This window comes from Thunnus maccoyii, chromosome 3, assembly GCF_910596095.1.
Source record: "Thunnus maccoyii chromosome 3, fThuMac1.1, whole genome shotgun sequence".
Classification (NCBI taxonomy): domain Eukaryota; kingdom Metazoa; phylum Chordata; class Actinopteri; order Scombriformes; family Scombridae; genus Thunnus; species Thunnus maccoyii.
Genome location: NC_056535.1, coordinates 5,093,286 through 5,165,374, shown reverse-complemented (window position 1 = coordinate 5,165,374; position 72,089 = coordinate 5,093,286). Strand labels below are relative to the sequence as shown.

General features: G+C 40.1%; 4 long non-coding RNA genes across 6 annotated transcripts in view; 2 read left to right on the top strand and 2 right to left on the bottom strand.

The window, feature by feature from the left end:
* Window positions 1-18,876, bottom strand: part of LOC121894114 — a 20,517-nt gene extending 1,641 nt beyond the window's left edge. The window contains exons 1-3 of the long non-coding RNA XR_006095481.1: window positions 18,571-18,876; window positions 16,431-16,579; window positions 1-866 (exon numbers count right to left, since the gene is read on the bottom strand). The exon at window positions 1-866 is cut by the window's left edge and continues 1,641 nt beyond it. This is a non-coding gene — a long non-coding RNA (uncharacterized LOC121894114). The remainder of the gene's footprint in view (window positions 867-16,430; window positions 16,580-18,570) is intronic.
* Window positions 18,877-18,964: 88 nt separating this feature from the next.
* LOC121894115 lies at window positions 18,965-22,127 on the top strand. Of its 2 annotated transcripts, none has more exons than XR_006095482.1 (3): window positions 18,965-19,460; window positions 21,657-21,772; window positions 21,990-22,127. It is a non-coding gene; the product is annotated as an uncharacterized LOC121894115 (long non-coding RNA). The 2 variants fall into 2 exon arrangements; XR_006095483.1 differs by lacking the exon at window positions 18,965-19,460 and adding an exon at window positions 19,919-21,082.
* Window positions 22,128-30,608: 8,481 nt separating this feature from the next.
* On the top strand, window positions 30,609-36,724 carry LOC121890841. The gene is made up of 3 exons (XR_006093947.1): window positions 30,609-32,621; window positions 35,198-35,893; window positions 36,258-36,724. It is a non-coding gene; the product is annotated as an uncharacterized LOC121890841 (long non-coding RNA).
* On the bottom strand, window positions 35,746-65,455 carry LOC121890835. 2 transcript variants are annotated; one of them, XR_006093941.1, is made up of 4 exons: window positions 65,321-65,455; window positions 59,050-59,132; window positions 36,211-36,329; window positions 35,746-35,837 (listed from the first exon to the last, which is right to left on the bottom strand). It is a non-coding gene; the product is annotated as an uncharacterized LOC121890835 (long non-coding RNA). The 2 variants fall into 2 exon arrangements; XR_006093938.1 differs by lacking the exon at window positions 65,321-65,455 and having other exon boundaries at window positions 59,050-59,245.
* Between the last annotated feature and the right edge of the window lie 6,634 nt (window positions 65,456-72,089).

Genomic DNA, 72,089 nt, shown 5'->3' with positions numbered 1-72,089 from the left:
CTAAGTTGATCTGACATAAGCAGGTAGGTGAGGAGGAGCAGAGCTCCAAGGGGCTTTGGTTCCAATTCAGCCTCTGTGGAGCTGCGATTAAGGAGGAGAAGGGAGAGATGGGGCGTTGCAGAGAGGTGTGACATGAGAGAAATAATGGATTTCTGGAGCCCACCGCCTCCTCACACCTTATACAGTACACCAGCTATGGCAAGAAATGAATCAAACAGATAAGAAATGTTGTTTTTTTTTTGGAATCACATCAGCACAAGCAAAGTTCTCAGTCAGCTGCCAAGGGAGAATTTGAGTGCTCCAGGGATGGGTAATGGGGATGAGCTAAGAGTTCGCTCAAAGGCTTTTATTTTCATCAAATCTGATTCATCTTGATTAATATGGCTCAAGATAGTTTTGTGGTTGCTGAGTTCTGGCAGTTTTAAAAAGTAGAACCTGACGTCTTAGTCACAGATATTGCTGGAAAACATACAGAATCTGGTTCAAAGATTTCAACAACTGAGTTAGAGAGCAGAGTAAATTAAAAATGTCCAATTAATTATGAATTTTGAATAAAAGCCTGTGCAAGCTGAAGCCTGTTTACCATCCCTGTTATAGTATCTCTATACATATAATCAGACAGCAATAACCTAGGTTGTACACTCCAGTCCGTTAAAGGGTAAAGCCCCGCTGAGGGTGACAAGAGTGACTGTCACACCTCTGTCTCCTGATCCCTCCATCGTTCTACCTCCTCACCCTCTTCTTCCTCCTCTTCCTCCACTTGCTCCTTTTTCTTCTTCTTCCGTCTGCGGCAGAAGCCGTTCAGGCCACAGAAGCAGGCACAGGTGAAGGGCATGGCCTACCTGACGCACCGCATCCACGTAAACCTGTGGTGAGAGAGGGAGGGGGGGAGGAGAAGAGGGGAGGCGTTAAAACACTCCTCTTTCATGTGGCAGCCTTTCTCCTATGAAGTCTTTTGAACACACATAGATATCTGAAATCAAAGAAGAAGAAAGGGGTTTTCATTATTTTATGTATATTGAGGCAATGTGAGTTTACTGATTAGAACTTTTAACTTTGTTTAAGTTCATGATGAAGACATTTGTCCTTATCTGGAGGACATGAAAGACAAAATATGATCAAGTGAGTAAATAGTTGCCATTTCATGCTGTGCAGTGGATTATTTTAGCAAAAGACCCTCACAGCACAATGCAGACATCTATCTTTAGCACTGATCTTATTCATACAGTGCCTGTTTTGAACATTCAAAGTATTTTTACCCAGAAAACTAGCATTTACATAGTGTCAACACATATGCAAAGACACAGGAACCATTATTCAATGCAGCTTTCCATCTTTTGGACTTTTAATTTATGAGCATCCATGCCTTGAAGCGCTCTAACTGCCAGTCACATAATGTTGTCTATGCAGAAAATGAACATGACTTCGAGAGCCCTGGACACTGATGTTGATGTAAGTTCAAAGAAGCCAGAATGGGAGTCTGGAGGTGCCAAAGGGAATAGTTTCCTGGTCTGACATCATGGCTTTAAACTACATGGCTTCAAATCTTAATCATCCATCACTTATATTAACTACAAGCCTATATCCAGTAAATATGCAGCAGACCAACCCAGTCTCATGGCAGTTTGTGAAATAGTCATGAAATATAATCTATAAATTTGTGTACATGGACACGAATTTCCCAATTTGCTCATGACACTCAGCACGACTTTCAAACTAATGTATTTCAATTGGAAATATGTTATGTCAATCTGGACTCGACAGTACAGAAGCTATATTGTTTTTTCTCACTTGTTATGCATTTTTAACTATAACCACTACAGTACTCAACATTTAAACACAAGGTTTTATCCTTATTTTTACCTCCTTATTTTAATTTTATCAGCATCAGTCCAGTGGCTGAAGTATTTTCCTCCCTGTCACCGTGTTAAGGTCTTCTTTTAATATCTAACATTTCTCAACACAAAACAGGAAAGTGTCCTTGATAACTCAACAATATGACAGGTTATTGTTAAGGCCACCAGTTTTAATTATTTCATCTTCGATTTTGATTAAGTTTTTTTGTCAGTTGGTGACAGCGGCAGGCTATGGAAGAGCAGTGTGTTGTGGGTGGATGTGGTGCGTTTGACTACTTGTTTGAGTAGTCTGCTGTCAGTTGGTTTCATTCCATGTCAAACTGCCGCCAGTCCACTGCAACCCGAATCCAAACGCCACTATCTCTGCTAAGAAATGGCGTTGTAGCCTGTAATTCTAAAATGTGAAGTTGCTCGTTTAATTTTATATTTTCAAGAATATGTGGTTGAGGATATTTAATATGAAATCATCTTCCTCAATTAGTAACACAGCTTCTGTGCTCCCCAGTCCTGACTGACGAAAAGAAAAAAAAAAAGTAGCGAAGGCACGAAAGATATTCCGACTGAAACGCATTAGTTTGAAAGTCGTGCTGAATGTCACGAAATAAATGAACAATTTGTGTTGATGTACAAAAATTTATAGATTAAACTTCGTGACACGAACTGCCATGATACTGGGTTGAGCAGACAGCTGTCAATATAATCCTCAAGGCAGTGTGTGTGTGTGTGTGTATGTCTTTCACGTTTTTGCAGCGCTCTCAGCAAGAAACTCAATGCAGAGAAAGTTATGTAGGTTCAGTCAATAGGTCAATCCACACATACTGCACACATACACACACGTACACTGCGGTAAAGATTGGCATGGCAGTCTATTAAGTGCTGTCACTCAATGAGGAGAAAAACTCCTTTACCATTACACCTCCTCTCACATTTTCTTCACACTGGTATTTGCGCTTCAATTACTCTCTCTCTCTTTCTCACTCTCACCATGTCTCCCTCTCCCGCTCACACACTCGCACAGCCAGAAGTCGTCTTAAGGCTCTCTAAACTCCCGACGTTAACATTTTTCGCTAGCGTGCTAGCAGCCAATCACAAACGAGCGCCGAGATTAGAAGACGCAAGGTGAAACTGAGAGCTTCATTAAATACCAACCTGAGTCAGCAGCACCGGCAGGCCTGGCTGGGGAGTGCTATACTGTGTGTATGTGTGTGTAATACAAGTGGGAGAGAGTGGGTGACAAAAACACAGGCACAGACTGAGCATAAAGTGTCTGCATGCATGTGTCTGTGTGTGGCTTTAGGGATTGATGCTCACTTCAACCTGTCTCATATGGGGGCAATTAGCTGAGCTAGACCCTGGGCTGCCTGCAAGCAGAGACAAAAACGCCTTGGGCCATGCAGTATACTGTATACAGGTGTGTGTGTGTGTGTGTGTGTGTGTGTGTTCATATATGCCATTAAACCTCCTTCTACTCTTCTTTTATCCCTCCTGTGTCATTCCATATATCCATCTAATCCTCGTCTGCAGATCTTCCACTCTGTACCCAATGGCTTTAGACCCTATGTGACATGCCAGAAAAAATCACATAGGAATAGAAAGCCATAAAACACAGCAGTGAGCCAGTCATGCCGGTAGCAGGAGTAAACTTTTCTCTCCACGCGCTTCCTGCGTGTGTGTCCGCGAGTGTGTGCAGCTCTCTCACTTCATGCCTTTAACACCCTCAGCTTGTCTGACAGCTTACAAGGCCCTGCAGAGGATTTACAACTGTGCTGAGACACCTCTCTCTGCTGTGTATCCTTCTTGTCCTCCAATCCCTCCCCTCCTGTCCTTCGATCTCTCCTTCTATCACCTGCTTTCCTTCTTCCCAGCCCCCCCCCCACAAACTGGTTCGGTCTCCATCCCCAAACGCGCTGCCAGCCATCGGAGTCAGTGTCTTGTTTTGGTGGTGTGTAATTACTAGGGGTTCTTTCACAGGCAGAGCGCAGAGATGAGACAGATGAAAACACAGCCTGCAGACCCTCTGAATTATTAACTGGCTGAAAATGGATGAGTCAACGTTAACAGAGGGAGGGAACAAGAGAGAGAAAGAGAGGGAGGCAAAGCAGCCCACGTGCATCCACAAATACACACGTAAATGAACAGCCACAGGCCTGAATACAGCGTGGCACCATGCATCAACCAACCACGATGGGATCCAAACAAGGGTTAGACAGATCATTTTGGCTGATATTGGCTAATAAGTAAAAGGAAAATAACAATGCATTTGGGATATTTAACACATTGACATGTTTAACTAGTAAGCTATTTGTTTCAAAGTTTCCTCACCATTCAGTGGTTGGGTAGATCATTGTGCTGTTAAAAACTAAATCCTGCACACACAAAAAAAATGTATATCATGGGCTTAAACATAGATTTTTAGAGTCCCAAGTAAAGCCTGACTGAGACTGGATGTTTAGGCTGATACTGATAGCGATATAATAATATATCAGCCGATAGTATTAAGCATAAACAAATTAAAAACCGTTTTTGATAAAGAAAAAGTTACATTTGTTAAAAAAAAATGTAAAAAGTTTAAACAGGAAACTTCACAATACAGGAAACTAATACAACAAAATATGAATAAAACTCAGAAAAATGCAGCTTGTAAAATGTGGACAAGCCTGTATTATGAAGATCAAATACATTTTTGATCTTTTGGCAGGTCTGTCAGGCAGACTCGAAATGATATTGTGTTTATCTGTCCCTAGCATAACATGAAAACTCTTGATATGGGAAACTGCCTTCAGAAATACGTATCACTTATAATCTAAGGCATAAACACATATTAAAGGGACCTATTATGCTTTTCCTTATTTTCAGCCATATATATATATATATATGATGTTACAATGTCGGATATTCATATTAAATGTGGCCAAAGTGTCAAATAATGAAGTAAACATATGTAGGAGGCTTCAGACTGCTCTGAACACTTGGTTTCCAACGTTTTTTTCTACTTTCAGACTGAGCTGACATCAGCTCCTGGCAGATTTCTATATATGGTCATCTGCTCATCACACACAGGGTACAAGTTCACTGCTCTGCTCCGCTAACATTATGGCATTTTTCCATTGTTCTGAGCATAGTCACACTGAGCCATGACTTGAGTCGAGCTGGCACGCTGTAAGTGTTTTTCCATTACACAGCTGAGCAAAGTAAAATAAGTAGTTTACCTGTAGGAGGTGTGCTGGTCGTCTGCAGCTCTTCATCAAAAATCATCATCGCTGTGGCTGTTTCTCTGTTTGTACTATTTCTCCCTGCATTATTTCTAACTGATCCACTGAACAAACAGCTCCAAATATCTCCAGATGTTTGTTTCAATCTGTTTTTAGCGCCGCTAACGAAGCTCCACTAATTCAGTGATGAATATGTTTCATTTCCTTTAATTCTTCACGATAAAAGTCTCCTGTTATTTAGTCATTTGAAAGCTTTTAATGTGAAGCAGCAAAGGCAGGAAATGTTGGGTTCTCATCAGCAGTAACTTAACATGACTCTGGTACATGCTTAAAGCGATCAGCAAACGCAGACAGAAACAAAAATGTCAAACCACAGAGATTCCTTTAGAAGCTACAAAGGTACTGAGAGCTGAATACAGATAGGATAAAGATATATAAGGAGTTTTTTGAACTGTCAATCATGCAGAGTTATTCTAGTGGAGTCCAAAAATTAAAATATAGAGCTGGAAATGAGCCCAATAGGTCCCCTATAACACATTTGCAAGGTTGTGAATAACCAGACAGATGCACGGTATGTTTTCACTGTATTGTATCTGGAGTACCAGGAGCTATTTTGAAGTTTGGAAGGGAATCCCTTTATTTTGAGAGAGAGAGAGAGAGAGACTGCTCTAGCAACAAGCATTGGAATGGAAAAGTCAGAGGGCTGGAAAGACATGCAGAGATAACAAGAAATGAGAGATAAAGGAGCAGGGTTGGAGAAAAAAAGCAAGAGAGACTCAGAGAGACACTCAGAGAGAGCTTGAAGCAGGTAAGATTAATGTCAAAGTCATCCATCCTTGTTTTAATCCATCTTTTTCAACCTCATCCTTGTGAAAACCGGCTCTGTTTCCCTGTATGCGCTTGTATATGTTTATGCGTGTGTGTGTGTGTGTATTTGTCAGCGTGTGTGTGTGTAAGCTGATTTGTGTCTTATCGAGATCCTCTGTGGAAACAGACAATGTGGTTTATTTGTTATCTTCTTGTTTGGACGAGGAGATAAGGCGATCAGTGTTTGCGAGAGTGCGTGCGAACATACGGGCATGCATGTATATATCTGTGTACTCAAACTCGTTTGTGTGTGTGTGTGTGTGTGTGTGTGTGTGTGTGTGTATGTGTGTGTGTGCGCGCGCCCATGCAGAGCAATAGATAAGCTGAGTGTTGTGCCTTTGAGTTTGAGTGACAGAATCCTAAAGCTGATCCCAATGGTCAACAGCCCAGAGACGTTCCACAGAAAGCTTATTAGACCTTTATCCATTATTTATACTGTGCCTACCGTAAGACACGCACACAAAGCCCAAACACTGTATGTGAAATTGATTCATACTGACATGTGCCTGACTTCCTCTCATAGAATATAAGTAGCCACTGAGAAACCTCCCATCCAGAACATTTCTCCTCAATCAGGCAACAACACACTCGAACCAGCGTCTAAACCAGAACAGCTGCGAGAAGTTTTACTCTGTACTTGCCTCGAATATTCCCAATCCCAATGCACTCGCTTTCATGAAGAGTTTTTTAGGTCATTAAATGCAGGGGACACATTATGGCACAGAATCCACTGATTTCTTTTTTAAAGCAAAAATAGCTCATAAAAATGAGAGACACCTGCAGATTTCGCCATACTCACATCATGTAATCGCCGTATCAGCAGCAATCCTGCACTTTTCCAAGAGGGGGATATTCTCTCTCATCATTATGCGGACAGGTATGAGCCATTTCCATCTTCTCTTGTTCTCTTTCCTCTTTCTTCATATCCATTCTTTTCTGGATTTTAAGCCAAGCTCTACTATCATGTGGACATTATAACCCGTGTGTATCCTAGATTCTGTTTCTGGTCCCTGCACAAAGCTTTTACCTGTATCTGTTGCATTCTTGTCTCCCCCCCATTTCTCCCTCCCCTCAGCTCTCTCCTTCTCGCTGTTCCTCACTCCCTTGTTCAACACAAAACGCCCTCTGTCCAGCTCTCAGGTAAAAAAAAAAAAAAAAAAAAACTCCCATCCACCAACCCCCCCAGCCTAGATAACCGAGGGAAAAAAAAGGGAAACAGTTTCTGTTGCTTGAACACAAAGACGCCGAGCGGAGGCTAAGATAGGGAGAGAGACAAATGGATATACTATACAGTATGTAGAAAGATAAAAAGCAAGCTAGGAAGAGTGGCGCAAAGAAGAGGAGGTTTTTGGGGAAAAAAAGTGATAAGGTGGTAAAGGATGTAAAGCGGGAACAGTGGACAGATATTGAATGACGTCCTGTCAGACATAGGTATTCGGATTGAGTGTGTTTGAGCTGGTGTGTGTGTGTGTATGTGTGTGTATGCAGGTTCAGGTATACTATGGTGCACTGGAGTCTCCGTCTGTCCTCATGGCTAACTGTCTCCCAGGCACAGCAAACAAAGAGCCTATTGACTCTGTAACACACAGGAGCTTTCTCTCTTCTCCACAGGCCAGTGCTTTGTGCTTGTTGTCCACCCCCCCCTCCACACACACACACACACACACACACTCCTGCTACTCAAAATCCCCCCAACACGCACTCAAATACACCTGCGCCTAGATAAATCCACCCTCTTGCAGCTCGATACTCAACATCCATATGACAATTTTGTCGCACGAGATGCGAAAAATACCTGTTTTTACAAGTCACTTACTTTTATATTAAAGTGAAAAATAGGATGAGATAATTCCACTACTTTTTACTGCAAACAAGGCAACTCATTTCTAGGAATAAAATGGCTGATACATTGTGAAGTAACCCACTTTACACAAAAAATAATACCATTTAAATCAAGAAGATGCAATACAATTTTTGGAAACTAGTTAAACGACTGGAAGTGATTTTAAGGTCCTGTGATGCAGTGTACAAGTCATTACATCATTTCTGGGTCAATTTTTTTTTTTTTTTAAAAATGCCTATATTGTTATCAGAGCCCAAGGCGACATCTTAAGATTGGTTGTTTTTAATCCAAACAGTCCAAAGACCCATAGATATTCAAGATATAAAAATGATACAAAGCAGCAAATGCCATTTTTGCTTGATAAATGACTGCAATTATCAAAATTGTTGTCGGTTACAGTAATTTTCTGTCACTTGACTAATTGATTAATCCAGTAATTTTTTCAGCATTGCATTCACCAATCAAGATTTAGCAACATTTGAATCAGAATCTGATGACAGTTGGTGGATTGTTTGGTTACTGTCAATCAAATCTGATCAAACCACGCCTGCACAGTCCTGATTAAGTTTTTGAAAGTTTAACTCATAATTAATAATACCGAAAGATGTTTCTGACTCATTCAACTCTGAACATTAAAGGTTTAATGTTATGTACAAATACCTAAGATTTGAAGCCAAGTTTTCAGAGGTTTTAAGGGTTGAGGGTCACAATGGTTCAAACATATTGCTTGTCAAACCCCCTCCCACACAGCTTTCTGACGTCGGAATTGGGGTGGCCGCATCCAACAGTTGTCGAAACTTTCCGAATCATAGGACAAGTACATCCACTTCACAAGGCAATTGGACAGGTGTGTGAAGCTGAGAAAGTTGGAAGTATTTGAACTTCTCCCTCAAGCGCTACTTTTTCATTGTTCACACTACATCCTACACTTTTGCCTTTGAAGAGGCCAGACAAAATTTCCTATGAATTAGTTAGTTTCAGGCATAAGCTGGCTCTAGGTCTGTTTAGCCTCCGTCCATGGACATCCATTACAGTTTAAAATAATTTATGGAGAAAAACAGGAACAGCAATGCTGATGTTTGTTTGCAGTCTCAGCATCTATGTTACACTAGAAAAGTTGGCTCCCAACTTCCCTGAAGTTGCTGATAAATAAACTTTGTGTATTCTGTTGGCTTCTATAGTTATCTCTCTTGCCCCCTTGTGGAACGAGATTAGGACTACAGAGAGCCAGCGAGGCGCTCCTGAGGTACGTTAATTATAACCTCCAGGTTCCCAGTAGGGAATAAGGCTTAACGAGGCCCGGGCAGAGAGCAAGGGGATTACGAGGTCTCACTAGCACTACAACCGTCTGGCCAACCATTGAGCTCCTCTATGAAGTTATGAATGTGCTGAATAATAATGTGGTAAGGCATTGGCCAGAGCCTTAGAGGGGCTGTGAACTGTGAGAGAGCGACAGACAGACAGCGAGAGAGAGTGTGTACCATAGCCGAGAGATTTTGCGCCTCAGCTGGTTGGACAGATTACCTGAAACTGGGAGGAAAAAAAAATTGAGTGAAAGAGAAAGCAAGAAAAAAAGAGGACAGGAAGGTCACTGTGATCTCAGAACAGTGGCGAGAGAGGGAGAGAGATGGAGATAGAAGGGGGGGTAGGAGGAGGATAGAAAGAGAGAAACACTGTTGAGGGAAGATGTTCAAAGCAAAAATTTGTTTAAAGGACAGTTGCTGATTTTTTCAGGTCTGTCTTACTATATTACTCACGTTCCTTTGAAAGAGTTATTAGTCGTTGTAATCAGTCATACTGTCCATATTGGTCTGAAACTATGCCTTCCAAGCATAACAATACTGAAAAAGACGGGGTACAAAATCCACAGTCCTTGTTCTGAATAGAGAGCCGCAGTCAAACCAGAACTTTTAGTTTCTGTTCCAGAAGTAAGAAAACCTTAATCAAAATCCCAAATTTGTAACTACGCTAACAAGTTAAAATCCAGCCTTGGAACAGAGTCTTCCTCAACAGTATGTCGTGTGGCTCACTTCATAAGGATGATATTTAAAAAAAAGAAAAGAAATCTAATATTGTTGTTTATTCAACATTTATGTGTTAAGCTGTCTTTAACAACCACCATTTCTCATGAGCCCTAGACGTTCACAGGCTAAACTTCACGGCTCGACAGAGGAGGCAAGTCCATGAGTGAGTGGAGGGGTCGTGTTGAGGTTAGACATGTCTGTAATAACAGCAGGACAGAGATGAGGGAACGCTGTACAAGTTTGTAGACAGCAAAGATTACAACTAGAAAGTTGAAAAAATTACTTTAGACGAAAGCGTTGGTGAGTTTTTGGATATTGGCAAAATTAAGTTATGACGGTGTAAATACCCGTGCTGCTGCGCCTGTAATTTGTCCATGGTAGCTGTAGATTTCCTGTGCACACAAAGTAATTGTTGTTGAACTTTGTTAAAGTCACAAAAGTTTCAACTTCTGTTAGAAAGTAGCGCAGTGGAGCCGAGTTGTCTTACAATATTTAAAGTAAAGGCCAGGAACACACTTCATCTTCATCACCTCATCAAGACAGATGAAGACTGAGAGATTGCACTGAGTTACACAAGCTAGTGGAAGAGCAGAGCTAGCTCGGACGTGACTCGGCCTCGACTTCGGCTCTCTATTGAAATGCATTCTAATGTATAGTCGAGTGAAACTGAGCATGTGTAAATTTACTGCCAACAAACATACATGCAACTACCAGGATGTATCACTGTCTGCGGAAACAAAACAAAAATTTTGTTTCCAACTACAAATTTTGCATATTAGCTTCAACTAAACTAATTGTATTTGTGCCAGACGAGGATGTGGATTTTATTGAGGTGTGTTGTGACTGAACACAAAGCAAATTTTTGCCTTGCATTATTTGTGCGAATTTGAGTGTTTTTGTAGTTTGTGTTTATTTACCCCAAACAGCCAATGTACAGACTGTATAGACGCTGTAGCTAGCTAGCTATGCACCAAACGTGTGAATGAGTAGAGTGTGGCAGTGTGTCTATTAACCAATCCATTTTTCTTCTGATTAATCATTTAAATATCAAAAAATAGTAAAACATGCCCAAGTTCCCTGGGGTCTCAGAGGTGAAGTCTTCAAATTGCTTGTCTGTTTCTTTGTCTGACGAACAGTTCAGTTAGCTGTAGCTAGCTAGCATTATGCATACCAATGATATATGTGTGTGTGAAGTGTGGCAGTTTTTCTCTTGTCTCTGTACATTTGTCAGTTGAAGACATACTTGGTATGAATGCAAATTGAAACACTGAATTGAAATAAGATACATATTATGAAAACATAAAATTGAAAACAATTTTAACTTGTGCTCATGTGTCTCTACGTATAATTCAGCATCCCAGAGCAAATTCTGTCCGTTCTGTCTTTAATTCCCTTCACGTTCAGTCTGAAAACACCTTTACAGTGCCATTGTGTTAGGAAAGGATTACTTCACAGTAACTCCACATGCATATGGGCATGTGAGTACTGTATTCAAATAGACTTGAATATTTTTTAAGCTCTTAAGAAAACAGAATAGTAAAGCAGGCGTGAGAGGCAGAGGGAGAACGACAGAGAGTCAGAAAGAGAGAGAGAGAGAGAGAGAGAGAAGAAAGAGAGAGAGAGAGGGCACCCTGCCCTAGATATTCGCCTGTAAGCTGCTCACAATGCAAACATGGCAACGGGCCGTGCGAGGCAAGCGAGGAGAGGAGATGAGAGGAGAGCAGAGAGATGGGCAGAGGAAAAAAAGAACGAGGGACAGAAAGTCAGGCCAGAGAAAGGATTAGTGATCAAAGAAAGCCAGCGGCCATCCTGAAAGCCCCCTACACACACACACACACACAAACACACACATTCATAGAGAGGGTTTTTTGGGGGGGAGATTAGGGGGGGGGGGGGTTAATCATTTACCTTCTTCCTTCCCAGCAGCACCTTGGCTGTGGGAATGAGCACTTTATGCATAAATCCATTTGCATTAGCCTTAGTGTAAATGTTAAGAGGGCAAAGACACACACACACACACACACACACACACACACATACACATTGATTGATTATAGCGCTGTAATGAGAATATATGCCAGTCTTACTTTCTCTCTAATTGGTTTCATTGCCTTTTCCCTGGAGAAGTATGTTGGGGAACTTAAAAAAAAAAAAAAAAAGCAAAAGTAAAAAACATAATATGACATCTACCTTTTTCTCCAGCAGAAATTCCAGGCTGGAAACTAGACTTCTGAAATGCTTTTAATTCCTCCTCAACCTCTGTCTCCTTCACTCTGATGAGTTGCCGATGAAGAGATAAACAACAGGCCAGAGATACCAATTAGGCCGTCAAACGGCAGCACAACAATCTTCAGCACTCCTCCGCTTCCCAGAGGAGCGCTGGTGGGAAAAAAAAAGAAGGAACAGTGATGGAGGGAGGCAGGGAAGGGGAAGCTAGTGCAGTGAGGAGGAGGAGAAAACTTTGCGAGAGCTCACATCTAATCAGGGAATCCTCCTTCTCAATCTCTTTATGCAATACACACTCACAGAAAAACACACATGCGCACACACACACACATCTCCCCTGTCAGAGGCTTGACCTCCACTAGCTGATCTCGCTCCTTGGTATTCCATCGCCCTCCCACCGGCTGACCTGATTGGCTAATGACGGCTCATTTATCTTGATGCAGCACCTGCAGTGTCTACAAGGCGTGTACGTGAGAGAGAGTGTGTGTGTGTGTGTCTACATGTGCGCACACACACACTGTATATCTCATCCCTGCTAAACTAGCTCGGTCTACGCCAGCGCTGCCCTTGCCTGCAACAGCTTGCACACACTGGTTCACCTCTGGGGAATGATGGAAAAAAATGGAGAGAAGCAGAGGAGGAGAGGAGGCATCAGGGAGGAGAACAGGTAAAGAGTAAGAGGAGGGAGACAATGATAAAAGAGGTGAAGAAAAGCAGAGACAGGAAAAAGAGGAGGAAAGAAGTAGAATAATAGGAGGGTGGAGAAGAGAAAAATGGGGGAAAGAGAAGAGGAGGATGACTAACAGGAAAAAAGAGGAAATGAAAAGGAAGAGAAGGGAATAGGGAGAGAAAAAAACAGAGAGTGGAGGAGGGGAGTTCAGTTGGAGGGAAGAGGGATTGATGCATGTTTTATTCACTCACCGCTAACTCTTCTTTAATTACCGCAGCTGAAATCACTGGCTGAGTGTGATCACTGCATGTGTGTGTATGGGGCTCCATAAGATGTGTAATACAGAGCAATCATTAATTATCAAGTAGGTTGAATAAGTGATTCAAGCCAAACAACCTAGTAGATGATATATAATCCCAGCATCCACTGTAGACTGTTATACACACTGGTAATTACTTTCCCTCTCTGGGGTCATTCCATATTACATCTATAGTATGAACTCTGCAGTTTTAGATTTTAAATTTATATTTACATATTAATTGTGCTGTTGTGACGTAGCAATTAATTGCTATATTACTTTCATCAAACTGAATAGTAAGTTTCACTTTCAACAAGTCTTTCAAACAACTATATAGGTAATTTGTCATCGCCTAGCAATATAGTTGAATCCAAAGGAGACATATGGCTGCTTAAAGAATTAAAGTTTTTTACAACTTGGGTTTTATATTGGCAGTTTTTGCAGTTGGTCTTATCGTTTATGATAATATTGTACTCACCAAAGTCGCTGCTAACATCTCTGAACATGGCAACATCGCTAAAATTACAATCATGTACGGTCAGAATACCAGTCAGGTTGTGAACACAGTGAGTACTACAGTAGTGAGGCTAATTATAATACTTACTACTGAGTAAAACCGTAAGTGTACACAAACTACAGAAAGTATAGTAGGTTGGCAAATTGAACCGAAGTTGTTGTTGCTTGCCTGCATGGACGTATGTATGGATGAATGTGTTCAAGAGACTGTGTGACTAAGTGCAATGACAAAGGCATTCTATTCTATTCTGTTCTATTCCATTCTATTCCATTCTAAGTTGGTCAGAATGGGTAATTATGTAACTGTTCACCTTGGTTCACTTCCAAATACATTTGGCTAACCTGGGCATCGTTGCATCGTTCAACCTACTTTTTTTCAATCAGTTACAACATCGTGAGTGCAGTGGGATCAAAACCGATAGAACCAATTGCAGGATATATAAAAATAACATCTAAGTTATGATAAAGCATAGTTTTTCTTTGAGAATTGGTCGAGTTTAGGAAACTAAAATTACGTACTTAGAATTACTATGGAAAGATGATTAACATCAGGTGTTGGTAAAAGATGGGATGTGAATCACAACTGGTGTGCGAGTCCAACACTTGGAGGCTTTTCATGACACTACAGAAGTGTTGCGCCATTTCTGCTTGAGATGCGAGAGGACAACCACAAGAGGTCACCTCTCAAAAAAAAAAACCCCAAAAAACGGGAACATGGGGTAGGGTCTTCATTTTTTTTACTTTTATCAGCTCTTGGAGAGCTTCATCTGAACATCTTAAATGTCAAATGGAATCATTTCTTCAATTTGTGTCAAGTGACATTTGCATCCCTAAAGTTCCCCCACTCACCTGCTGTCGTTTCAAAAGTACACCAGTTTGACTTTTCTGTAGCAACTACACTGGAACTTATTTTATTTTTATTCCTTTTTATATAATTTGATTACCGCAATCGCCTTACATGTTATGCCTTACTCATCCCTCTCTCCTTTTCCCATCTCCTCCTCCTCCTCCTCTCCTTTCTGACTGCAGAGAGAGGAGGGTTTGCATGTATTATGTCTTCTTTTGTTCTTTGCTGTCGGCTCATTGTCAAAAAAAAAAAGAAAAAAAAAAGAGGAGCGAGTAGAGAGGAAGAGGGCGGTTAGTGCGGGAGATGGAGGGAGAGAGAGAGAGGGAGAGGATGAGTGGGTCTTGATTTGACGTCCGTCCTGACCGTAGGTAGATATCAGAGGCTTCACCCACTTCTTCAACCCCCCTCCCTCACATCCCCATGTCTCTCTTTGTGCGTCCTTATCTTTTATTTTCTCTCTCAGGCCAGCCCCTCCACCATCACCCCTCCTCCCCCGTCCCGCTTTATCTCTCACACCGCCGCCACAAACTCACACTTTGACATATGAACACACACACACTCCTTCAACCTGCTCCCCTGTCTTCCTCCTCCTCCTCCTCCTTTTTTCTCCCCCCTTCTACATCTCCGTCTTTCTCTCTCTGTCCGGGACCGCTGGAGGCAGCTGGCGGGCTGTGACCTATCCTATCGCTGCTCTGGAGTCAGCGCTGACACACAGACATGGCAGGCAGGCAGACAGGTAGGCAGATAGACAGGCAGCTAGATACTCAGATCTGTATCTTAACTCCAGTCTTAGAGGCTTAATCCGGCTGCTCTCTCCACCGCAGCCAAGAGCCGGAACAGATAAATCCATGTGGCTTAAACTCTCCGAAACCTTTCAAAAGGCAAGTTTCTATGAACAAATCGGGCACTTTAACATCTCGTGTGTTGATTTTTATTATTATTTTGTGGGCAGCGCAATTGCAAATCAACAAAAACGCCTCATTCCCAAAAGCCGCATTGTTTCAAAACCTCCAAAACTGAGACGCCCCTTTGTCCTCACGCCTCCTATGTCCAGCATCGAGGCTCAAGTGTGTGGGGTTTTGGCAACGTTTCAGTATTAGTGCTATTTCACACCGTCGCAGCATATTCACTCTTTATAATTCAACTGGTAAATTAGCAACTTATCTTTGAACTTTTTTTGGGGGGTGGAGGGGGGGGTGGGGTGGAAGTGTTGTAGCTGCTGGCCGTAAAGGGATAGAGGGAGGGTGGCGAGGCTGCCTGAGCCCAGCTCTCCGTCCTGATTTAGAATTAGATCTATTTCTGTTCACCCTCAAACCCCGCCGGGAAATATTTAAATCTGCCGTGGAATGTGTGTATATGTGTGTGTGAGACAGCGAGAGAGCGACCAAGAGAGAAAGAAAGAAAGAAAGAAAGCATGAAAGAGGGAGAGATTCATTTGAACATATAAACTGTTAGCTGTTTTTTTTTTTTTTTTTTTTTTTTTTTGGAGAATTTGCATTTAGTACACTGCTTTGGCAGAGTGGTTTCCCGTAAGTAGACATGCCAGTTAAGTCACAGAACTCAAATCAGACAGAATAAGAAAAGAGGGTGATAGATAGATGGAAAAGAGGAAAAAAAAAAAACCAAAGGAGGGAGTGTTAGCAGCTCAATGTGAACTAGCGGGGAGTAAGATTCGAGCCGTAGTCAGTAATTCATAAGCAGAGCACGTACAGACTGAGCCAAGCTTACCCTCTGGCTACACACACACACAGACACACAAACACACACTCTCGCACACTCACAATCACACCAACAGTCTGGACAAGCCTGAGCCACAATCTCAGCTCCATATCCAATCCTACAGCCATCCAAATGTCACCGCCAGCACCTTTGACCCCCTGTTAACGCAAACAACACACACACAGAAACGCACACACACTCTACACCATCCTCACTGTGTCTACGTAAAATAAGACAACACTCACACACTTTAAACACAGCGTGCGCACACTTTAAAGAGCCTTAAAAACTAAATGACAGGAAAAAACAGTGAAAAGTACCTTTATGAAATAAGGAGGCGACACACACTCACCTCAGAGTGGAACCTGGAGCTCCGCTGCACTGTGGTGTCGAAATGACCGGCTGCTGCCCCGTCCTCACACAGACACATGCGCACGCGCGCGTGCACACACACTCAGCAGCGAGGTGTGTGTGAGGACAATGAGACTGGACTGGATGGAGCTAAGCAGCAGGAGGAGGAGGAGGAGGAGGAGAAGAGAGGGAGGAGGGAGATATGTGGTTGGGTGGGAAGGTGAAGAAGAGAGAGAGAGAGAGACAGAGACTGAGTGAATAATGAAATACAGCAGAAGAAAAAAAGAAGAAGTGGCTGAAAAAAAAGAAAAAGAAATGTGAAAGGAGAAAAGGGTCCCACTGAAGCGGAGTCCCTCTTGTTCCATTTGTGGTTTTGTGTGTATGTGTGTGTCTTGAGTGTGTAAAATGTATTAAGGTGACTGCGTGTGTGCGTGTGCGTGTGCGCGCGTGTGTAAAGCTCTCCTGTTCGTCACTTGAGACTTGGCGCCCTGCCTCAGAGCAGAAAGTGTAGCGAGAGCGGCTTTACGTCTCTTCTAAGTGTCGATGTGTGTGTGTGTGAGTGCGTTTGTGTGTGAGTCCTCCACTCGATCAGCTAGTCTGTAGCTCGCCAGCATTACAACACATCTCATGTCTTCTTGTCTCTGAAGCTCCTCAAGCCTCCTCTTCACTCTTCATCGCTCTCTCTCTCTCTCTCTCTCTCTCTCTCTCTCTCTCTCTCTCTCTCTCCAGGGAAATACCTCTGCCACTAATCTCTTCAAAGGTCTCTCAACCGCTCCCTCTCTTTCTCAAGCAACCAAATTCTTTCTTTTTCTTCTCACATAAAATCCCCAGATTAACAGACCATTTCTGTCTATAATGGAGTCCTAAAACCTTTTTTGTTAAAACTAACCCGGTTTCCAACAGAAATTTTCTTGTTTTGAGAATTCCTGTAATTACAGCACGAAAGAAGTTGGCACGTCAATGCACTAGAATAAAAAAAATAATAAAACGTGATTTTAGAAAAAGAACAAAACTAATAATACATCGATCCTACTAACAAGCAGTAGTCAAAACCTGATATGTCATTTATTCCTCTGTGCCATAGAACTCCTTCGTTGTCCAAAAACTATGAAAAACACATCAGTTACGTGTTCCTTCGTAGTTTATTTTGACTCAATCCCACACACGCCATTCTGCTGCTGTAAATACTCACTAATGTATTAGTCCGCCGCTGAAAATAGTTCGCAAAATTCACTCCTCTTTGAGTAACATTTGCTAAAAACGACAGCGCCCAGCTGTTTTAGGAATTTTAAACAATCAAACTATATATTTGTGACCAGTTTTCAAAGATTCACGCCTTCAGTAGCGCCACTTGAGGCTGAGTGCCACAGACAGGAAAGCTGGTAAGTATTGAGTGACATACTAACACATTGTTGGTTTTGGTATTTTCATGGGATTTGTTAACAATAAGAACAATATGTATATATTAATAACATCTGCTTTATCCCTCACAGACTACACAAAAATGCCTTGAAGAATTAGATTTTTGCGTGTCCGGCTCACACCAGCGTTTTCTTGTACTCACATTCACACACAAACACACGCAGACACACCCTGAGTTCCAGGTGTATGTGTGTGTAATTGTGTGTGTGTGTTTGTGTCTGCGTGCATGTGTGTGTGTGTGTGTGTGTGTGTGTGTGAAGTGCCTCAATCCTCCGGCTCAGCCACAGAGAAGCCAATCTCCACATCCAATTATTTGCTTCTCAAAGGCAGACAGATGGGGAGAGGGGAAAAAACAGAGAGCGAGGTAGAGAGAGAGTTAGAGAGAGAGAGAGAGAGAGGGGGGCTCTTTGAGGGTCTGCACAGGGGGGAATTAATTAGAATGAAAAAGAAATGGAGGGAAGAGAAAAGTCTCTTCTCCGCTAGAGTCCAGAGAATACTTTCACAATTAGTCAAAGTCCCAAACAGAGCCTATGGACACAACTCAGCACATAGAGTGAGCGAGCCAGAGAGTGCACTGGAGAGAGCGAGAGAAAGGGAGCTCAAAACCCAAATGAAAAATGCTGAAAGGGACAGAGGAGTTTAAGTTGTTAGAGAAGTGATTGGCAAGAGCATGAAATATATGTTTTTCTGTTTTCATTCGTTTTTTTGTGTGTCCGTACCCTCCTGAGGCGAGCGCTGGCCGTCCTGCCTTCTGATTCCTTTTATTCTTCTATCAGTCCTCCTCCTCTACTACTTCTTCTTCTTCTCCTTCTACTTCTCCCTCCCTCTGCCCTCCGCCGTTTGGGATATTCCATCAAAGAAGAGTCCGGCTCATGGTGGATGGAGGCATCGCTGCGCTCCAAACACACTCAAGCTTTCACTATCTTCTCCTCTCTGACCCTTTCTTCGTTTTCTCCGTCTCCTTTCTCTTCTCACTCTCGTCGGCCGGAGCATTTTTCTTTCTTCCCGGCAGCGGTGACACACAGCGTGGGGGGGTGGAGTGGAGGGTGGAGGGGATGGGGGGGGGGGGAAGCGAGGACGAGTGGAGAGAAAGACTGAAAGAGAACAAAAAAAAAAAAAGAAAGTGAGGGAGGGAGGAAAAGAACAAGTGTAGGTAGATGGAATGGTGAGCGGGAAATGACAGGAAGAGGCAGGTGGAATGGGTAGTGACACATCATGGAGGTGTGCGTCTGCGTGTGTGTGTGTGAGAGTGTGTCAGAGCACGGGGGCCGTCCTTCTAACCAACACACCACCACCGAGGAAGAGGTGGAGGAGGAGGAATAGATGGATGGACAGATAGATATAGTAGGTGGATAGAGAGATGGATAGAGGGAGTGATTCAGCAGGCATGCCACCTCCTCTCCTCCTTCCTTACACGCACACACAGATACACACACACAGATACACACACACACACTTGCTTAGTTCATTATCATTCACTGGATTTCGCCATGACACGCATGGCTAACCCACTCACGGAGACGGAGCCGAGCCCTGAACTGAATCCTAATGGAGGAGAGGGAGGGAGGATGAAGAAGAGGAGGAGGAGGAGGGTGTTTCAGGCAAGCAGGTGTCCCCTCTACATCTATTGTTCTCCCTCTATGTGTGTCTATGTGTGTGTGTATGTGTGTGTGTGTTCGGGTCCTTCCAGTGTGCGTATGTACGCACGAACGCGAGCACGTGAGCGTCTTCTTGTGGTAATGTCGAGGAGCAAACGGCGTGCACGTGCTTCTGTTTCAGCTTCAAGCTCCACTTCTATTTTGGGATTCAAACTGCTGTTAGCCAAAACTTTTCAACTTGAAAAGAAAAAAAAAAAAAAAAAGTATGACAAGGATTCAGTGTTTCCCTGAGAATTTCCCTCTCAGGAAGTTGAGAAAACATCTGGAGCAGAATTTCGACTGTTGTGTGACAAACAACTCAAATTTGCGTATTATGAGTCACATAATTTTCAGAAGTCAGACACAGCATAAGTGAACATGGATTACATTCTTGTCAGATAGGATGGGGGGGGGGGGGGGGGGGGGGGTTAGATGTTATTACAATCACAATTTCGTAAATACAACACATCTTTACCACTCTGATTTCATACATACATGCATGAAGGAGGAAAACATGCCTCGACACACCAACGGGTTTCATAATGAGCGTGTTCTGCGCCGTACAACAGAATGACATTATAAAAGCTCAGAATAAGTGAAACTTCCATATTATCAGTTTATTTGACAGAAAACGTGTACCAACTACAAGACAGTTGTTGGTATAAAAAGCTTGTAGCCACTAATCATGTTGTGAGCAATTAAATCATGTAAACTCCATGGCTCCACTAACAAGATTGCATAGCTTGCCTTCAAGGACAGAGAAGGTGGAATTAAGCAATATAGGTGATAAAATGTTTTTTGAACACTTAATTGAAAGTTTGCTCTTGAACTTAGTAGTTGACAAGATAATCTCCACCACAAGATCCATTTAATAGCTGCTCTGGAGGAATCTATCAATCTCAATTTCTAAGCAAACATGGACAAGAAGTCCTTACAACTCTTCTCTCCAAGAGTTAGATGAGAACATCGATACCACTTTCATGTCTGGATGCTTAATAAGAAGCAATATAGCTACTGTATCTTAACTTAACATATGGACAGCTAGTGTGGCTCATGAAAAGTTTAGCACCCTATCTTATCTTTGGATGAGTGTGACATTTTTTCCTTCTATCCACCTACCAACACTTCTAAAGCACACAATTTGGCCCGGCAGTAGATGGATTTTTCTTTTTGTTATCGTGGACAGAGGCAGGTTAATGGTTTCCTCCTACTTCCAATCTTTATACTAAGCTAAGCTAATCAGCTGCTGGCTGTTGCTTCATGTTTAGCAGACAAACATGGGAGTGCTATCAATCTTCTCATCTAACTCTCAGCTAGAAAGCATATTTCTCAAAATGTGCTGCGTTGTGTCAAATGCCACATGTATTTTATACAGCCCGATGTCATGAGAAGAATAGCCAACAACATGGAGGACAGAACATGTCTGGACAGACCAACGGGTTTCATAATGAATGTGCCCTGCAGCATTAAAAAACTGACACTATAAAAGGTCAGAATAAGTCAGGGATGTCATGAGATTGTCATTGGCTCGTTGTAACACTCAGAGGGAGACAGAAAATGTGTTCGTGCTATGTTTTCACACTACAAAACTGAGGTTGGTACTGCAAGATTTGACTCCATCTACGACTGCAGCTACTGTTACTATGTTGAGAACAATCAAATCATGTAATTTTACTGCACGAGTCCACTTTAATGAGATTACAAAGCTGGCAGGCAGGCACCAATTAGGTGGAATTAATCAATTTAGTTGGCAAAATGTGTTCTCCAAGCATCTGTTAAGCACCTATTAAAGGCTGTAAGAATGGGTAAGCTTTGAATGGTCATAATCACCATATTGGTACAACATTGTTTTTCATAAAACAAAATCACATCTGCAGGGAGGGAGAGGGGAAACCTCACATACAGTATGATAAGATGATGACGGTGATTACTACAATTGTCTCAATTACATGTTTCATTGAGATGTTTATCTCATATGTTTCTGTCATAAATTGATTATTTGAGTTCATACAGTCATTAAAAAACGATTAAAAATGTAATATAAATAAGATGTTAAAAGGGTAACATTGATAAAATGAAATTAAAAAATACACAAAAATATACCACGTTAAAATAATTTTTGGTTAAAAAATTTAGTGCTCTTTATTTAAGGTTTTATTTTAATTTAGAGTGTAAAAGGTCACATGACCAGAGTTTACCGTGGCACTGTGGGTCAGAGCCAACATGGATGCAGAGGAAAGACCCCAAAATAACCATTCTGCACGTGGTCGAAGAGGCGCACACGGTAATTATCTTTCATTAGTTTTATATTTGTGTGTAATGTTTGTTGATGTGCCTTTACATAGACAATATGACAGGTTTTCAGTCATTTTATTTGATTTCATCACATTTCTATTGAGGTGACTTGTTTGGGCCTGTTAATCAACGGACACTAGCTTGAGAGACTTTAAAATGACTGAGAGATGTATGTTTAAACTTTTTATGTCTTTATTTTCTTATAGTTTTCACGGTGTCTGCTGATGAACAGAGAGAGAGAGAGATAAAATAAATCTTCTAAAGACATCGGTGTGATGCATGGCCATTATTTCATTGGACCAGTGTAGCTACAATTACTATTAAAAGTTCAGGTGTTCATCTTTTCTTGACCAACAAGTTTACTATCAACTAAGTTTCCTATTAAATCACATATTTATTATTATTATTTATATGAAGATACATTCTAAGCTTAATGCAAATTAAGGCTCTTACCTCCATAGACATATTATTTGTTTTAAAGGACCAGTGTGTAGAATTTAGCGACTGTTAGCGGAACAGACAGCATAACATAAGTATGTTTTAATTAGTGTATAATTATCTGAAAATAAGAATCATTGTGTTTTTGTTACCTTAGAATGAGCCCTTTATATCTACATAGGAAGCGGGTCCTCTTCCACGGAGGCGGCCATGTTGCACTGTCATGTTTCTACAGTAGCCCAGAACAGACAAAACAAACACTGGCTCTAGAGGGCCTTTCATGTTTTTCCTGAGTTTCATGGCCACTGTAGGTTCTCCTACATGCTTGGAAGGGGAGGGGTATTCAGTTGTTTGCAGTTTACAACCTCACTGCTAGATGCCACTAAATCCTACACACCAGTCCTTTTAATATTTCATTGTTTAGTTTAGTGTTATTCATACCAACAGCATATCCCTTTCTTTGCTGCTGCAACAATTATGTTTGCTCACACAGGGATCATTAAAGCCTCATCTAATCTTAACACATGTAATCAAAGAAATGAAAATGAGCAAAGCTTTTTGAGTCTCCAAGTCCTCAGTCTAATGAGCCACCAAGGTCAAATCCAAGGTGACATTAAAGCTTGAACAGTCATTTCTGCAATTTGATTGTCTGTCAACGGTTTGTATTTCACACACTTCATGTTTCAAGTGAAGCCAACAACTAATTGTAGAGCCATCCACAGTACATGTATCACTCAAGCAGCAACACTCTCACTCAGGTGCAATATGTTACATCATTCTATTAGTGGTTTTCAAAGCCAAGATGTATTCCTATAACGTTGACTAACCATGTGATGTGCTACAACTTTACAGTAATGCTAAAAAATATGTAAGAAAAAAAAAAGTGTTACCCATATCTAAGGTGAATTGTTTTCATGTTTAGTCCTCAAAGTGCACAAGTTCCAGTTCACAACAATGTTATTAACATTTAGATGTGAGTCCCAAATCATCGGAACTCAGGACTTGATTACTGCAAAACAACCTGCATTGCTATAAACATATAATTACGATAAAATGTGACGTTAAATGTTTATCAAATATAAAACATTAAAGTAGCATAATTGAACATAAATGATAAGAGTTTATGTGATGTTGCAGAGGCCTAGTGTGCACCTCAAACCACTAAAAAAGCCCTTTGTGCTTGTGTTTGTGATAAGAGATGCTATTTCAAACCGAAACGAGCACTAAAATTGGACCACACTGATGAGTAAAAATACAACCACAGCTGCGCCTCTTCAAGCGACCCAGTGCAAGCAGGCTTGTTTGGAGCCTGTAAATTACCAAACAGGTGCAAAAGCAAAGAACTGACATGCAGCCGACAAAAATGGCATTGTGAGTGTGTTAACAGCAGGAATAGCTTTGTACCGGCACAGAGTAAGTGGTTCTAGTGTCAAATCCTTTTCCCACGAAGAAAAACCACCCTGGCATCTACGAAGTGATACAATTTGTTTGTTGGAGTCTCCATCATTCCACCATTTTTCTCCTTATGTACTAAAGTTTTGGGGGGGGGTTCTACTTGTCTTCTAAAGCTAGTGAGGCACTGTACTTTATTATTATCATATTTTGTCAAGTTAACTCACACTACACCTTTACTCTGCCTTTCTGCATGTATAACTTTGCTCACACTGAACGTTAACACAGAAACCCCGCACAATTTTGTCCATTGACCATCCCAAAAAAGTTTATTAAAACAAGATGACCATGTCCTCAACAACACCGACAAAAAGACAAATGGAGTTTAATTTTATGCAAGTCTAGTACTAACAGAAAGTAAGAAAAAAAAAAGGAATGGCTGGGAAGATGCAGATAATATGATCTGTTCTGCAGTGAAGTTCAGTATTATTTCACAGCAGTCTCAGTCATAGCCACACCATGTAAGATACTACTCCAATCATATTAAAACAAGCTCACTACTATGGCTCTAACACTTATTTTCATCATCAGTTGATCTCTATTATTTCATTGGCTAATCTTTAATAAGCTAAGAATTAGTTATATAAAAAGTAGTTAAAATTGCCTCACCAATTTCTAAAGCCCATTCGGAAAATTTAAATGTCTTGTTTTGTCTGATCAACATTCCAAAACCCAAACATATTCAGATATTCTGGAAATTTTCACCTTTGAGAAGCGGAAACCAATGATTTTTTGGAATTTCAGCTTGAAAAATGCCGTAAATTGATAGATAATCTAAATAGTTGAAGATTAATTTTCTGTAGATCGACTAATTTATTAATGAGCTAGTCATCTCAGCTCTATTCACTACAGTTTAAAATAAATCTTTCACCAGCAGCCATGTGGGAAACGCAAAGATATTCAACTGGCAGAAATTCAGCCTGATTCTAAAATAAGCCAGGAGTGACCAACAAAGTTAAAATCTGGCTTAATCTGTACTGTTTGGCTTTAGAAACGTTTTCTGTTGTAGTGCTTTTTGATTAAGTATAGTCATAGTACATTTATATTGCGTCTCCCACCAAACAGTGCCCACAATTTCATCACGTGTACCACACCAAGGGTAGAAAAAGATCAGTACATCCTACAATACTGAACCACTGATGTACATGGTGATGACCAAGATGGTGCTAACATTTATTCTGATTGCTCCATTTAGTTTTTAATCTTTGTTTGCCCACTACCTGAACTTCTACACTTTATTCTGTACTGATTGCAGTTTCCCTCTGTGTGAAATCCTTCCCTAAAGTTTCTCCTTCATCTTTTCTTAATAAGGCTTTAGTGGGTGGTTTTCCTTGTTCTCATTGTGGGTTTAAGGCTGTGGGGTGCCATTTTCATTTACTGTTTCATCATGTAGGCGTTACGAAGCCCCCCTGAGATTATACCAGTTAGTAAGAGCTATATGAATATGCTTCATTTCCTCTGGTGCAAACATGACTAAAGCTTTCAGTTTCTGGCTGCAGATGATGGTGGAAGACGTTAAAGGCCCCTAAAAACGTTTAGAACAGCAAATAATGAACCTTTTAACAAAAGGAAGCAAAGAAAATGAGATGACAAGATTAAAAGCAATGTTTGAACTGCGGTCTCTAAAAATCATTTTCTCTACTCACCATTTGTCTTACCCTCATCTTCTCCGTATTCTTTGCTGCCGCATTGAGCCGATATCCCCACAGGGGTCATTTAAGTCTCATCTCATCTGACCTAACTGAATCTGCAGTCCAGTCAAGGAAACAGCCCACCGCCTTAAACTGTTGTCATCTTTCCTCATCTCGTGACACCTAAGTGACACCCAGGGTGGCACTCACCATCGCCTTCACCAACATCTCCCTTTCAATCACACTTTCGATTGCAATACTCTAATTCTCTGCTGGCATGTCAGTCCAGAGCGAGGATATGAGATTTGTCAAGTGCGAGACCGGGGGAGAACCTGCATCCCATAATGCGTAGACGCGCTATATTCTCAGTGCACGCCCTGCAATTCATTTTATAAATGTCAGATGAAGCTTGGCAAGCCTCGCCGCCCCCACTCCTTACCCCCCCCCCACAGCTTGATGGGTAATATTCTTATTAGAGATCATTTTGATTGGCTTCCTCTGCCCTTTTCTTTGTCTGAACGACAAGGAGGGGAGGGAATGATGAGTTATGTGTGTGTGCGTGCGTGTGTGTGTGTGTGTGTCCGCGCGCTCTCACGGGATGTTGAGAGTTTATGTAAACAGAGATTAGAAATGCAATAAACCTGTCACATGGAGAATGCTGCTGTCATGGCGTCAACCTGAGCACGCTGTCACTCTTATCTACCTATTTTACACACACTCGCGAATGGATACACACATACACACACATATTTGATAAGGAAGGGGAGAGGATTACAGCTGGATATTGTGCATCTTAAACCATCCTGACTTCCATGTCATGGTGTTGGAGTACCAGCACAGGGTGTGTGTGTGTGTGTGTGTTTTTGTGTGTGTGTGTGTGAGGAAAGTGGCCATTGGCGGTGGCAGTTTGCTTCCCTATTTCTTGTGGTGCCACAGCTTATTTCACGGACCTTCATCTGCTGTTTGTATGTGAGTGTGTATGAGAGGCCTCCCTCTAAGAGTCATTTGCCATGCCTTTGGAACACGATTGTGTGTGTAAGTGTGTGTGCATGCATGTGTTTGTACCATGGCCGAGGCCCTGATGGGTCCCTAGACACAGAGGATGAGTTAGCCTCTGCCCTGGTTTCCATGGCAGCTGCTGGCTTTATTAGACTCTCACTTTAGCCCCCACAAACATACACAAATACACTTGCACTCACACACACACACACCTCATTGTATACTGACAGGACTACATTGCCACCCCACCCCGAGGCGCTCGCATTTTGGAGCAGTTAAGAAACTTGTCAGGAATGAGAGATGGGCGATGTGTGGCTAAATGAAGCGCAATGGAGAAACCGTCACACGATTTCACACTTAAGTAGCCTCCGGCGCTGCTGCTGCCCCACACACACACACACACACACACACACACACACACACACACACACACACACACATACACAGAGGAGGGGTGAGATGAGCTTGAAATGAGAGCCATGGTGAACATCAATACAGCCTTCCATATCTTCGCTCGGCAAGAACCATTCTAGATCAATATTCTCCAGACCAAACCAATGTCACATTCTGTATGCTACAAGCCAGACGGCATTAGAGCCGGTCCAGCCAGCATCAATCAGCTCCGAGCCATCCATCCAACCACTTATGTAGCTCATAACATGCTTCATAAAGACTATAACCACCCTGACACACACACACACACACACTACACTAATGTTCAGATCTTAACACTGATATAGTACTAAACACTGTATAGTAGTTGGGGGTCATTGTAAGGCATGAAACTATGTGTAGAAACAAATTAAAAGCTTTCACAGACTTTTTGAAACTTTGGTACACTGGTCACCTTACCGCAGTGACGTTGCTAGAAAGTCTGGACTGCCTGAAAAACAGCTCACTCAGAGCCCTGAAACAGTAAATATCTAGGGCCTTTGTTCTGCTCTTGGCACTGTGAACCAGTCAGAGTTTTCAAACCCGTTGATGACCTTTCTGTACTCCAATATGTGATACAATAAGTACAAATATTGTGGCAGGTGTGCAGGTCTGGCTTATGACGCAGGTGAAGGCAACTGGCTATTGACTTTCTCATTTTTTTAAAAAATCCTAAAAGATCCTGGTTGTTTCTGAGGTTATATCCATGTTCAAGCCTGAGGAGAGGAATTGTATGTGTGGGCTTGTTCGGAGGTTGCGGGATGTCAAACATCTTAATCCACTGTGGACTCACTAGATCAGTGATTCCCAACCTCCAACCTACCAACAGGGTCACAGGGGTCACCAGATGATACCAGAGTAGGGTATAATAAAGCCTGAATTCTGCTACACAAAATTATGATTACTTCTTACTTTACGTAATTTAACTTTAAATTGTGTTTATTACTTGGAAGTTTCTCTAATCTTTGCATTTATTCAAAATGATTTAAAAAATCATTTAACAGCTCACAATTCATAGATAAGCAACCTGTGAAGAGTCACTTATTGCCCTTTTTGAGCAATTCCGTGTGTAAAAATATAACACAGCTCAAAGCTCAATAGGGACGGGACAGATTACACTTTTATTTTTATACAGCCCAGTTTCCTCAGTAATTCTGTTCATATTGGATGTTTCTGACAGACACAATTTACCTCTAACATCAGTGTTCGGTGCCAATGCAGGTAGTATAAATATACTGTTTATGTAGTGTGGAAAAAGGTGATAATTTGACACTTTTGATGCTGCAGACTGACAATCAATGTTGACTTTAAAATATTTCAAGGTGAAAATGCCGAACCCTATCCAGTCCTTAACCATGTTGCAGTGGCCATACAAATACATCTTTTAGGAATAATTCAGTTAAGAGACTGTCTATTTTGAAGCACTTGGAAAAGCTGGTTTTGGATTTTCCGTCACTTTTAGATCAATTTGTTCTATAAAGAAAAACCTTTTCTTTCTCAGGAACTTTAGCTATATGATTAATACCATTATACACTGAAAGTCTAATTGGACGTTCACACTATTGAAACTTGACTCATTTTGTAACTTTTTGTCATGCACAGTATATAGTGGCTTCAAGCAGACATAGAACTAATAACCTGCACACCATGTATGGTATTATGTTGCATTAATGTTGATTATTCTGGTATATATTAACAATGTTTCAGTTCTGTTTTGCTATGTGCAAGCCATGGACGTGATATGTTATTTTTCTTTAAGGGGCAAAACAGAAATGATACGTGAATAATGCAATTAAAATGATCACTCTATTAAGGATCAAATGTAATGCAAAGCACATCTACAACCACACAGCCCAACACAAAATGAAACAGCAGTGAAAAGTGTTTTAGATGCAGACTTAATGTGCACGTTAGGACATGTTGACTGTAGTCAATAATCCAGCATTCTGTCTGTCTGGTCTGATGAAAGATTTGAAATACATCAGTTTATCATGGACATTTGTCAGTTACAACACTGTCTCTAGCAAACATCTCTCACTTCCTTTTCAGTTCTATTTTAAAGGGGACATATCATGCACATTCCCAGGTCTATATTTTTAATCTGGAGCTCTAGTGGAATATCTTTGTATGATTTACAGTTCAAAAAACTCCTTATTTATCTTATACCGGCCATTTATGCAGCCACTCAGTTCAGCTGAAATAGGTCAGTTATAGCTCCTGTCTCCTTAAAGCCCCTCTCCGATGAGCCCACTTTGTTCTGATTGGCCAGCTTTCAGAAACTGTAGTAGTGGGATTCCACTACTTTTTCTCATTTTTCGTATCTCAAAATAATAACTTCGCAAATATGTTTGTAGCCTTAACAAAAAAAGCTATGGAACGGACAGCTGTTAATGGGCATGTGGCAAGGTAGAAAAACATGTTTAGAGCAGGTTGAAGCCCTGGCTTTTGACTTGTAGGGATCATTTCTACATACATTAACCTCATATTTTGGAACTTTGACCATATTTAACGTAGATATCCGACATCATAACAGTATAAAAATGGATAACCAGAAAAAGCATATGTCCCCTTAAGTTTTGCCGACTCACTAAGGATGTGTTTTTCCATGTTGAAATTCCAGCTGACACTTATATACACAACATAAGTGTTATTTCTAGGCATGTCGCGATCAAGTTTTTCTGGCACGGATCACAAGCAGATATTTGCCAAAACTGAGTCAAATCCAATACTTACATCATATCTCAAACGTAGCATGAGCAGCATTTTCAGCAGAGCAGCAGCCGCAGTGAGTGCTGAACGTGCTGAGTGTTGTGTGTCTACACAGGAGGTGGAAGTGCTCAGAGCCCAATACACAATGACTGTAGTGACGTGCGCAAAACAGAGGAAAATAGACTTGAAGCCTAAAAATACACTTCAGGTCGCGATATGTGAACCATTACATGGGCTGTGTAGAGAGCTGTATTGATTAACATAGAAGGCACACATTTTTCACAAGCTATTCCAGTGTTTCCCCTAGAATTTTTTTCAGGACTGGTGGTATGCACTGAAAAAAAAAGGGACGAGGCACGTGGGATGGCATATTCACGCGGTGGGCTTCGGTCAGGTGGTGCAGCAGGTGGTCTACAATTTATATTTGCATTCAAATTTTTGTTTGCTCGGTGTAGTGATGGCCGAAGAGCAAAACCTCCTATCTGAAAAATGCACTTTTTGGAGAAAACTTGTTTAAAAGAAACTTGTTTTCTTGCAGAATGCTATTTGTTAAAGATACGCAAAACATGTGTATTATGTATTGGGTATGTTTTTGGACTATATTACTATATTATGTGGTATTGTTTTTGTATGTTTGTATGGTTATTACGGTATTGTTAACAAATTATATAGTAATATAGTCCAAAAACAGTGTATTATGTATTGAGTATCCTTAACAAATAGCATTCTGCTGGAAAAAAAGTGAATTTTTCAGATAGGAGGTTTTGCTCTTTGGCTATCAATATACAAGATACAATATACAAGATTTAAAACAAAGTGGTCACAAGGAGAGGATGACTTAATAAGCTGCATTTATTACTTAAAAATAAGCTGCCCCTCTCACTTCTTCCACTTCTGTCCCTCTCCTTTCTTCCCCACCTGTATTTTTGCTTGCCTCCAGACTTTTGGAGAAAAACGATATATTTGTTTGTCCGTCACCCGTGTTAAGAGCTTTTTCTTTTTTTAGGCGGTGCCAAGCTCACGTTAGCTATCTTGCATCCCATACGCGCTCGCTCTGCAGTAATTTAAAGGGACTCTGATAGCAGTGGCACTCCGCTCCCATCTAGAGTTTCCCAGGCAACGACACCGAGGTTGACTCACATTTCGGAACAGTGTCGCACAGAGGCTCCCAAACGCTATTGATTTCAGAATTAATGGATATTTGGTGTTATTTTTGGCATTCAAAAAAGGTTGGTTTTTTTGCCTGGTGGGTGTTCTTGGCCCGGTGGCCCACCAAGTCTATACAATTATAGGGGAAACACTGTGTTTAATTCAAATACCCATAGAGAGAAGATGTGTCACTCTGTTGGAGTTGTGGGAACTACAGAAACACTCAATCCACTCACAATATAACAGCGGTGTTACAGAGTGGAGATCCCTCCCTCACAAATTATCTTTGGCTGAGTACAGACTCACAAACCCAATAACAGTTTTAATTTTGGCCTGAATTAAAGTTATTCACAGAATTAATGTTAATTAGCAACAGCTGATATGATCTGCCAATTTGTACACTGCTACTCTTTGGCAGTGAGAAAGAGAGAGTTAGTCGTAGTTTAGTGAATGTGTGTATTTTGCCAACCAGGACATCAGAATTCAGAGCCACACACTCGGGACTCGCATATACGAGCGAAATGCTCACACTGTCGGCTGTGGTGAAGGAGAGCAGCACTGCGACGCTAGCAGGTTGAGCTGGACCAAACACAGTAGAGCTCAGTAAAGAATCAGCATTTGATCGACTTTATTTTAGCAGATGCCAATCTTTTAAAAATATGCCCTGATATGGAACATCTCTTGTTACTTCATCTCTGCTCAGCAAGTGGTTTAATTGGATACTTTACACAAGCAACAAACACCCTTACAAGTATACTGATATATTTTTGTTAACATGTTGTTCTACTCCCATGTATTCAGTCCTTTTACTCATATTTCTATCCACTTAAAAAAAACAAACATATCGCGGGCTTCAGGGTCCTGAGCACCAAGATGTTCTGGCAGACCCAACAGACCATCCAACAACCACCTGCTGGCTTTACTCCACCACCGCCAGTGTCTCGACTGAGGAATCCTGTTCTATCTCTAATCTTTACATGGGTTTATGCTTAATGAAGATGCTTCACATCGATGGATTCTAATCATCAAGTCTTTTTCTGTTGCTACCCTCGATAAATACTGTTATACACTTCCAACCGTTTACTGAACTGAGTGCAGGCAAATTTGTCACACAGCCTTGTCTACCGCCCACCACTACACCTTCGCCTGCAACTGTCAACACTGCCATATGATTGATTGTGGGCTGCACAGTTTTGATTTACTTTTACTAGTTTCAGAAAAAACTCTCGTCTGTACTTTTTCTGCTTTGAGGACGTTGTAAGGCATGTCTGCTCCCACCGTGACTTGCAAGCCTCACCATCTGGCAGGAGCACATTTCGGCAGCAGCCTGAGAACACGCTAAATTAGATTTCGTTTGGAGTAAACTGCTGTTCGTGCTGCTACAAACTTCCATTTTCTTACTGTTGGGATAATGCTAATCACCTGTGATTACTAACCATACTGTAGGCTAAAAGCACGAGCATGTGATAGAACTCTGTATTGTATAACTCTGGAATATGACACAACTTTAAACTGAATTATATGAACATTAGAAGGTGTTAAGCTCAGTTCTGTCATATAAAGGGAGGATAAACAGAGCGTAGGTGGGTTTATCTTCTCCTAAACCCCTTTGTGTTATATCTGTGTAAAGATATGCAGGATCGACATAGCCTTTACTGTGTATAGATACCCATTGGACAACATAACAATGTCCTATTCAGTACTCCAACAGCTGCATCCGCTTTGATTGTCTATTAAAGAATGCGCACTATAGCTCCAAGGTTACATCAGTCATGCTGTATAAACTTTATCCACCTGCATTTTGTTGCTCACTCCCCTGTCTCCTCCTGTCGGCCTCTTTTTCTTCTAACCCTCTTTCTCTCCTCCTTTCTCCATCAGGCGTTGGTATTCTCATCTGAAAGAGGAGAACAGAGAGGGAAAGAATAAGCATGGGGATGCAAGGGCACATGGCGGAGAGAATACTAAGCACCGATGAGTGTTAAACACAAAGCCCCGCACAGGCGCCGGTGTGCACGCACACACACAGAGGTAGGTGTATATAAGTACACATTACTCAGCGGCACATAAGCACGCACACATATACACAAACACACACTCTGCTGGGTATTAGCGGACCCCTTGGTGCGGGTTGAATAGAATGTATTTGTACCTCAGGCTTAAACAGTGAGGATTATGGGGGATACGAGGGGAATGCTAAAGCCAGGAGGGAGGCCAACGACCTTGGTATGGACTCAGGGAGGAGGAGGAGGAGGAGTTGATTGTGGGTGGCACATCATTCAAAAATTGCGGTAAACATGAGCGCTGAAAACAATGATGGCCTTGTGTGGTTGTGCATGAGTGTGTGTTCATTTCTAGAGAAATCCCAGTGTAAACGCCATCATCACATATTCGATTGTGAGGAGTGTCATCAGCCCAAAATGATGCAACATGTTTGCAAATGATGAGCTTTTGCTTGTTTGAGATTAGCATCAATAACGTTCATGCCTTTGTTTTCACAACTTTTCGTGTGCTTGTGCTTGTGTGTGTACGTGAGTGTGTGCGTGTGTCTCCAGGCGCAACCACTTTTCCCATTTTGCATGTGTTTCTCTGCACCCAATTGTGTGGAAACAGGGGATGTATCATATACTTGTTACGAGTGGCAGGACAGAATGCATAATTCATTTTCATTTGGGCTCCTGTAATTGGGTGTGTTTGGTTGTTTGTGTGTGAGTGTGTGTGTGTGTGTGTGAGAGAGAGAGGGGGAGCAGCCGCTGGGAATGTGCTTTTTTCTTGGTCCAAATGTTGGTGTGTATGTGTGTGTGTGTGTGAGAGAGTTGGCACATCTGTGTAATAACCTGGGATTGGATGTGTCAGGTCATTTCTACAAGTGTTAAAGAAAGCAGGGAGGAGAGACAGGCAATCTGATGAGTGGAGCTGCATCTCAGCTCATCAGAGGTAAAATAAGGAGGATGGAGAGATGGTGGGATGCAGGAGGGGTAGGGATTGGAGTAACAGGGGTGGCGGGACGAATAGCCAATGTAGGGGCAAAGAAGCAAATATTAGGAAGAAGATAGAGGAGAGATTTAAGATGGATAAAGAAAAGATGGAGGAAGGGGTGGATGGAGGACAAAAGAGAGGGATGGAGGTAAGAATAGTGTGTAGGATAGTGAATAAGGGACTGGTGAAGGATGGAAAGAGGAATCAACACCAGATGAAGAAATAACAGAGTAGAGATTGAAGAAGGATGAAGAGATGGAGGGTGGAGAGCAAAGGGCAAAGATGGAGGAGGGGTGGAGGAATGATGGAAGACGGATAGATGGGGGGATAAAGCAGGAGGGATGAGAGGAGATGCATGGAGAACAAAGACTGAACATATATGTATATATGATATATATAATTTTTTAAACAAAGTTACAGTGCTTCATAGTAAAAAAGTGAAAGTGAAAAACTTTTTTTTTTTTTTTTAAAAAGTAAAAATAACAAAAGTTGAAAAGTAAAAGAACCAAATCCATGTGAGTTTTTAGAATGATTTAAAGATCCCAACCCTCACCTATTGTCATGAGCTTTGGGTAAAGACTGAAAGAATGAGATCACATATACAAGCGGCCGAAATGAGTTTCCTCCTGAGGGTGTCTGGGCTCAGCCTTAGAGATAACGTGAAGAACTCAGACATCCAGGGGGAGCTCGGAGTATAGCCACTGCTCCCCCGCATCAAAAGGAGCGAAGGATCTCTTCTGGCCTTGGAACGCCTTGGGATCCCCCAGGAGGAGCTTGAGGACATTGCTGGAATGAAGGATGTCTGAGCTTCCTTACTCTGATGCCATCGCTACCTGGTCCCGAATAAGCGGCATAAAATTGATGCACGGAAGGACGGATGGATGGATGGATTTGACCGGCAGTCAATTCATGATTTGTCCGACCATCTAGAGTTGGATCACTCTACTCTCTGCAGCTGTGCTCTTCCAGCTGTATTGCAATTAATGACTGCTCTACGGTTTTATGCTATGGGATCTTTCCAGTCAGTAATAGGCGAGGTATTTCATGTCCATAAGTCAATGGTGTGCAGCTTCATTCACCAAGTTTAAAACACCTTTACCCATCTGCTGAACACTGTGAAGTTCCCATCAAAACAAGAGGATGATATAGCGGCGCACTTCTTTAACCTTGCCAGCTTCCCAAGAGCGTGCCGGGTAATAGACAGGACCAACATCAGGATTCAAACACCCGTACAATATGAAGATCTATTTGCTAACAGAAAAAATAAACAGAATCAATTTCCATTTAGTTTGCAATCCTAAAAATAAAATAACAAATGTTCTAGCACAATGGCCTGGCACTACCTATGATGCTTGGATGAGAGCATCCTTGCAAGGGAGTTTGAGGAGGGGAGGCATAAAGGCTTCCTTCTTGGGGACAGTGATTATCTATGTCGTTCATGGCTAATGACACCATTCAGAAATCCTGCCAACAGATCTCAAGCAATTGGTCTAAGTATCCAAATTGTAACATATACCTACCTTGTTCAGCTGCATGCTTGACCTTAATTTATAATTGATTGAATGTAATTGGTAATAATTGATAGTACCATGCGGTTTCCTCTCTCTCTCCATCTCCCCACACAACAGGAGAACTACAACTTCAGTTTATGCAAGACACGGGCAATTATCGAGCGGGTCAACGAGCAGTGGAAACGTCGCTTCCATTGCCTGCATGCTGAGCTTTGTGTGGATCCAGGCAGAGCATGCAAGATCACTCTTGCATAGTGCTGTTCAACTTATCGAAGGACTTTGCAGTAGATAAGGAGGATGAGCAGCATGAGACCACTGAAGAGGCCGAGGAGGATGGGGAGGAAGGAGTTGAAAACTATGACCACACTGTGCGAGAGACCATAGTTACCAATTTATTTAGCTAAAAGAAATAATAAAAGGCTATAAATAAAGAATGATTCCACAAATTATTGTAATTAAGTACATTTATTTGTTATTGAAACGTATATGTTTGGACAGGAATGATTATAATATTTAATAATTAATACTTATTTGTTATGAAGTGGATACATGGCCTGTCTATTATTCAAGAGCAGCCGCAGTTAATATGATTGATTCTTCAGAGAGCTTGCTTATTTCGTGTTGCAGTAAAACATTTTACATGTACAAATTGTTTTTCTCCATGGCCAAGTTCTCAATTTGAAGCTCTAATTTCCTTTTTTGGAGAAGTAAAACTTCCCCTCGGAGTGCCAGAACAGATGGACTGTCTCCGTTGCTTCTGTAATGAAAAAAAGAGGGGACAAGCAATAATGCAACTTTAGCAGTAACAAGACGGTAAGCAGTAAAGTTTTAAAATGTATGTGAATTTTAAGTGCACCGCAGAAAGTATAATTTCTAATAATTTCTAATTAAATATAATTTAGTACTTTGTTAGAGTAAAATATAATCTTTATTTTACAGTATGGTTGGATTGAGATTTTGTGAAAATTAAATTGATAGGAAAAAGGAAAGTAGCACAGCATAACAAGAACTTCTTACTTTGACACTCTTGGTGTCTTTGGAGGGTTTACTGGCCTGGTTTTAGTGGTCAAGTATACAGTCATGCCATTAACAGCAATGTTGTTAATTAGGGTTAAACTGAAGACTGTTACCTTTTTCCAAATGACCACTACTCTCCCCTCTGCCGGTAATTCCATAGGTGAGTCGTGATCAGTGATGTCCACTACCATCACTGCCTCATTTGAAAGAGGGTTTGGAGGTGGACCCCTGCCTGGAAAATTACAGTTGTTAGTAAATGATTTATTTTATAGCACAGTTACAATCTGAACGAGAAGGCTAGTTTATGTCATGGAATGTTATAGGGGCCTTAAGCCTACTTCATGCTAGCTAGCTAACGGTAGGCTATAAGGTTACAGTCTAGTTAATATCTATAGCTTAAATACTTTAATGTGTAATGAAAACAACAATAAATAAATAACTCAGAAGAAGATGTCATTTCTATTATGAACGACTTCTGTACAGAGATTTCTCTTTGTCTGTTGTTTTCTGTTTGCTGTTATTTGCGGATCATATTTACTTTTTAGTATGTGCTTTCATTTATTGTATTCCTCCAGAAGTATAATCTTTTCTGACCAATTTGGTTTTCTTGTCTTCTTTTCTTCCATTTTTTTTTACTATAGGCCAAATTTCTGAGGCGATAACAGGTGAGATGATAATATGTATCACAAGCACTAGTGCAAGCAAACAAACCATTTCCATGGAAACTGTAGAATTTCACTACTGTAAAATCTCTTTCAATGCAGTAAATCCCTTAATGTTTTTCCTTACCTCAGGAAACCTTTTAAGGGATTCTGTGAAACACCCTCAAGTAAATCCCTCAGTTAAGGAGAAATTAAGCCTTAAGTGTCATACTTAAGGGGAAAACTTAAGGTGTTTTGTACAACCAGTCCCTGGTGACCCCGGGTAACAACACCAGTGGTCAGAAACCCCAGGAGACACACATTGTCTCAACAGTGACTATGCACACTCATATTCCACTATTATTCTGAATATGACAATATGCCGAATTTGATACGGGTCATGTAAACAGCATATTCCGTTTGGATAATCCAAATTAGGCTTTATTCCGAATGTAGCATTTTCTGATTAAGACATGTGGGATGCCGATATTATTTGAATATTAGGTGAATTCTTTGGACATGTATACAGCACATGCAGAATACGCGTCTCAACTGGGTTTTTACCGCAGTTTACGACACACAGCCTCTTGTGGAAAATGAAGTAGTAAACATCATGGGACAACCTAGGTACCGGATGTGCCTGTAACTATAAATTTATAATATCAGTCATATCAATATTACTTATAAATACTTACACCTATAATCAGGCAGCAGCAGTGTTGCCAAATTAGCGACTTTCTTGCTAGATTTAGTGACCCTTTGGCAACTTTTTTTCATAAAAGTGGCTAGCGACATATCTAGCGACTTTTTGGACAGATCTTAACTTCTCTCCTTGAAGGGGAGTCGCCAGTATTTCTCAGTGAATGAGCGCTAATGTGGCTCTCTGGATTAACTGTTCAGTGGGTGGGACAGTAACAGCACATTCAGTGGACTGAATATCAGCCAGACAGAGTTGTGAATGAGCTGTGAATGTGTATACCTAATGACCAATCATTGATCCTTGTTTTTATTCTAAATGATTTAACTTTACTATCTAAGTTTGATTTTGTTTTGTCTAAATAGACAGTTTACAATAGTGAATTTATTCCAGTGTATGATCATCTTTCTATTCATGATACTTCAGTTACAGAGTCGATACAACAGGCTGCAAAAAACAGTTTCTTAATATTAGAGGTAGATTATGATGCACATTGAGGAGCTGCTTGAAAAAATAGCTATATATAGCTAGTTTCAGTCAGTTTATTTTAACTTAATTTTCTTTAGATTTTTTAAGAATCGTGTATGTATGTAAAGGTTATTACATAATGATGTCACAGATATGCAAATTAACACGTGACATCATTTAGCAACATCTAGCAACTTTTCCTGCAGACTTTGGCTACTTCCCACTGAAAATAGTTGCCAACACTGGGCAGCAGCTCACTCTTTTTCACCTCGCTGGTTTACTTCACTGCCTGCTGAGATCTTGTGATTCTTGTTCCTAAAGAAGCAGAGGGAAACCTTGAAAACTCTCTGCATGTAAATATTAGTGGAATTTTCATTTTCATTAGCCATGTAAACAGCTAAGTAGGAATATTTTCTTTTTTGGCATAAGGGCAAAAACTGCATTCAAACATAGTCTCACGTGTAACTTGGAACCTGACCATGCAAAGCCTTAAAACTCAGTAAGAGATACTCCACATTTGAAGAGTTTGTAGGGATGTGTCTTTTTTTAGTCTTTACAAAAATAAACGCAGATGCAAAAGTGAAAGTAATGCGTTAAACAGTGTTTCCCTGCTCTTAAAGGAAGCTGCAATGTTAGCATGTGTGGCTAACTAGCTTACATCCTTGTAACATTTGAGCACAATATCATGTAGCCTTCAAGTACATATTTTAGACCGCTTTTGCAAGATTCTTGTTTTAAAACAAGCTGGCTGAAAAAATTTAAAAAACAGCCAGAAACAGATTTTTCAACCAACTCATGTTAGCTTGATTAGCTAACTAGCTAGAGGTACTCTCCCAGTGACAGTTTTCGGTCCACAAAATGAACAGAATTGACAGTCTCTGGCTAGAAATGAGAGAGAAATGAGAAGCAGCTTTTGTCTACCACTGTCTGAAATTTAAGACCCACTGTTTCACAAAATCCCTCTGCCATATCATTGCAAACTGCATATTTACCATGTGAGAATGGAAAACTCTGGTGTAGCAACAGTAACTAAGGGGACCAGGCAAATTACAGTAGTCCAAGTGAGACGGAATGCAAGAAAAGACTATTTTCTTTGAAACAGTTATAAAAAATTGTCCTTATCTGACTGTGCTTGGACTACCCTGGATACTTGGCTGTCAAACAACTGGTTGGAGTCAAATATAACCCCCAAATTGTCAGCAGAGTCCTTTACATTGGATTATGGTCAACCAAGTTTGGATTGCAGAGGAACTGTTGAGCAAGAGAGGCTAAGTAATTTCCCATTTGGATTGGTTTAATTGCAGAAAATGTTGTGCCATCTAGCTCTTTTAATCAGAAAGACAGCGGAGGAGTTGGAAAACATTTGCAGCATCTCTAGATTGGAGGAGGCAAGAACGGATATAGGATTGAAAGAAGGATGGAGCAAGCAAAGACCAAGGAGATCTGAAGATGGAGTGATGAATGGAGGGCAAAATAGAATGGGAGGAAGTGCAACAGATAAAGTGAGGTATCTCACTTTATCTGGTCAGAATACCTTGCTCAACAGTGTGTATTTGTGTGTGTGTGTGTGTGTTTGTGTGTGTGTGCGTGTTTGTGTGTGTGTGTGTTTGTGTGTGTGTGTGTGTGTGTGTGGAGTGCTTGACGTTAAGGTGAGCTGATCAGTCACCGGAAACTCCCCCGTACCTCCCGCACTACAGGCTGTTTAAGGTCACTTTGTCCCCGTAGCAACAGGAACGTCAGTGAACACCCTGCCCATCCCTCCCCAAAACCCCCGCACCACTCCAACCAAATGCCACCATCTGTGTGTGTGTATGTGTGTATGTGTTTCCTGAACTTCGACAAATGCCACTGACCAGTGACACCATCAAACTAAACAACGGGGTCTTGGGCAGGGTTTTCAGGTCGTGTTAGGAGTGCCGGCTTTACAGCACCGAGTTCACACACACACACACACACACACACACACATACATCAGACCATGGCCACTTCTGGGGACATTACATAGACTTACATTCACTTCCTGGAGACCTGCCCTAACCCTAACCATAACCACTAATTGCCTAACACTAATCCTAACCTTAAACACTGATCCAAAATCAGTTTTTTCCTAAATGAGGACACAGCAATTGTCCACAATTGGACAAGTTGTCCTCAGTTAACTGGTCCTGAGTCTGAAATTTGTCCCCAAAAGTAGCCTATAACAGACCACACATACACACAAACACACATATACACACACATGTTTGAGCGTTCCTCTGGTATTGAACTAATTGGACTTTAGGTTATGCATTTGCTTCATATGCATATACAGTATGTGTGTGTATGTCTGTGCGCTATCCGTGCCCCTTCTCATTTGCCTGCAGTGACAGGCTCGCCTCTCCTCGCTAATGCTAACACGCTGCTGCTTAGCTTCTAATTAAGATGTATGAGTCACCATGTCTGTGTGTGTGTGTGTGCGTCCTGTCATCATAGTCTGCCACACATGAATAGTGCTGTCTGCGTTGTGTTTGGCAGGGTTGAGTGGTTTTGCGGCCAGGAACGTTGTCTAATTTAAGATGTCACACATGCTTGGTAGCTCATGTGCGTAAGCCTTTCACACACTTACTCTGCTGTAGTAACAGGCGACACGCGACAGTCCAAAGGCCACACACACACATTCACACACTTGTGCTATAGAACATCTTGATGGATAGACAGTTGGGCGAGGGGGTGTTGATGAGAGATACACACAAATGTCATCTGTTTACGAACCCACACACACAAGAACGTGCCACTTTTTAAAAACAGCAGCCACTGTGCCTTCGGTTCCCTGGCAGGGTGATTACTACTTTTATCATCACGCTAATCATCAATCATCGTCCCACAGACACATGCACGCTGACATGAAAATGCTTCAGCTCTTTAACATGTGTGGTCTCTAACATCCTTGATAAGGGTTGTGCTGTGATATCTCTATGAGGAGCACTCTTTCAGGTAAAAGCAAATAACGGAGCTAAAGACATCTTAATGTTAGATTCTTTACTGCTCTTAGTCACCTGAAAGTGACTAAGAGCATCCTGAAAGGATGAAATGTGTAATACACATAGAAAATGACATAGCAGCTCCCACTGGGTTGTTTTTATCAGCTAAACAAGTGTACAGTATGAATATTCTGGAGCAAAGCCACTAAAATGTCTGAGAGAGCCAACAGAAGATTTCAAGGGGAAACAGATTCGGATGCTCTCAGTTAACATTAGATCCAGTGGAAAAGGAGGTAGAAAAAACAAAAAGAAAGGTAGTAAAATCTAATGACAATGACAATGCTAACATGTAGGATATTTAGCAGGTAATGTTTACTACTGTTACCATTTGACATGTTAGCTAACTTTTTTCTAATTGTTAATTAACACAAATGTCATTTAGACCTGATGGTTGCAGTCTATAAAAAGTTAAGGGATCATTCTGTGGTGAACACGAAGGTCTGCACAAAATTTCATGGCAATTCATCCCGTATTTGTTGAGATATTTTACTCTGAACCAAAAATGTCAACCTGCTGGTGATGTAAGAGATCCAAAGTAATTGGGATTTGGACCATGAATGACTGTACAAATTCTTGTTCAAATACACTTTATTGGATAAATGACAATTTTGAACTACTGCTGGCATTTGATAAAAAGTCAGGCTTACCATACATCCTCTGGGGTGTCTGTACAGCACTTCATGGCAATCCATTCAATATTTGTAGACAAACTTCACCTGTGATCAAAGAGGTGGACGAATGGACTTTGCCATCCCAAGAACCCTGCTCCTTATATGAGAAATAAATGTCTTAGCTAGTTTTAATGTATCCTAGTCCCTTTTTTTTAAGACAAAAACAAACATTTTGTTTCCAGTTGAAATTTGAACTAGAGTACATGGTCCCTCTGCGAGTGCAAGAATGAATGCAAATTCAACCAATTTCACACTATTTGCAAGAGCTCTTTAATTTTTTTTAAATAGCTGCAAGTATTGTACTTATCAATTTCACCAACCACCAGAGTTTTCCACAATATAATAAGCCAATTCAGGACCAATTTTACAAGCTTAAGCCAAATAAAAGCCAAGCCTCAATCTACAAAACACTTCTGAAGCCAACCTGCTTTACCAGAACCTTTCTTTTATGGCAGGACAGGCCCCTAAGATACACAACACACAACAAGCTTCTCTGATTCATGATTTTTTTCCATTAGACATTCTGGCACTTTTTGCCTTTGCTCAACAATTGAAAATGCAGAGAGACAGGAAACAGGGGTAGAGAAAGGGGTATGACATGTAAGAAAGATTCGCAGCCTGACATTGCAGTTATGTGGTATGTTGCTTAACCAGGGGTTACGGGGTCTACCTAGATTCATGATTTTTAAAGATGTCAAAAGTGAACAATCTCTAAACTCACACTTAAAACTAAACATATAATTTATTAAACTTGCTGACAATGCTAACTTATCGTGATTCACAGAAAAAAAATATTACAGAAGAATATTTAACTGGCTAGCTGGTAGCTGTGTGCCCAAATACAAATATGTTATTCGGCAAAGCACAAAAAGTGAGTTTTTTTAAGAATATTTGTTTCATACAAATATTTTTTAAATTATTTGTTTTCGGGGGGAAAAAAAACCCATGTCAAATACCAGTGTGTAGGTCAGTTACATTGCTATCTCAGTCTCTCTCCTCTGCTCCACTGTTGTCTACCAGCAGGTCTCAACGAGGGGAGTCACATCCACCTGCTACATGAGGCACATTTCCTAATTTGGTCGTCACTGCTGGAGTTGGGGGTGTTCCCCAGAGATAAAGCTGAGCTACTAACACACGCGAAGTGCTCCCAAGGGACTCTTTCCACAAAGTTAGGTTGTAAAAAATAGGCAATAAATGAAAAGTGCAAAGCAATAATCACCTTTGAAGTTCTCCCCTACATGTTACAGGGTGTACTGTCTCTGTGTTATGGGTGTATAAATAGGCAGAGGTCTGTCTGTAATGAGGGGATGAGTAGAGTTTTAGCTCAGTAGTCAGCGCAGTCGTCTATGATCTGGGAGAATGTGTACTTGACTTTCTTATGAGCTCATCAGGCCAGAAAATGTCTTGACAACATACACAACAAAGAAACATATGTTAACTTTTGTTCTTATGATCTGACTGATTTGACTGCTGAATTGAAGAGTGCTTACTTGCCAGAATGTTTACCATCCACTGTGGAGCTTTTTGTTTCCATTGTGGCTGTTTTACACCTCTGAGGCAGGCTGACAGGCTGCTGCCAGGAGGATGACTCTACCCAGCTGGTACGTCACGGCCCGACCGGGAGCCTTTAAACAAGTGCGCCCACGCACAAACAAACGCACCTCCTCCCTTTCATTCCATCTTCATACGTATCTTTCTCCAGCCTGTATCGCAGGCCTACTTACTGAATCTGTTGTGCTACATTTCCCAGTGATTCTATACTTCAAATGTAATTGTATGCAAATCAGCAATTCAAAATATTTTTGTGTCTCTCTCCATTGTTCTCAACAACACATTTTATTTTTTCTGCTGTATTACAATGTTTAATCAAAGGCCTTGCTGTTTTGCAGTGTGCTCACAAAAAGAACATCCAGATGCTAGTAGTAGTATGGTTTTCTGACAGGCCAGAAAAATATTTCACTGAATGGATGGATGTAACATTAGAAGGAAACTGCTGAGGAGAAAGTTGTTGATTTGTTGAATCTGTTGGGCCTTTGCATCTGTTGTGTTTTTTGCTATGTTCCCTTCCACCTGACTGAACTTTGTTGCAAATCATTTCTAGCAGTTTTGTGAAGCAACTGAAAATAGTCAATTCTTGAAAGATCTATTTTTTTAAGAGACTTATTTTATATTCTTGAAACACTATTAAAAACAAGATGCCTTTAGTATTGGCTACTTCTGGTTGTATTTCATGCTGTCTGAATACCAAAGACACAAATACATACAAATGGCAAGTTTATGTGTAGTAACTAATGGCATGTTAGAAAATTTGTGGAGGGTTATGATGGACAGATATTTTCAGACCTGCCTCAATTTTCATTAGTGACTTTAATTTCCAGCTAAACTGTATTACATTTTGGAAATTTATCTCTGTCATGGTTTAATTTGATATGTTTTCGATGATGAAAAGCTTTTAAGGTAACCAATGAGTGTCAGAAAGGCAGAGGATTCCTGGCCAATGAACAAGAGTGATTGACTTGTGTTTAACTTATGAACATGTGTTTGTACTGAGTATCTGGATGGACATCAGAGATTTGGCTTTAAGATCTAAACGTTGCCTAGGCATGGATATGCCCTCCAAGAATATGCTATAGTGCCATTGCAATGTGCTGTAAAAACAATATAAATTACATGAAATCATACTCTTTATCATACCCCTTATTGTGGAATTTTCAGACACCACTACTTTAAACAGCACATGGAGAAGAGAAGGGAAAAAGGAAAAAGGATGTTGACTAAGGAGAAGACAAAGATACTCAAACATTGACTTTAAGAGATGGTAAAACTACAAAAATACTGAGGCTTTGCTTCAGTCTTTGAAACTACTGAACCCAAAACGAAGAGATTCACGTTTTATGCTTTGTAGCCACACTACAGTAGCAGTGTGAAGGTCACGCACTTTGCAACTGTCAGTTTTGTGGGGAAAAATTTCTGTCTCTGAAGACAAAGTGTAAACATTGCGCAGATGGAGTTTACAAGAGCCACAAGAAAAGTTGTAGAGGGGAAAGGAAACATGACTTAATTTAAGCTCATGTAAAACCAAAATGAGGCTATTAATTTACACAGTATGTGATATTGAAACACATACAAATAATATTTGTAATCAAGATCACTGTTATTATTTCTGAGTTGACCGATTAATGAGCTGCTATCTCAATAAATCAGACACAGAACATCTTGTTCTTAATAAATCTTGCTGTGCAGCAATGGTTATCCACAGGGATCGCTTAATTGCAAATAAGAATATTTCAACTACATTCTTACTGTGGGTTATAGATTAATTACTTATTATATTAGTGGAACAAATTGTAAACAAACCACTTCGGTTTTGTTTTTGGTAAGAAGAAACTCATGCTCTATCAAAGTTAGACCAGCCAGACGTCAGGTCTTTATAATGTGAAGTTCACAAACTAAAGAATAGAGGAAATATATTAATATTCTCCTGTACAGCAACACAGCCTGCTACGGTAAACACTTGACGTTGCCATTGTGTCACCAGTAGAAGCATCTCTACACAGATGGTGATAAATCCATCTTTTCTAGATTCAGGGTGAATGACTCAAACCTTCCATCTGCCACAACATATGGAAATTCTGAGATGGATGTGTCTTCATCCCTTTCAAACAACACAGTTTTTACTGGAAATGAAATGAGCTGAAAATGTATGGACACAGTGAATGTCAATTCACTGTGTCCATACATACTATGTATAATACTATAAGTACATTTACTCAAGACATCTTCATAAACCACTGGTAGTATCTTCAGTATCCCACTTTCTGAGACTTTATACTTTTACTCCACTATCTTTTTTTCTATCTTTTTTTTTTGCACTATATTTATCTGAAATCTGTAGCTCCTAGTAGATTCTATTAGATAAAGTAAGTGCATAAATATCAGTGTTGATGTGCACAAGCTCCTACATCTAGAATGCCAACAGTTTTGTTTCATCTCGGTGAAAATGCATTTGTAAGCATGATAAGAACTGTAAACAGAGACAGATGTTAGATAAATTCCTTGCCACGTGGAGGAACATGAAATCTTTCAAATAAGCATGAAAATCTCTAAAACTGCAGGTTTTCACACAACAGCAACAGTATGCATTTGTGTAGTTTAAACTCACCACCTATTATAAAGTTGCTGGACTCACTTGGACCTTTTCCATCCATCCATCTATACATGCTTAACCTTTGCAGGGTGGTGGGGGGTTGGAGCCTATCCCAGCTCACACTGGGCGAGAGGCAGGGTACACCCTGGTGAGGTTGCCAATCTATCACAGGGCTGTGGACCTTTTACAATATTAAAATACTACTCACATGTTAATATAGCAATAACAGCACTTTAAATTTATTGTAAGTTTGTAAGTTTATTGAGTCGTATTCGTTTTTGCAATAAAATGTCCAAATCTATTGGCATCATCGGCAAATTTCGAAGTTTGGTTCATCAGAAGTGTCAGACGTATCAGCCTGCTTTCATTTTTCCAGCCTAATGGTGATGTATACAACTATAAATGTTTACACCTCCCAACTCCCAATGTTCCGTACTGTGCTCTGTCAGTTCTCTATTAGTTATAGGGGGGCTCAGCTGTGGAACAGTTATATTCAAATTGCATTTCAGTCTACTTCTCTCAAGAATTTCAAATGTAAGCTTAGGACCTGTCTGATGAACCAAACTTAACTGATCATATCTCGTCATAAGGTCGTAAGGAGTTGACAACACAAGTGTGCTTCAATAAGCGTGTGCACACACTCGCATGCACACTCACACACTCACGTATACACACACACTCACACATACACCAAAACACACACACCCTCTTTACATTATTTAATTTATTTTATGTCTTTGCTGGATTTATGCTGCCTACTTTATATTTGCTTTTTGATACTATGGTTGCTCATTTGCTTATTTTTGTGGATCACATGACTTAAGTATTTGCTTAAAATACGTAATGAGGTGGGATTACTTCCATGAGCCTGTAGAGGTTTTCTAAATCTCACCTGCACAATTTGCTTCTTCTCATTTGCTGTTGTGTTTATGCTGCTTTGTTTTACTGTGCAAATAAATCAGTGAAATAAAAATAATACTTTAATACACTGTAATACTATAATAGTTGAACTTTTCTATTGGGGTTGCAACATTTCATTATAGAACAGCACTAGTTGATTTTTTGGCAAATTGGGAGCAGTGTAGAAAGCTTAAAAAAACAACACATACAAATAAACACCTAACACATTAGACAAATCTTCATTCTCCTTTTAGCAGTAAAGCTAGAGGCTGTAAAACCAATACAGGGAGCTAAAAGATTTAAAATGGTCTGTAGAGTTGAGGGGAACTGGTTCCACACTGGCCAAACACACACTAGTTTCTGCAAGTCTATACTTCATTTCATCCAGCCAGCTATATAGAGTTGTAGCTCTAGTTGTCTTGTTAATCTAATTTATCACTGCATCACTTTTCCATTGTATTGTGTATCCAGGCCTCTAAGGCTACTGTAGATTATGTTAGCAGAGCCTGAACAAACAGCAGATGTTGAGTATTGCATGCTAACTATCTTATAATAGAATCATTTCTACAAATTTGACACACACATTGGTTATATTTCCACTTCAGTTATCCAAATGTTTGTAGCATGAGCTCCAATCCATGTTACCCCCAGGTAAAGGTCCAGACTGCCAAATAGGGAGTGGGGATTCCGATAGACTTTATAGTGAGGAGAACTCAGACTGTACCATGTTGACTACAGAGGAGGGTTTCATTGTGATCAGGGGATAGTCTTGTTTAAAGTTCCCTAAACAATATTTATTGCCAATATTTATATGTTAGGACAATGACAATAATGTTTAGGCATTGTCTATATCGTTTTTGGATACAAATATTTTTTATATGGTTTAACTGATTATGAACTGATTTTAGTTTGTCTTGTAGGAGGAGCTTCTTATATAAAAGCTAAGCGTAGAAACTTTAAGGGTTCTGTGGTTGGAAAGTTTGGAAGCTGGGTTTTGGAGAAGTGGATATCGGTATTTTGTGCATAAACTGATCTGTGACTGGACTAAGGATGGCAGGGAATAGCAATGGTGAGGGTGGGAGTGAGGATATGGATATGAATGACTGGACTGAAGTACAGAAAAAGAAACGAGTTAGGAAGCATAGTAGTGTAAGTGGTAGTATTTCAGATAGGGGAGAGGAAGGTAGGGTGATGCGTTTTGAGGGTTATTAAGAATGAGAGGTTTAAAATAATTTTGATTTTCAAGGAAGGAAATGATGTAGTCCATATGTCTGGTGGCATTGACTTCCAGGTTGAAGGAGAAAATTGGTGAAATTTTGATGGCGAAAGTGTTGGGTGATGGCACTTGTTTAAGCGTAAAGACAAGGAGCAGAGAGAGTAAGTTGACTTAATTGTGTAACAAAATGATAGAGAAAGCCAAGAAGACAGGTGATGGGCCCTTTGTGATAGGTGTTATATTTGGTATCCCAGTTTAGGAAAAGTTGGAGGTTTTGAAGTCAAGCATAAGAGGTGATAAAGTTATCGGCATTGAACGTCTGCAAGCAAGAAGCAGAGGAGAGAGGGTTGATAGTTTATCAGTGTTGCAGGATTTCCAAGAGAAGCTGTTGCCTGATAAAGTGACAGTGGGATATATATAAGTTACAATGAAGGGGTCCCGCCACCTTTGAGATGTTTCAAATGCCAAAAATATGGACATATGGCAGCAGTGTGTAAAGGGAAACAAAGGTGGAGGTGATCATGAATATGGGAAATGTGAGGATGGGGCAGAGATGAAATGTGTTAATTGTTGAGGTGCATACAGTGTGGCCTATGGTGGCTGTGAAGTGAGGAAGAAGGCAGTGGAAGTGCAGAGGCTAAGAGTGAACATGGATATACAGTATACAGTGCATTCAGAGAGTATTCAGACCCCATCACTTTTTTCACATTTTGTTATGTTGCAGCCTTATGCTAAAATCATTGAAATGTTTACTCATCAATCTACACGCAATACCCCATAATGACAAAGGGAAGACAGAATTTTAGAAATTTTTGCAAATTTATTAAAAGGGGAAAACTGAAATAGGTTATTACATCGACATAAGTATTCAGATCCTTTACTCAGTACTTAGTTGAGGCACCTTTAGCAGAGATTACAGCCTCGCGTCTTCTTGGGTATGACGCAACAAGCTTTGCACACCTGGATTTGGATATTTTCTGCCATTCTTCCCTGCAGATCCTCTCAAGCTCTGTGAGGTTGGATGGGGACTGTCAGTGGACAGCCATTTTCAGGTCTCTCCTGAGATGTTCGATTAGGTTCAAGTCAGGGCTCTGGATGGGCCACTCAAGGACATTTACGGAGTTGTCCCTAAGCCACTCCTGCGTTGTCTTGGTTGTGTGCTTAGGGTCATTGTCCTGTTGGAAGGTGAACCTTTGGCCCAGGCTGAGGTCCTAAGTGCTCTGGACCAGGTTTTCATTAAGGATATCTCTGTACTTTGCTCTGTTCAGCTTTCCCTTAACCCTGACCAGTCCCCCAGTCCTTGCTAATGAAGAACACCCCCACAGCATGATGCTGCCACCATCATGCTTCACTGGTGGGATGGTATTGGGTAGGTGATGATTAGTGCCTGGTTTCCACTGTCAGATGTTTGGTAAAAAGAAATATAAAAAGGGAAATATCTGGAGTATGTAGTTGTTGAAGTTTGGTTAGGGGATCAAAGTTTGGTTATTGTGACTTTCTATAATCCACATCAGAAGTTGGATTTGGAAGCATTAGAGGCAATAAAGGAACTAGAAAGAAGAAGGGTCATTTGGTGCTGTGATTTTAATGCCCATAATATGCTTTGTGGACGGGATAGGACTGATAGGAATGGTTTGATAGTGGAGGATTTGATGGACTCCTTGGGACTTGTGTGTTTAAATGATGGGAATTTCACGAGGATTGATTGTAGAACAGGCAATGAGTAAAGTTTAGACTCAACACTAGTATCACAGTCCTTGGCAGATATTTGTGTGTGGGAGGTAATGAATCATACAACTGTTGGAAGTAGTCATTACCCCATTTTATGTAAAGTAGGTAGTGAAAGCAGGGTGGGCTTATAAGATACATGAGAAAGATGGGTATTTGGAAAGGCTCAGTGGGAAAAATTCAGAGAAATAAGTGAAACAAGTTTTAAAATAGAAAGAGAACAGGGTATAGAAATATTTAAGGGAAATGTCAGAAATGCTATAAATGGGGTTGTTAATCAGACAATTATAAGGAAAGCAAAAGGCAGAAGTTGGTTCCGTGGTGGAATGATGAATGTAGTAAGGTATTAAAGAAACATAATAAGGCTTTTAAGGTATTAAAAAACCCTCACAATTTCCAACATTTCATACAGTATAAAATAAAGCAAGCAGTGGTTCGAAAGACTATTAAATAAGCTAAAAGTAGGTATTAGAGAACATTTTGTGACTCCGTAGGGAGAAAAACTCTGATTAACCAAGTTTGGGGAATGATAAAGAAGGAGAGTAAGACAGGAGTGGGGGTACCAGTATTGTAAAAATGGTGGGGTGCTGGCTGGTGAAAATGAAGCAAAAGCAGATATGAAAACTAAGGCATTGGTTGAGGTTCATAGTTCTGGAAATTTGTCAGAAGAGGGGATAAGAGGAAGACAAAAACAAGTGAATGAAATAAAGAGTTGCTGGAGAGAGAGGATGAGAAAGATGATGCAATTAATGCTCCCTTCACATTAGAGGAAATGAAGCAGGCTATATGTAAATCAGGACTCACTGCTCCAGGAAAAGATCAAATGTGCTATACCATGTTTAGCCATCTGTCTGATGTAGTATTATAGGTCACATTACATTTATATAACAATGTTTGGAAGGAAGGAAAATTACCACAAAGTTGGAAACAAGCAGCTATAGTATCCATCAGGAAATGCGGAAAAGATCCCACTAGCCCATCTAACTATAAACCAATTGTATTGATATCCCACATCTGTAAAATTATGGAACATATGATCACAGAAAGACTAACATATTATTTGTAAGTAAGGAATCTATACATCAAAGTGGATTTAGAAAAGGAAGGGGAACAATGGATCTGATACAGGTGAGGAAGCAGCAGGAAGTAGCAGTATTTTTGATGTGGAAAAAGGTTATGATTTATTGTGGAAAGAGGGGTCAAAAGATTAGGAATATCAGGTACGATGTTCAGATGGGTGAAGGAATTTGTGTTTGGACGCTCTATAGAATTGAGAGAGGGAAGAACTTTTTCAGCAGGCTATGTTGTGAACAATGGAGAGCCACAAGGAAGTGTTAGAAGTCCTTTGTTTTTTTCAATAATGATTGATGATGTGTATGATAATATTGGGCAAGGTCTAGGGAGATCTTGGTTTGCAGATGATGGGGCACTGTGGAAAAGAGGTATGAATGTTGAATATATTGTGAAACAGTTGCAGGAAACAATTAAGAGTGGAGCAGTGGTCTCTGCAATAGGGATTTAAATTTTCTGTTGAGAAAAGAAATACGCTTTTCTTCACAAGGAAGAAAACTGGAGCAGAGGTCTAACTGTATTTATATGGTAAGGAGCTGAAAAGGATCGACTCATTCAAATTATATGGTTTGATGCTAGGCTTACTTGGAGAGTACATATCGATAAAATTGTAAATAAGTGTAAAAATGTTTTAAATGTGATGAGATGTTTAGTGGGAACAGAGTGGGGAACTGAAAAAGCATATATATATATATATATATATGTTTAATAAGATCAGTTTTGGATTATGGGTGTGTGGCATATGTGTCAGCTTCTAAAACCTTGTTGGGAAAATTGGAGGTAATACAAGCACAAGCATTAAGGATATGTAGTTGGGCTTTTAAAACAACATCTGTGCCAGCGTTGCAGGTAGAAATGGGGAAAAGACAGCAACTTATGATGACATATTGGGTCAATTTACAAGGACATAATAACCATCCTACAGTAAATGCTATTGAGCCATGCTGGGAACATCGAAAACCAACAGAGCTTTGGTTGGGTCATTAAAAAGAAGGCTAGTGAAATGGGTAAACTGGATAGGAGTTACTCTCCAACTGTTGTTCTGCCAGCTATACCTCCTTGGTTACTGCCACAGCCAGAGATAGAGCTTAGCCTCTTTGAATGGATAAGAGATGAATGTGGGGAAATTGTAAGATCATTAATTCATACATCAGAAGGAATTACTACAGTTATTTACAGATTTATACAGATGATTCTAAAGGCCCAAAGACAGGAAGAACGACTGCAGCAGTAGTCATCCCTGAGTTTAATGTTGAGTATGGGAGACTTACCGATGATATATCTGTTTCTGCATGTGAAATGATGACCATGGTTATTGCCTTGTAATGGGTAGAGGACATCAGGCCAGAGAGAGTGGTAATTGCATCAGATTCGTGTGCAGCATTAATGAGTTTAAAATTTTGCAACTCCAGGTGTAGAGAGAATTTATTGTTTGGAATACTACAGTCATTAATCAGAATTCACCAAATGCAATTGTCTGTTAGTTTTCTGTGGGTCCCTGCTCATATTTGAATTGATGGGAATGAGAAGGTGGATGAAGCAGCAAAAAAAGGCTTTGAAGAGTGGGAGTAGTCACATTAATGTAAATATTACTAAGTTAGAAGCTAAAGTGGTGATTAAGGCACTAATCAGAAAGAGGTAGCAGAGTGAATGGAACGAAGAAAGTAAAGGATGAAATATTTTTAAAAATAAACCCTTAGTTGGGAATGCAGGTTCTGGAGGACAAAATAGGAGAGGGGGGAGTTATAACAAGATCGAGGAATGGTCATACTGTTCTAAACAGTTCTCTCTAGGTGATCGGAAAGCTTAACTGTCTAAAGTGCGAATATTGTGGAGAGGAAGAGACAGTGGACCATGTTTTATTATATTGCCGGAAGTATATTCCAGAAAGAGAAATTTTAAAGAATGCACTAAGAAAGATTGGAGAGCAAAATATCAGTGATGTTCTAAAAAAAAATCTTCAGGTGACAAGTGTTGGAAACTCCTACTACAGTACTTAAGATCAACAAGATTAATGAATCTGAGAAATATCTGTATTATTTATTTATTTATTTTAATTTTAATTTGGTTCCCATTTATTTATTTAATTATGACTGTTTTGTTGTTTTGATTTTGATTCTTTGCTTGGTAGAAATATCAGAGAGAGGGTAGATCTTGAGTCCACACTCCAGATCAGTGGGTGGTGGTAATGCACCCGAAAGCTGTTTGCCAACCACCAATAAAACCAAAAGAGGATGAAGAAGCTTTAAGGGTTCATTTCATTGCTGGAGTGCAGATCAGTTCTGCTGCAGGTCTATTGAAAGCAGTATGTGCTAATGTGCAACAACCATGAGCCTAGCCAAGGTCCTTCCCTTTTATTAATTGCTGAGTTGCCTAATGTTCTTTTGATAAGATTTTATAATTTTGCTTTTTCGTTTTACTATGTTTTTTCTTCACAACCACACTTGTCTGGTAAACAAGATTGGCTAGACCATGTATGAAATACTAGAGGGCTTTTAATTTGAAATGCGGATACAAGAAGTGGCGACACCTGGCTGAGGGTGGGTGCCACCATTACCGTTACATCATTGGTCAGCATTGGCATAGTTGCTGACTGGGAGCTCCTATAAGCTAAAGTCCAAACTCCGCTTACACTGTAGAATCAAAATGTTTTTTGTCTGTCATGTCTCGAGGATTATTACAGTGTGTTTTCAGTTTTGCCACTTGCAGTCACATCTCACAATATTTACAGTAGTGACTTCTGCACATGAAGACAGAGCCACATAATCATTAACACTACTAAACTGTGTGAAAACAAGTTAAAACATAACATTTGACAGTATTTTTTCAGTGTATATGTCCACACTGGTCCAGTTTGCAAACCCAGACAGCAAATATAGGCTTACAAGGAAAAAGCTGCAGGTTACTTTCAGGGCCCAGAACATTCAGAGGAAACAAGTAAATGATTTTTAAAAACCTCACCAATACGTGCAGATTTCAGAAGCAGTTGGTTATGTTCACTTGTGTTTCTGCCTGCTCAGACTAACTTGAGGGCAGAGGACCATAATCAAACCTGTCCACAATCCTGCTTACTTTACACACAGCTGCCACAACATGGATACCTGCATTCATTATTTAAACCTTCCTACGCAACACCCGACCTTAACGCATCTGACTTTTCTGAACTTTACTACTCAGTAAGTAGCAAATCTCTAAACTTTATTTTGCATTTGTTTGTTTAAAGATATTAGGTTGTTTTTTTTTCTTCATTGGATTGGAAATAAAGATTGATATTTTGCATATGTACTCATTTATGTTTATTGGACTTCAAAGACATGAGTGAGGCTTTTTAAATATACAGAGGAGAAGCAGACCAGCAGAGTTTGAATCTATTAATCAACTTTTATTAATTGTTCAAACAACTATAACCGGCAGTGCTGGTATGCCAGCAGCTGTGGCACAAATAAGCCTATACATCAACTGCCTGTTCATTCTACCACTGACAGCATAATCGGGTTGATGTATATTAAGATTTGGGGTGTTTTTTACTTTTGTTTTGGTACTTTGGGTGCTTCTCTGAGGTGAAGTTTTTCTCTGTTTGTCAGAAACTTCAGCCTCACTCATGTCCATGTGTGCTTGAGCCTGGGGATTGTGCTTGCATTTGCACCTGTGTAAGGAAAATAGAGCCCTTAGTCTGTCTAGGCCTACCCACACTGTCAAAGTTCCCATTGACACATGTCACAAAAATGTCAATAGCTTGTAAGTTATAAGAAACCTGTTATTGATATTCCTAATTTAACAGGATCAATGACTTCAAATATGAATTCCTGTCATAATTCTGTCATTGTTTTTTATGTTACACGAGTCTTGACATGCTTACGATGACAAATGGTTTAGATTTTCAGATTAATTCTCTATCTGAAAGTCATGACCAAGAGAGATGTGCAGCATGAATAGTTTGACAGAACTGCAATTACCTCTGATTACTTTCCTAATCATAATCAGACAGGCTCCATGTTGTCCGTGACAATGCTGAACTCAAACAGTGTCCTTGTCAGAGAGCAGAGCCTGATAATGATTGCGGTTTTATGCCTCAGGTGGGAGATGTGTTGTGTGTTTGAAGTGTGTTTACTTCCCACAGCAAACACATCCTCTATCAGACTCAGTGATCAGAAATGAAATTACAAACTTGTTTTCTCGTTTAAAATGATCAGGCCTGAATGGCACCCATTTGTCTGAATCACCCACATCTTAATTGCCTCGAGCTAGTCTAATACACATGTAAATTTGGTTTTGTAGTTCATTTACAATAATTACCAGCCATTTAGCATTTGTCTAGCCGCCTGGTCTTACAAAATGTTTCCTGTGAGCATCATGGTGTTGTTTTGGGTGCTTTTAGAGTTGTTGACTGGCACAGTTACCCTGATGGATTCTGCTGGAGACCAGTGCATCCAGCCAACTCATCAGCCATACCAGGCAACTCATACTATTGTACCCAGTAGATGAGATTTTGGTTAGCGGGGATCAGCATGGATGCAAATGGTGAGAGAATAATAGCTAATGGTGGGTGCAACCGTTTTCACATTCTGCTGAGGTAATAATCCTCAGATACTCATTTTGTCCTTTTCCCTTTTGTCTCTATCTTTCTTTTGGCAAGGAGCACTGCTCCAAACCTGTATACATTTGAAATGTGTCTCACAAGTAAAAAGTGATCGTTATTACATAATTAGTTATTGATGTGATCAGTGCCGTTATAGATTGGTCATTAGGAGTGATCAATTAGTCAAACTTTGCTTTCCAGTTGCAATGGCATATTGTTAGAAAACCAACTCCTCTTACACATAACACTTAAAAGTGATGAAAATCAAGTAGTTTCGGGTCTGATCAGGTTATACTCATTGATTAAATGCATTGCTCCCCCCACAAATCCAACCAGGGGACACTGGATGAATGGGCTTAAGGCACAAACAAAAACTTCTGCTATCAGAATAATTAGAAAGCTATAATCACATACAAAGTCTACACATAAATACTTCATATTTCACAGACAGAATATAACCAATTACTCAGTGCCATGAGAAAATAATAATTTTTGTCCCTCCCTTCCCTCAGAGAGACAGCAGGAGGTGGGGAGCCAGCCGAGCTGTCAGATGAGCTGCAAAGAAACGAACATGTTGTTGTCAGCTGTTGATGGAATCTAACCATGGACCTAAACTGACATTTCTCTTTTCTACCTTGCTATTAAAACTGAAATTCCTAACTCGCCACACATTTGTGCCCTTGTCAGTGGCAGAGGGAATAAGCATGTTACCAATATATAATTTCACAAATATAGTTGTAACATAAATGTCTCTATTTACTGTCCTGTTAAGTCACACAGCAACCAGCACCAGTCACTTTGTTAAAGTCATACTTGTATTATCATTTTAACAATGGCTCAGATGATTTCATGTCACTTTTAGTGGCAAAGACAGCCAGAATTGTCAACTTGACAACTATTTCCACTAATTGCTTTGGTTTTATGGTTGACAACTTTACAGTTTTGGTTCACTCTCGCTGTTTTCAGCAAAAGCTGTGATAAACCCACTGTGCACTACCTGCCCATGATCAAAGTTAACCACTACCTGGTGAACATGGTGGAGCATTTAGCAGGTAGATAATTTCTCAGGAGCTGATGGAGACCAAAATAGAGTGAAAAGTAGAGTGAATTCCACATGAATGCTAATATTGCTGTTGGTGTTTGTGAATAAATTTGCCACAACACCTTTGTAAGGTGACATGTCAATGTTGTGTTTACAGCATGCTCCACTTCTCCCAAACTAGACAAAAACTTCAAATTATGCTGCGTTAAGTAACACCATTGACAAAGCTTAAACTCAACTTGCACTTCATGTGTTAGATTTTAGCTGGTTACAAAACACAGAGCAGCAATAGTAAAAGGACTTTTTTTTTTAAAGCCTGTCTTAAAATAATTGTCAGGTGCTCAAATGAATATTGACACATGTTTTCTTTCTGTAATCATTCCTCCTGTTCCCTTCATAATGCACATTCAATATAAGTGATGGGGGCCAAAATCCACAGCCCTCCTTTGGTGCAAAAATATATTTATAATATATAAGTTTTTTTGAAGTTAATGAGGCAAGTCGATATCTTTCAAAGTGAGTCTTTTTAATGCCAAATTCCATATTTCTGGTACAATCCTTCCACTGCAGCTGAACAGGAAAACCCTCTGTCTATTCACAAAGAGGGATTTTTTTTTTTACTAAAAAGACAAACTGTGGAAGACATCCACTTGCTTTGACTAACTCAGATGACTGAAACCTCAAAACAAGGATTGTGGATTTTGTTCCCCATCACATACAGCACGAGCGTGTTTGGAAGGGATCTTCTAATGGTCAGTATGAACAGGAGTAATTACAGCAAGAGCTTGTTTCAGTGTTCATTTGGGCACCTGACTGTTGTTTTAACAAAGACTGTAAAACAAGAAAATTATGAACCTGTCCTAAATGAATAAACAGTGAAAAAAAACAGTGAAAATCATGTGGTTCCTTTGCTCTGCTCTTATTGGGAGATTTTGCACACTGAGTCAGTGCCTCAGCTTTGTTGACTGGTGTATTATGTCAGAACCAGTCACACTGAGTGCTTCCCTCTGATGGCATTTCAATAGCTAAAACTCCTGTCTCTTTCAGTATTAACATATTGTTGTACAGTCTGTCCTTTTAATCAAGTGTAGTACTCATATTTCTGTTTAAGCGTTTTGTAATATAGATATCCCATGGTTTCTTTTAAGTGGGTGTTTTTGTGTTTGATTCTTTTTCCTTTAATGTAAGCTTATGCAACTTCATATAAATATATTTTAACATTTCTGCACAGTCTCATAAAGCTTGTGTAACAGGGTTGAAAGTTAGAAACTAAGTGAGAACTGACTTATGACTAAATCATGAAGCTGTGATAATTAGTGCTGCGGTTATACTGTTTTCATATGCTGTGTTAGAAATTGAATCAGATGATATTACTCCCAAAGCCATGTAAGGTAATATTGGTACATGGAGCAATTTACTGGCGATAAGGCCAATAAAATTTTTAATGATTAGAAAAGTGTGTTGTCATTGCGGTGAAAGAGCAGCAGTTTTCTGTGAATATTTGATGACTTGAAACCTATATAGCATAAAGTAAATGATGAACTACAAATGTGTGGAAGCAAATGAGTGCAGGGATCCTTCTCATGGATGTTTGCAGCAGAGGGGAAATGCATGTGGCCATGTTACTGATGACTTTGTGTCAAGCTGTGATGAATTCTAGTTAGACTTGAACATTTTAAAAACTAAGGACACAGCTATAAGTTTTAGAGGATTACCGCCTACTGCAATCGAAGGCAAGGAAATTGAGTTGGTGGACATCTATAAATATCTGCTGTTGATAGCAAACTGTGCCTGAAGAAATATACAGGAGCAATCTGTACCGACATTACAGCAGAGCTCGTTTTTCCTCCGCAGGAAATGATCTCTTTTAATATGGGTGATAAAAGATGACCTCGCTTCATCAGAGTTTTGTTCAATATGTTTTGACATTTTGGATCGCAGACTGAATTGACATGTTGAATGTGTGTAAATCAGACTGAGGAGAATAAAAACAGCCGGCAAAGGTTAACTGTGAAAGAGGTACAAAGTGATGACATTTTGTCATGTTATCACCTGCACAATATATTTTTTACCTGTCATGGTCAGCTCTTTAGAGGTCAGATGACAGCATTAGTAGTGAAGTATTAGCAGTATTTTTTAGAAATGTCTTCTCTTTTTCGCTATTGCTATTGAACCGCCCTGCTGACTCCCATAAATGACTGCTTAATGTTGTTAGCAATTTATAATGTGTTAAATACATTAAAGCTATTAAACACAACTTATTTTATGTTGGAATAAGACTTAAGTGCAACACATACTGTACAGGCAGTGTATGATGATGTATGATGCTAAGCCCATGTTCTCTCTGCTCAGCCCAGCACCTCTTTTTTTGCCACTTTCCCTCTTTTGACCATTTCTCTCTGCTGAAGTTGAGGATGGCTTGGAGTGAAACTCTTACTTTCAGCATTGCATGACATCATGTAATATAAAAATAACAGTAACACAGATGCACCATACAGATAGAAGTATTGTAGCAGTCAGGGTGCATTAGGACAGCAAAAGTGATATAATTGTGACTTTCCTGGAGAGTTATCGTGAATCAAGGCGCTGTTAGCTACAGTGCTTTGAGAAGGGAATCACCTGCCTTACATATACTGTAGTGGGTCGGTGCTGTCGCTAGGCTGAACTAAGTTTAAGTCATTTCACTGGCAAATGGCAACAAGTTTGCAGGTCTACATTGTTTTCTGTGTAAGCCTGCACACAAGCAGCATCTACATACATACAGTCACTCACCAGATCAACACATCTCTGCCACTGTGTTTTTACTACTTCTGTCTGTCAGGTTGGGGAAGCAGGAGTGGACCCAAACGCAGAGGCTGGAATGCAGATTTGATGAAAATCTCCTTTAATCATGGATGGTCAAGAACAGGCAAACAGAGCTGAACAGAACTAGCAGACGAAACAAAACGAATGATCCAACAAAGACTCAACTCAAAACCAGACCTTAAATACAGACTAAACTAATCAAGGAATGGGGAACAGGTGATGAGACACAAGGGCAGGCTGGGAGTGATTGGCTGAGGAAACACAGGAAGCTGACCAGACTGATACAGGGCAGGTGTGAGGAAGACACAGAGCAGAGCAGGGCTAACGAGGGTGAAGCAGGGCAGATGAGGAGGAGTACATGAACACACAAGGGAAACAGTAACAAAACCAAAACCCAGAAAACACAATACTCTAATACAACCCACACCAACCTGTCCAAGAACCATCATGAACCTAAACTAAAGTATACAACACACCAGGCTAAACAACAAAAGGCAATCCAAACCCACCACCCAAATATAACAAGAAAACCCATATGACCCGAAGGACTAAAAAGAAGTGCAAACCAGGAGACCCCAAAGAACACAATAACATAAAAAGACCAAAAAACACACAAAGTCCAGGCAGGGTGTGACACTGTCTATATGGTACATTTTAGTGTGTGCCACAAGCAACATTTGATGTACTGGACAAATTGACATTTTGACCTGATGATTGCGTGACAGTAAAGTGGAGATCACCAAAGCTCTCAGAATTCATCCTGTGAGGAATATGAATGATTCTACCAAATATCATGATATTCCATCCAATACTTGCTGAGATATTTTAGCCTGAAACAAAGTGTTGGATCGACAGACTGACATTGCCGTGTCTAGGGCCACACCCCTACTGTAGCATGGCTTGTCATAACAGTAATAATATATTATTGCTAAGAAACAGATCTGATGAAAAGTATTGCAAATTGGCTCTTTTTTTGGGCAAACTTAATGCAGATAATGTGTTTTGAAATGTGTCATAAATCTTTTAAAGCTTAGCTGTGTTTACTATTCCCTGTATCTGTTTAAATTGTGCCAAATGCTGCCAGTGGTGATAAGGGCTGAACTAAACTACATTAGGGCAGGCTCCTGTGTAGCAACACCATCTGTCTGTCTCTATCGCTCTCACACACATTTCTTTCTCCTCTTCTTCGCTGCACCGAGGTGCTGCTGTCTCTTCCTCCTTTCACCAACTTCCCCTTCGCTGAAAGGCAGATGCCCAAAATCAATTGCACTCACTCAATTTATATCAGCTCAAGTCAGCACGGCTGAATGAAATGGAGGGACGTGCACAGCTAAACTGGCTGCAATGTTCTACTCATCAATAACATGACTGATAGACATCAGGTATCATCAAGGGCGAAGAAAATAAACATTACTGTTGAATCACCGATAACAGTATGCTTCATTTTCCTGAACAGCACAGAGGCAATTCAAAATCAGACTGTTATATATATACACTATCATTTCTACTAGTGGCAGCTACAGTCCTGTAAGTGAACCTGCCTGCAGTGACAGCATCATTTCAACACACTGGCCAGGAGGAATTCCATATGATGCACTGTAAGGATTAAAAAAAAGCTTCTCACGATAAAGAATTCACAATTACCATGAATTTATTTTCACCCGGAGAATAAGAGCCTTGACTGAAAATACTTGTCAAACAAAGGAAAGCTGCAAGGCAAGTTTTAATGAGGCTTCTAGGAGATCTAAATGACCTCACATTAGTTATTGTAAGTCTTTAATAGGTCACTGCTATGTGGAGGGATGAAGGTATTATTCATTATTATTTGATATTTCAAAATCTTGTTGAGTTTGAAAATAAAGACAATGATGGTTTTCTGTCTCAATAACTAACCTGCTCATGTCATATTGAACTATTTGACTAAAATATGCTTATAACAACAAGTGCTGTAATTATTGAACGCTAAATGAAGCGCATTTGAAATTAATTCCAAACATCGGCTCCTCCTCAAAGTGACGAATGTTACAGAAGAGCAAACTCCATTTTGCCTTTAAATATTCATAGTCATAATGTATTGGCAAACACAAACAGCTGACGCAAGTGTTTGCTCTGGGATATTGGGCTGGAAAGGCGGCAGCATCTTCCCCTCGCGGGAGGGAGAAATTCAATTGAAGGATTTGGAGAAAATCCTGTCGGGTGAACTGTGTCTGCTCCAGTTGCAAATGCAGTGTTCTGCAGCATCCTGTTGTTTCCCTCTGGGCTCTGTGCACGTTGTGTGTGTGTGTGTGTGTGTGTGTGTGTGTGTGTGTGTGTGTGTGTGTGTGTGTGTGTGTGTGTGCGTGTGTGTGTGCGTGAGTGTTTGTGTATGTGTGTCTGTTTGTGAGACACTGTGAGGTGAGGGGGCGGGTTATAAAATCAAAGTTTTAAGCTCCCAAGACCTCAGAACTGCAAAGAACTGAAAGTAACAATCTGCTCAATTTTCATGACAATACAAAGTACACATGTTCTTTTCCTCTATTGTTGATTTATTTAACACAATAGTGATTGAATCTGTGAACACAATACAGCTACATCCACTGTTTTAAACAATAAAACCAAAAAGGAATAAAATCTCTTTGTTAAAAATACATACTTCTATAGCAATGTCTAAAATTTTGAAAATGAGAAGTATTGCTAACTGTTCTGCAACCACTGGGAGCTACAGTAAATACATGACCAGCATATACCTAACGAGAAAGTGACGTACCGTAATACCAGAAGGAGTGATGATACATATTTCACAAGTGTTCCTGTTACTTGCAGCAACAGATATAGTAACATTATCTGGGAAAGATCAGCTGATGAAAAACAGCATTAAGTGGTTTTTTTAGCCACCTGAGTGCAGCGGAACAAGCAATCAATTGCCTCTTTACACATTAAGCAGACATAGAGCAACATTAGCATTGATTTGGAGTTTGTTTTTGGCCAACTAAACTGAATTTTACATCCAATATTCACTCTCCTTTTAGCTCTGTTTTAGTCTCCACTAACTCCTGAGAACAAGACTTGGTCAAAACCTAGTCCTATATGTCTGGACCATGTATGGGCAGTGTGTGAAATTGTGACCAATTTGTTAGATAGTCAATGGTAGTGTCTATAATGTGAATTTCTGGATATTAAATGTTCATCTGCAATTTTCTGTAGTGCTCCCAATAATATATGTTGTTAAAGTGTGCTGAAGTAACATATCACATGACATGATTAAGCAACTTTTGAGTCACAAAAGGGTATAAATGCATTTGCAAGAACAATACCTTCCACTCATATCTTGGGATGTTTGATTTGAAAGATTATTTATTTTAATTTTCATTATAACTATTCTGATTATCTGTTAACTTACCCTGTTTCCATCTGTTTCTATCTGCAGATGTCTGTAAACATATGGTCTATCAATATGTTTACGTAGCATGGCGGAAGGAAGGCCACAGATGACAGGAAGTAGGAAGAAGAGTGGGGAACACGTGACAGGAGGGGAACAGCAGAGATAGGGAGCAGCTTTTAGCCATGCCTGGGGTCTGGGTAAAGATGAGGTGGGCCAATTTTAGTCTTGTACAGCTTGGCACCTCTCTCTTCCTCAGCACATCTAAGGGCATACCGTGGAGGAACCACCAGGGGAGGGGGAGAGAGAGTAAAGGCCCAGAGATTGCCCCACCAGGGTGACCAGGAACCACAGGTGAGGTGGTGCTCCCCAGCCCCCCCAAAACGTTCCCCTCCAGGCGACTGGAAGTCTGGAGCAGGGTTGTAGGGAATGGTGTGAGAGTGCAGCGGACACAGAAGTCGGGCAGAGTTTGGAGTTCTGCCCGGACATGTGAGTCATGATAGTAGCAGTACTCTGGGCACCGTTAGAAGGTTGTGTGTGCGTGCAGAACAAGTGACTTCTATTTCTTTCTCCCCGTCCTCAGAGCACCTGTGGAGACCAGCAGCCTACAAGAAGACTGCGGCTCAGGAGTAGGAGCAGCTGGTGACAGTCCACAGCCTACTCCCTACTCCTGAACATTGAAAGGATATTTTAATTTCAGAATTTTATAGTATTCATTTTAAAGACTTTTTAGTTTCTTTTAGCGAGGATCTTTTACCCTTTTTAATTTGCTTTTAAACAGTTTTATTTATTTTGATATTTTATGTTGATCTTTTTATACCCTGGTTTTAAGTGTTGTAATAACTCACTTTTTAGGGTCTAGCTCCTCGGTTGCCCAGTGTTGCTCTCTACCCAGTCAAAAGAACCCCTAAACCCTTCAAAATCAATCCCTCCATTACCCTCCATTACATACACTGAGTTCCTCAGAACGGTAAACGAAGTAACAGTGAGCTGAAAGATACTGAAATGCTAGGGAGAACCGCAAAGCAGAGGTCTTCACCAGTCCACTCAGTTCTGAGAAAACAAGACACAAGTGAGACTAGTGACAGTGTGCAGCAGAGCAGGCAGGCACTATCAATTGGAGCAGATTAAAGTTAATAGTAAAACTGTGAATGTACAGTTTAAGCTTCAATTTGTCAGTTGATAAATGCTACAGTTCCTCAAGACCAAGTTCCCCTGCTTTGCTCGCCAAATCCTGAGTAAATTGAAGGGGCTTAACTTTAAAGTTCTTCAGCCTCGGGCTTCCAGACCCATGGTCTGGATGCTGAAGCAGGAATGGTTAACACATGGTACATTAAAGTTGCAGAAAATATTTGTAGAAAACCTGCGACCTACAGTATATTAAAAATGTATGCTAATAAATGATGATTATTTTTTGAATTTGGCTCACAGATATTAAATTGGTTAGAAAATGATCTTCTATCTATAGTCCAGCTGACTACAGAATGTTTTGTTCTTGATGCACCTTAAATTATATCTTTAGGCTTTGAAGCATACTGTATACACTAATTATTTTGGAATTAGTTTCTATGACTGTATTTACTCATAAGACAGTATTATTAGGCTATAGTATCGCTGCTCTTTTCCACCGCAGCTGCTTGTTAGACTGATAATGATCACTGAAAGATCATCATTCTGTTGCTGGTGTTATTGTTCTCTCTCTGTTTGGGTCAACTGCATTTTGGATCAGGTCTAATTATCATTGGGTCTATTTGGGTTGGGTCTGGTGCTGCTTGAGTCCTCTTTTAATTTGGGTCTCTCTTTTATAAAAATTTAACAGGTCATATCAGATCCAACATTTTGGATCCACGAAGACCCCTACTACAAAGTAATAGAGTGGGTTTGTCACTATAAGCAACCCCTTTCTTTTTTTAATACCTTTTTCATTTTATTGTCATCATAGCAATTCATACATCGTACCTATTTTACTGAAAGGTAACATAGGTACTAGGTCACTATTTAGTGATGACAACATTTTTAATGTTTTTAATTAAATGACATGCAACCCCTTTCACTCATATTTAGTCATTTGATCCATTTTTTGGATAAAAATAATGTAGATTTAAAAGGTCCTACACATATCAATGACACACCCACTGTTTTCACAGTATTTTCTACTAATGACAAATCCAAGTTTTCATAATTAGTTTGCAATTTGTAAACTCAGTTTAGTTATCCTCCAAGTCATAATTATGACTCAGAACCTCAGATATGAAAACCTTTAAATATCCAACTGGGTGTTAAACAATATGGAAGTCCAACTGAAATCACATTTTATCATCCCTCTTTGCAGTCAAATAAAATGTCCACATGCTTTTTTAATGTATTGTTAATAGTTTTGTATTATTAGAATGAATAAAAAAGGTCTTTGGAAAAATATCAGAAATTCCTCTTTTTGTCTCTAACTGACGTTAGCAGTACACTTTTCCCAGATGAATGTTTGTTTGGTGGCTTGTTCAACAAGCTAAGGTGCAGGACACGACGTGTGTTCATGTTTTAAGTTAATAGCCATTTTGTTGTTACCATATAATTTGTTAGCTAGGTATGTATCATTAAACCTGACGGTGACACTGCCATAATAGTCCAAGACCTGAGATGATGTGCAGGTCAATCCAGCCATTCATACCTTTCACTTGCACTTTCAGCATTTAGCTGACACAACCCTAAATGATTTATGACTGGGTTCCTACATTAAAGTCTTCAGGGTTCAGACATTGTCTATTTCAATCATGGAACTGAAAATACATGATATTCCTTAGTTCCTGGAAAGATGAGAAAGGAGGAGGTGAGAAAAGTGACAATATTTGATGCTCTTCATGGAATATTTAATAAAGCATTTACCTGCTCTCCAGCTGCTTTACTCTTCATAAAACCACAGAGCGCTTGGACTTGAAGTGTCAGCCTAAATGAGGAAGCAGGCTTGAAAAGAATGCCCGATCTTGTCATGGTCCGGCTGTGTCTCTCCCTCATTCATAGTGTTTCTGCTGTTTACCCCTCCCTTGTGTTTCTAGTATGTCCCCTGTTTTGTTCTCTCTCTATGTCTGTGAGTGTCTGTCTGGGTGTGGCGCTCTGTTTCCCTCCTGCTGCCAATCAACCTGCACACCTGCAACCCATCCACTCATCAAGCTCCTGCAGTATATACATACCCCGATTCTACTTTCCAGTCTTCACCAGATCATTCAGTTCACCAATGTAGTACTAACATTACAGCCAAGTTCAAGTCTTAAGTTTGCCTGAACTGAGTCTGACTGTGTTTTCCTGCCTGTGTGTCAGGTTCATTAACCATCTTAAGTTTTTGTCTGCCTGCCTCGCCCAGTGTCTCGCCAGCCTGCCTTCAGCCGACAGCTCAGCTCTCTCTGCCTGCCCTGCTCCATCTTTATTCTGGATCATCTCTCCAAACTTCCATTTCAACAAGTCCTCAATAAAACTGCAAGCCATGTGTCTGAATCCTGCTTTTGGGTCCAAATTTAGTTAAACCTCACAGATCTCCACATAACTGAAACTGCAATGTGAGCTCTCTCAAACATGCTCACTTATAAATCAAGCTAAGGCATACGGCAAGGCAGAAAGTAAGGCTGTGAGCTTGGTGTGGTAAGTGCATACAGTATGAGCATTCACCTTTTATTAATCTTATCTTTCCCTATCCTTAAAGTGGCTATAACTTTTTTTAATAACAATGTATCAAATGACAATGTGCAATGTGCAGATATTGTTGAAAGTGAGATTTTTTAAAAACATTGCCAGTGGATGTAAAAAAAGAAAACTGTCATTGAATTTAATCCGGGTTTTGCAGAATCACTGAATATCTACATTCTTGATTGAGGATTGGTTTGTTTATTGTGCTTTGCTGTTCTCTCCACAAGAAGGAATTTGACACTGTTAATCACTGAATTTTCATGTCTAGGTTATCTAGCTCCAGTTTTTCTTCAGATGCACTGAAATGGATAGAATTCTATCTATTAAATCGATTGATGATTCTGTCTGAGTACAGAATCATCAATCAACTGCCCTCCGTCTGTGCATAGGTGTCCCACAAGATCTATCCTGGGCCCATTGCTATTTACATTATATATCAGTGATTTTCCATCTGTATGTCCTGACACCAACATCTAAATGTATGAGGATGACACTGTATTTATGTCCATGGTAGCAGTATGACACAAGTTGTTAATGAACTCACAAACTCCATGGTTCATGTAACAGCATGGTTAAAGCAATGCTGTTTGCAACTAAATGTGTCTAAAACAGTATGCATGGTTTTTTTTACCAAGACAAACAGTTCTAATGTAGAGCCAGATGTCTTTGTATCAGAGGAGAGGGAGGCTACAGGTCGTATCTTGAATGCAAATACCTCAGAGTTCTGATTGATCCCAAATTTTCTTTCAAGGCTCAGGTGAAAAAGGTTTGTAACCAGGTCAAATTCAGTCTTTCAAATTTCAGGTTCATCCAAGATAACATGTCAACAGAGGCAGGGAAGATGTACATGCATTCTGTGGTCATTTTTCATATCACTTACTGCTTAACAACTTGGTTGCAGACTAGCACCACTACTCTACAACCATTACAGTCTTTGTATAAACAAACACTTAAAATCCTTGACAAGAAATTGTAACATTTTCATCGCCCAAAATTAAAAAAAATATAACTTTCTGAGTTGGGAAAACATGATTAAATATGTAGATGTTTGTCTTACCTACAAGATTGTATATGGCTTGACATCTCCTCCATTCACTTTGTCAATATAAGAACAACTGCATATAGATGTGCAGCAAGAGGGGACTGCACTATCCCACTCAGAAAAAGTGCTTTCAGTGAGTCTGCATTCTCTGTTAAAGCTGCACTAGAATGGAACTCACACAATCACAGCAACAATGAGGTAACAGGACAAATACGGTTTATTTAGAGATCACTTAAAGAAATTGTTAATACTCAACTCTGTCAGCACTAGAACTCAATTGCATCTTACTGTCCTCAGTCTGTCTGTGCTGAACTTCCCTTGCTATTTTGCTATCGCCAGTCTGCCCTCATATACCTGCATGCATGTCTTATTGTGGTCTTGCCTTTATTGTATCAGACTGATTTATGAATTTTATATACTGTGCATGCTTTTTATGTCTGTAATAAGGGAGTCCTGAATGATGTTTTCATTAACATTAATATTCTCTTTTCTTTTTATTATTGTCCTGCATGCTTATAAATGATCTCAATAACTTTGTAAATTCAATCTTGTATTCTGTTTTAAGGGTGACTGTAACATTCGTCCAGAGACTACAGATGAAATATAGCCTCTTGGCCAACTCTGGTGCATTTCAAGCAGTGTTTATTATTGTGCACTGTCCCTGTTAAATAAACCAACAAATAAAAAAATAAATAACAGCCTTGCAATAAAACCACTGAGGCTGTTTGTTGCTTCAGGTACCAGTGAGATGATAAAATACAATCCTCGAAAACCATTTATAATACTGTAAGGAAGAATTTTACAACTCTGGAAAGTTACTCTGCAACAATTATTTTATCATCCATTTCGAATGTTGCAAGGTAAACAGTATAAACTGACTTGCATAGTGTATTGTTAGATGATGCCATATTGTGGGGGTTTTTTTGTTGTTGTTTTGTTGTTTTTTTTCTTTTGGCAGAGCCCTCTGATGGCAATTATCTCATTGAAATGAATGAAGAGGGTATGTTTTCTTCTTGCAGTGTTAACTGCAGTTTGAACACAACCTCATCTAAATGTACTGAATTCTATAGCACCTACTTCTCCATTACAGCAATACCTGTCCTTGTACTCGTACATGTAGAAGCTGCTGCCATTGAGCAGCTTTCCTGGAGTTTCTTATTTTGTCTGATACCTCTGATGGAAAAGAGAGACTGGCTTTGGAGAGACACAGAATGCTGAGACATACTCAAACCTCCCCTTCCCAACAAACAGACAGTTAGATGCCAACATGAGGTTTTCATGATCTGTTTTTCTTCTCACACTTCTGCGTTCAAAGTAAACTGTTTCACAGAAACTCCAGAAATGCCTGCAGACATGCTGTACCCCCATATAAAATGAGTAAAGTAAATTCTGCAGCTGGTCTCTGTCTGAGTACATGTTTAGTCAGGTGTATCATCGCTGCCACCCAGTGGCACAACTGCAGTATCACATTTATGTCAACCATCTTTGCACATGAAAGCAGTGAAGACATAACCACTACTTTTTGTAAAGTCAAACTGGCGCAGTAACTAATACTACTCTGAATGGGGAGTCAGATACATGTTTTGTCTATATTTTAGAGGAACAATATCCAAATATGTCACAATTTTTTTTAAATCCTCAGGGGCTATGGTAATACAGTGGAAATCGTTTACAGTGATCACTTCTGTCCGGGTCACATTGATCACGATAAACGAACGATTATTATAAACTATATCTTTTCTTTTTCTCATGCAGATTACCATCTAATTGACATTTGTATATTTATTTATTTATGATTCAAAATACAGTAGGGGAGAACGGGGTAAGTCAAGCCAATGGGTAAAATGAGCCACCCCCTATATATAGGTAACCATAAACAAAAGTAATCATATGACCATAAAATAAGAAAGTATAGTTCACATTACGCATTCCATCTTGGACTCAAGCACATGGAGAGAGTGGTAAGCAAAACAGAGCAAAAAAAAAAAAGATTTTTGTCATGCCAAGTGAGTTCATAATGTTAATAAAGTTGTCAGTCTTGCCTCTTAATAGGAAATAGATACGTTTTATAGATAATAGATACGTTTCGGACATTATTACATGTTAATTTAAATCAGTGTAAGCTACAAAACAAGGCCATAAACTTAACATATTTGTGAGTCAATGGCTCAGTTTACCCCCAAAAGTGTAAGTAGGCCACATATGTACAGAGTAATCTGTGTATTTAAGTATTATTTTCTGATATTCTAGAGTCTAGAGACACTGTTCATGTTAATGTTTGATCACCGTTACAAATGTTACAGTGTTGATGAATAAATACCTAATTGTTGACTAATGTTAAGTTTAAGCCACACAGAAACATGCTGTACATACAGACAGGTGACAAATTGAAGGAAAAACCAACACAAAGTGTCTTGGTAAGGTGTTGGGCCATCACGTGCTGCCACAACAGCTTCAATGCGGAGGGATGGACACCATTCTTCAAAAAGATATTCCCTCATTTGGTGTTTTGATGATGGTGGTGTAGAGCGCTGTCTAACACGTCCATCCAAAATCTCCCACAGGTGTTCAGTTGGGTTGAGATCTGGTGACTGCGAAGGCCATAGCATATGATTCACATTATTTTCATACTCATCAAACCATTCATTAACCCCTCATGCCCCCTGAATTGGGGCATCGAGAGAGACCACTCCAGTCAGGATAGAAATGTTTCATCATAGGATAAAGGTGATCACTCAGAACAACTTTGTATTGATTTGCAGTGACCCTTCCCTTTAAGGGGACAAGTGGACCCAAACCATGCCAGCAAAATGCCCCACACAGCATAACAATTAATTTGTCAAACAACAAACATTGTTTTACTTAAAAGTATGAGTTTTTGCCTTTGTTAAATTGATGACATTAATGAAGTTCAAAATTATCTCAAAATTGTTTGATTTTGTATCATTTTTATACCAGTATTTAACGGTCGCACAATTTACACCCAGGGTGCTCAATTTACCCCAACCCCATGCTCATTTGTGGCAAGTTGTGCCATGGGACTAACTTTTTTCATGGGTCATTGTTCTAAAACCATAATAATTAGATAACTTGTTTTAATTTCCAACAACAAATTACACAACGACTATTATTTGAAACAAATACACTTTTATTTTGCAGTAAAATCATCAAATGTAAAAAGTGGCTCATGTTACCCTGTTCTCCCCTACACATGTGAGCCAGGAAATGTTTTATAAGAGCAAGCTATGACAGGAGAAAGGGACAGTGACAGCCACAGTTATGCAAAAGTATAACTTGACATTTGGCAAGAGGCAGCGTACAGCCTGGACAGGTCGCCAGTCAATCACAGGACATATAGTATAGAGGCAGACAACAATTCACACTCACATTCACACCTACGGGCAATTTAGAGTCACCAGTTAACCTAACCTGCATGTTTTTGGTCTGTGGGAGGAAGCCGGAGTAAATGGAGAGAGCACGGGGAGAACATGCAAACTCCATACAGATGATATATATTATAACCCAATATAAACAATATTTTTCAACTGTGTATTGCAACAGGAGGAGTTTAACAAGATAATATGTACACAGTAAGCTGCAAACAGGTAAAGTGCATTGACTCTGAATCACAAAATAAATTGGTTTAATCTGCAGGTTGTAAAATCTGTTTTCTTGACAGCATAACCCTAAAGAGGACCTATTATGCTCATTTACGGCTCTAAATTTTTATTTTTGGACTCCACTGGATTAGCTTTGCATGATTCACAGTTCGAAAAACTCCTTATTTATTTTACACTGGCCCTTTATGCAGCCCCTCAGTTCAGCCTCTGTCACTAACAGTCCGTTTGAGCTCCTGTCTCTATAAGGGCCCTATCCCGATGAGCCCACTCTGTTCTGGTTGGCCAGCTTTCCAGAAGTTGCAGAGGGGCAGCACGTATCAGAGTTGTGTAAAGTCACCACCGATGCAAACCCAACATTTACTCCTTTACTGCTTCAAATTAAAAGTTTTTACATGGCTAAAGAACAGGAGACTTTTATTGTGAAGAATTTACAGGAAGTGAAACATATTCCTCACTGAATTAGAGGAGCTTCGTTAAAACAACAACAACATATGGACATATCTGGAGCTCTTTGTTCATCACTTAGAAATAATGCAGAGAGGAATAGTGCAAGTAGATGATCAAACATCATCAGTGATGATGATGTTTGATGAAGAGCTGCAGATGACCAGCACACCTCCAACACTCAATTTAGGTAAACTATTAATTTTACTTTTCAGTGCTGTGTAATGGAGTCATGGCTTGGTGTGACTACCCCCAAAACAATGGAAAACGCCATAATGGAGCAGTGAACTCTCATAGGTGACCATATAAAAAAAATCCATCACGAGCCGACATCTGCTCCGGCTGAAAGTAGAAAAAATTGCTGGAAACTGAGCGTTCAGAGCAGTCAGAAGCCGGTTATTTTTACTCACAGGGATTACTTCTCCACATGTTTACCTCATTATTTGACACATCAGCCACTTTCAACATGAACATCCAACATTGTGACATTATATATGTGCCTGAAAATACAGAAAAGCATAATAGGTACCCTTTAAGATTCTGCCCACCTTTAGCAGCACACATGATGGAATTTTAAGCTTGGTGATGTTCCTTGCCAAAGTGGACCGTGGGAGTTGTTGTACCTTTTACTTGTACTTTCATTTTTTGTTTTGGAAAGATATTGTCAGACAGCCCCCACTACCAGTCCAGTGTTGGAAAGGCATAGGAGAAGAGGGTTTCTTTAGCTATTCGACAGTCTGACAAGCAATTCTGATGTGGTACTGACCAAACTGACCTCAGCCTGCCTAAATAATGAAGCAGCCAAGCTAGAAGACTGGATTTTGAAGATGTGGTAGTTGTTTTGCAGAGAAACTGGTGGAGAAGAAAT